Raw genomic sequence first — 70,799 nt, forward strand, 5'->3', positions numbered from 1 at the left:
TTTTATGGCTCATTTCTGCACCGGTTTGAAACGGAGCCTCTTCATCCCTCTGCTCCCTCGCGTCACCTTTGATGTTCAGTTTCAGTGCGGAGTGTGCGGGGACCTGGGGAGGAAATTAATAACTACTAATAAAGAATTAGCCTGACAGGCTTGTTTTATCTTTCTCCCCCTCCGGCTACAGAGCCACGATGTCGTGTGGCTCATGGGCACTTCAGCAGTGCGGATACCTGCCTGTTTAAACCAGATGAGCGTTAAGAGTCGCAGCGAAGTGCGCAACTCTACATCTACGTGTGTGTGTGTGTGTGTGTGTGTGTGTGTGTGAAACAGACCCGGAGAGAAAGGGAGAATGTGTGTGTCTGTGTCATACAGCATGAAAGTGATGCTGCCATTAACCTAAACGTTTTACAGCCCCTCTGTACGCCCCCATTTCGAAATGATTCAGGTGTGGAGAGAGAGAGAGAGAGAGAGAGGGAGAGAAGGAGAGGAAAGCCCCCATTTGCGTAATTTTCGCACTGGGTTGTTGATTTATTGCCCCTGTTTTATGTAACCCAGCCGCAGGTTTACAGGCCCGCACAGACACAAACACACACACACACACACACACACATTGACAGTCGCAGCACACGCACCCACACACACCTGTGCAAACGACATCACTTGACTGTCAATCCCTTCATTGATCTTTCCACGATGCTTTGAACAGCGCAGGAGCCCATATAGCCTATCCTTAATTGTGGTCTTAAAAGACGAATCAAAGACAGAGGCTTCAAAGTGCAGGGATCTTGTAAGGAGATCAGGCTATAACAACAAGAAGAAGGGAATATAACTGTTTGAACTGCGGGCTTAGAAAATACCCCGACACTTGACACTTGGAGGACTTCAGAAATCAGGTTGGTTATATTGTTGTATGTTTTTTTTTTTTTTTATTGATTGTAACTTTGAACATATCCCACTGACTCAATATTTCTGTGACAACTCGACACAAGTAACTTATTGATCTCAAGGCAGAATAAAGATGTTTTATTACAAGGAAAAATAGACTGTGTATGAGATATAGTGAAGATATTAAATACTTTCTACTGTCTCATCAGCTGATTGGCAGTTAATGCCACATTATTTCAGATCATTTGTGTTCACTTTTCGAGTCGGATGGACACACGGGGGTTAAGCACGGCTGATTTAAGCAGTTGTCCAAACTGGGGGCACATGCTCCTTCCTACATCATTGATTTTGGCAGCCATACAGACGCTCGCTCACGCACATTTACGCAAGCCCACAGCTGCCCCCTCTCCCGGGAGTCGAGTTGATAAATGAGTTGAAGGTGCAGAGGTGTTTGTGTGGTCGCTGCATGCAGGTGATTTGAGTCGATTTCTGAAACATGCCAGGAGCGCTGCAGAGGACAGCGGTGTTTAGACTGTTTAGACCTTTTTATTTGCTACGTGGTAGTGCACACCGGTTGTGCGCATGTGTGTGAGAGACAGATTGAGAGGCGTGCGTTGCTTTTCCCCTCTTCCCCTCGGTTCATTAGTATTTATGACCGGCGAAAGGGAACTTTTGGAAAGCGACTAGGATCGATCGGATTCGCCTTCAGGCTGATCACATGTTGATTTATTGAATATTGATCTGGACTTCAATGGAAACCTCAACGACAATGCCGCATTTCCGCGCACACTTGGCGCAAGTAAACATTTCCCAGGGTCACATGATTTGCTTTAAACATTTTTTTTTTTCTGGCATGGGGCAGAAACTGAAGCCAGCAGTGATGGAAAAGAAGGGTGAAGAGGAGGCCCCCAGGGCTGGAGCCAGCAACCCGTCCACCCACACACCCTCACACACACACGCACACGCACAAAGACATTAAAACCTAATCGAAAGCCTGTATGCCTGTATAATGGAATAACTAAATAAGTAGCCTAGAGGTTATTAATGCAAACCAGGATCTGGGGAATTCCAGGGGTCCTTTAAAGCAATATTCAGAAAGCCCCTATATCACAGTGTCGATTTGATCACAACTAAATCTGCTATATGCCAGTTAGACAAAGCAAAACCATCTGACTCAGTGTTACTCTTGCCACTTTTGTGTACGTGCATAATCTTTTGCAGTTCCAGTCTTGTGCCTTATCTTTCAAAAAGTTGGATTTTATGTTATGAATCTGAAGCACATTACATTTGATGCCAAAATGTGGGAACTCACCATTTCGACTTCTTTTATGCTGCATGTGATTTTGCATTAATTATCTATCTCCAACAGGTAACTAATAAAGGCAGGTGATGCTGTGATTTAACAAAAAATGGCTGATCTAATTTAACTTAAGAACAAATTAAACATCAAAGGAATAGATAAAGGGGTTTATAGTTATACTCAACCTTTTAATTGGCTTTATTTCTACCAGTAGGTTTTGATAGTTGTTGTTTGATCTGGTTTCAACCTTTGGCTAAATGGAGCTATAGGTTAGTGTGAGCCACCACTCTTTAAGTGTGAACAAATGACAGCCCCATCTATGAGACCTCTGGCCTTTATTCTCTCAGCATCAAAGTCATAAGAAAAGCCCCACCAGGTTAACATTAGTCCTACATGTAAAGACTTAAATGAAGAGTTCATCTTTGATATTCGTTTGATATCTGCTCTCCATTGGCTGCTTTGATCATTCACTTCCCACTGGAAATTTGATACCATGCTGACCCTCAGTGAAAAGTGAAGATTGACAAAGCCGATGCATGAGACTCAAAACCACAGCAGCACCTCTCCACATGAAGATAGGTTTCGTAGACCAAGGATAGTGTTTGAATAAAAATAACAAACTTTGATACATGATATTTGTCTAATATGAAGAAAAAGAGAGATTATGAGAATTCATTTCAAAAAGAAAGAGTTTAGTTGTTAGGACATATCCCACTACGGGGATGAGCTGTAACAAGCTGGGGATAAGGGATAATTCGCTGAGATATGAACCACACAATCCAATTTATGCAACAATTTTATTGGAAAATAAAAACGAAACAGTTTTTGATAGACAGAAAACCTGTTTTTTCAATGGCTCTGTTTAGATGGCTGTCCCAGGGGTCATCATAAAGGGACAGTTGCAATATTTTTAACGAAGGTCCCCCTCACATCAAGTAGCTATATAGTAGTTAACTTCCTTAGTATGTGGGTTCTAGTTAGAATGAGACCGACAGAGCCTCAGAATAAACCAGATAACTATTTTACATTATCTAAGTCAAACCATTGTATTTGCCGTACAATGAAAACCTGATAAAAAATATTACTTATGTGAAAATATAAACATTTTTAGTAGAGATGGAGATAGAGATGACATTACTCCATCACTTTTCTTTGTCTCATTGTTCAAAGTTCAGCATTATAACTAACATCTATCCACTGAAGATTATACATTTGGTCAATATATGATGTAATATGATGCATGTTACATTAAACTACAGGAGAGAAGTTATATCATGTCCAGTGCTGAAATAATGTCTTAAATCTGACAGGAACATTTATGTCTGTTTTCCATTTAATTGATCTTCTACCACTTTCTGACAATACCTACTTACAAAGTGCACTTTTAAGCAGGATTTCAACCTGTGATAGTCTATTATGTAAAAAAGGATGACTTCTTCCACTCTTAGTAGCAGTAGCCAATAACACAGCTATGATTTCTATTGGACCGGTTGCAAATTGCTGTTAGCGGATCAACTCCAAAGTGATTTTAAATGTCATGACAGTCATGATTAGACCTAATTTAACGTGAACCTATGGAAATGTCGGCCTGTGTGCTGCTCATTCATGTGAGCCGGGTGGAAGGAGGTTCATGTTATCTTTCGCCTACATTCCTGTAAATCCTTCACCGGCCTCTCTTCGCTCTCAGCCTCAGCAGCAGACGCACATCTCGCGATGAAAGTTGGGAAACGCGATAGTTTTGTGCTGCCCGCAAACTTAGAGCCACAGCAGCAGCAGCAGCAGCAGCAGCAGCACAGCGGCAGCAGGAGCAGCCCCAGCAGCAATGGCCGCTTTCCGCAGATTGGCAGCGTTGGCCGGAAAGGTAAACCTCTGGTCGGCGACGGGAAGCGAGCTTGTCGGTGGTCACAGTGGAGGAAGAGGTCGGAGGAGCGTCGCGGTCGGGCTGTGTCTCGCGACGGGAGGCGCCGTGGCGTTTTACCTCCACAGCCATACAGCGAGCGGCAGAGGGAGGAAGAGGATGGAGAGACGCAGCATCAGCGGTCTGCTGCCCTCCATCCCGACCGTCGAGGCCAAGGAGAAGGTAGAAGCCGAGCGAAATGAGCGCTGAGAGGGATGACGATGATAGGGAAGCTGCAGGGCTTTAGTGACACGTAGCGACTCGGGAGGTCCTTGGCAGGAAATGTGTAACCTTGATTGTTGACATAGGGGCCTCAGTGTGGAGAAATCGACCCAACACACTGACAGAAACACGTCTTTTCTCCGAGATTAGACCCATTTGACCGGTTAGACTGGCCTACTTCTGTTTTGGAGCCATGGCGTGGTTGGCAGCTTGTATATTTTCCTCTCGGGCGCATAGTCTGTGGCTGTGTCACTCATTCCCAGCACGCCCACTGGAAACATTTCGCTCACCGCTTGGCTGCACGACGACGTGCGTGCGCAGACGCACAAGTGGCGCTCTCCGCTGGAGCTGGTGCTGAAATGACAAGACGCCTGTCAGACAGATGTGCGCAGCTGTGCGCAGGGACGCAAACAGGTAGTGAGTGCTCGGATAGAAGTCGTGCATTCAACATTTTACTTAGGGAAAAGTATGATAATCCAAAATACATTTGAAGGCAGGCTCATAGTACTGATTATGTAGAATGGCCCCTTTCAGAACACTGAACAGCACTATGCAAATTATTTTGTCTATGTCTCTTCTGTCTCTACATGATCTCAGACTGGCTCCATGATAGGGACATCAGTGCTGTTTTAGTACAAATATTAGCTAATGATTGGGCTAATTGTATTGGCTGTACTTATATACAATGCTATTCTAATGTACAGTCCTCCTGGGCAGTTTAATCCATAATAATAAACCAGCATTTAATTATTGATTGCATTTTATATTGTAAGCTTAATGTGAAAAGGGCTCTAATCCATTATGTCCATCCTTTTAATAGCCATAACTCACATTAAAAACATTCCATTATAAGCTGCAAAGTCCTTCGTTCACTTTGTACTTTACTACTATTATCAAATGTATAATTATAGTACTATGATTATTTCCCTGCAGACCTGAAATGGTTTGTTGTTTAATTGATTAGTCGATTGACTATTGTTTGGGCTGTTTTTACTGATTTCTGTCTTTGTATAGATCATTAAAGAAAATAATGAGCAGATTAATCAATGAAGACAGTTTGTCAGGTGCAACATCAGTTCCAAATCAGCACATTACTTTAGTACATTTATGTATACATGCGCATGCATAGATTTCTGTATATATATTTGTGTAAACGTCTGCATAAATTCTATTTGTTGTCTTAAATGTGTAGCTGTTCATCATTTGCAAATAGTTGGTATAAGAAGGTCCAGCTTCAGCTTGACTTGACAGAGTGAACGCTAAATTATTCTCATATCTGATATTAATAGATGTTCATTCAAATTCAATTATTAAACAGTAATTCCTCAACTAGACATTAAAAGCCACAAACCCAATAACAATGTGTTTACGACTACTGACTAAATAATACTCGTTAGGTGTTAACTGCTGGTTTTTGGTCCCTCAAGTGAAGCGGTGCCTCTGTGCCACCGATAGCCAGGGCCAGATGCCTTTTGTTTTCAGGTTATCCATCAGTTTGGCCGCCCAATTCTTGTATAAGCAATATCTAAGAACCGCTTTAAGAGGCTTCTTCAAATTTGGCACAACCGTCAACTTGGACTCAGTGATGAATTGATTAGATTTTGGTGGCCATAGGTAAAGGTCAAAGGTCACACTGACTCTGTTGTCAGTATTTTTCAGTCATTACTTAATGATTATCTGGTCACAATATATGTGGGCTCTATAATTACCTCACCGCAGACCTGTAATGATTTGGTAATTTGGTAAGTTAGGTAGAGAGAGAAAGAGGTATGACATGCCACAAATGTTCCCAGCAGAACTGGGGATCTTGCTTTTAGGTTGCTAACACTGTAACCACTGTAATAAATGGGTTACACTCCAGAAGGCATGTATCTCACATGCCAAGCAAGTCGATCAAATAGATGGCACATAGAAAGAACAGTTGTTTTTCAGGCCTACAGAAATGAATTGTCAGGTGCAAGGTTCCTTGAAAGATCATTAAATGACTGCTTTCAACAGATATATACAGGTTTTATATTTAAGATTATCTGAACTAGCAGTTGTCTTTTAGGACGCTGGACCAGTTTAGAAGCAGAAACACTAGCCTAAAACAAGACAGGAAAACTATGTGGTTGGGTAACAAGTTGGCCAGATAACCACCTAACTTGGAAAGATAATTCCAGTGGGAGAGGGGTCAACAGTTTGTGAGTGAGTAAAAGTAGCCCACAAGTGTTCTGCATAACAGGAGAACAACGCCGCGGGCAAACATAAATTCTAACAAGAGAAAGAAAGTGGGTCAGCTGAGACTCCAGAGACTTGAGATTTGGGATACTAGCTGGCAAAAGCCACTGGGGAACATACCAAAAGCACATCAGAAGCCCAAGATGGACTAGACCAAATGTATCTGTTTTATACAGTATGTATTTGTGCCTGTGTTGGCTAGATGCTTGAGTAAACCTGTAATTTAACTGAGCTGAAATAACTAAACTTGATGTCAGGAGGAACCCAGTTAGGGTTACGACAATGAGAAAACCTAGGAGATAGACTAAAGAGCCGCAGCTGTGAGCACTGGATTGCCTGAGGGGAAAACACCTGGAGCATCTGCAATGCAGGCAGCCTAACAAGACCAGGCAACAGGAACAGGTTTAGTTGTGGTTACATGACATTATAACTACACACGAACACAGTGTACCGCACTATAATTTCAAATAACGGCCTTTCATTTCTTTTTTTCTGGTAGCTAACGTCACTTTTTACCTCCTGTTGTGTTGTGTGCTGCTGCAACATGGCATGTGAACCTAGCTGCTTTTGCAGAACTTTGCAAACTTCATTCATTAGTGAGAGTCGAAACCGCGGGTGTCTATGCGCCTACACTTGATTATAATGCATTCCCATGAAGCTGAGCACTCATCTGTTCATGCCTTCAAAACCCCCCTTGGTAAAAGCAGCATCAAAGCTTTATGAATGAATCTGTGCACTCATTAGCATGTTAGAAACCTTGTGCTCTGGGCCCTGCGGCCAAACATGTTTAAATTTGGAAACCTCTCTGCTAATTGCACAGCTTCACGCAGCACAATCTGTTGGCGTAGCAGCTCATCTACACTGCAGCTAATCAACTTGAAGCCCCGGCCCCTCACAGAGAGAGAGCATAAGAAAGAGAGAGAGAGAGAGAGAGAGAGATGCTAATCAAGCAGAAAGTAGTTACAGAGTATTTGTGTGCATGTGTGTGTTCACGTGTGTCCCTGTTCTGCTGTTACCGCTCTGCTCCAGAGGTGTGAAATCTCTTTATAATAATTGTAATAATTGTTGCCGAGAATAGATGGGTCCCCTCAGTACGGAGGTTCAGGTGTAGTGAAGAGGTGCAAAACATTTACATTCTGTTTTTAGTCCACACAAAAGAATATGACAGCCGGAAATGTTGCATTCAGGCTCTGGGATATTGCGTGTTTTCCATTCTGACAGTCAAATACGGTGGTTAAATAATAAAAATAAATGTTTAATTTGCTGTATGTAGTCTATGTTGCAGCCTTGGACACTAACAGTAGATTTTAATTTGTATTTTGTTTTTATACCTGCAGGCACGTCCGTTCGACTTTGACGATGGTGAAGTGTACATGTCATCCCATGAGTATCGCTTCCGCATGTTCAGCTCTGTGGAGTACGAGGGGCAGCTGTACATGACTCCACAAAACTTCATTGAATCAGTCACCATGAGTGAACCACGAAGTATGTATCACAGGCTCTCAGTCTTATTATCTTGTTAATACTTATGTTCAGGACTCTTGATCTGGTAGCGCTATTTGTGTATTGACATTTGTTTGTTGTAAATGTGTCCTCTTATGTTTTTAATTACCAGCTAAATTTGATATATATTTTAGTTTCTGACTTAAATTTGATTTCCTAATATGGATGTTAGTGTCAAGTGCAAAACACATTTCTGAAAAGCTGTATTTAAACACGCCCTTGCTGTTTCTGTCAGCCTGCTCCCAGTTGTAACAGATTAGACCGGGCCAACCAGCCTCAAAGCAGATGGCTTTACAGCTTTTGTTTAGTCTGAGGTTAATGTTAGTCACACACACACACACACACACACACATGTGCACACACACACACACACTCACAAACGCATACACACACTCATTGGTTTGACCATATTCCATTTAATCACAGCGACTCTGTAAATATGGAAAGAGGACAATCAACTTGATTTGTCTCTTCATGACATCTGGTTTAAAAATGTTCTAACAAGTTCAATTATCACAAACGCACATCTTAAAAAGCAGCCATTCCTTTCTTCAGCAGTGATGTGATTGTATTGCGTGCAAACTGTGCACCTGTATGTGTGTGTTTACATCTACCCTGGCTCACTGACACATGATATGACTGCACATACCCTCTCAGCAGCCTGTGTCCTCTAATGCCCCCTTTGAAGTTGAATTAGATGAAGCTTGTTGTATAAAACAGAACAAAAGTAGTATGCAATTTTACGGGCACATTCCACATACTACAAAGACGAGCATGGGGCACTTTAGACAGTACAAATGGACTTGTGATGATGACAGTGTATATACAGCGAGTATGTCTGTGTGTTGGTGTGTGTGTGTGTGTGTGTGTGTGTGTGTGTGTGTGTGTGTGTGTGTGTGTGTGTGTGTGTGTGTGTGTGTGTGTGTGTGTGTGTTGTGACTGTACCCGGCACATTAAGACCCATTTCTAGATCATACAGATGCTATCTGACCGAGCCCACCCAAACTCTCTTCTCCTCTTTCCCTTCTTCTTCTCTCTTCTTTTGTCTTGTTCCCTGGCAGACAAGAGGCCCTGGAGGTCCCTGACCAAACAGGTGGGAGACACACTCTAAATACTTCTTTCTTTTTCTCCTCCATGTTGCAAGCATGTTACATCTGTTGCAGGCTTTGTATACACTGCAGTTTAAACTCTCATTTTTCTCATCTCCGTGGGGAGTTTCTTCATGTAAATATATGTCCCTACATTGAGCACTAGTACATGTAGTGTACAGTGATTGATTTTTGGCTTTGTGTGTGCCTCACCATGTTTTAAGTTATATAAGGAGTCGTGTGATGCTTATGGTCCAGCCAATCACTGTTGGATGGACAAAAGCCTAATTAGCCCACTTGTGTCTCCAAATTTCCCAAGTGGTATAATAAAAAGACACAGCTGCATAAAGTGAACTGAAAACACGCCTCATATTTAGTAGTGTCAGTAGTGGATCAAAATGAATCCCTAATAAGACATAAAGTAAATGTCAGAATCTTTGTGAAAACTGCGTTAGGTGGGTTTTAAGAAGACATTTCTTGCCTACTTTCAAGGACAGGCATAATATGTGGTATGTGAGGAAAAAGTTGAACGCACTAATTCATTTATTTTAACACACTGTTACATTGCTTCTTGTAGCCGTGTGTTTACATGTTTTATGGAGTGGACAAAAAAGTCTACAGGGTAGATTAGCTATAATAGAACCGTACACTTCGTGGTAACGTACACATTTCATGTATTAAAAAACATGAAATAGATGTTCCATCACTTTGTCCCTGTGTGTCTCATTCTTGTGATTACTCTAATCTTAAAAACACAATGCACAATTCGTAAACACTGCAATACTGGAAAAATCATCTGTAGGCATGGCTGGTGTGGTGTCGTTTCATCTTGTCCATTGCATGCTGCTCCCTGTTGCTCACTAGGTGATTTCTGAAGTTGGTGTGGTGGTGTTTTTATGTTTTTGAGCAGACAAATGTGAAACATGCATCAACTAGTGTGACTTGTGAATTGTGTGTTTTTTGTGTGTGTATCAGGAGCTGGAGAAGATCCTATCAGATACTCCGCCGGTATGGAGAGGATCCTCCAAACTGTTCCGCAACCTGAGAGAACGAGGTCTGAGAGAGTTCGCGCACACACACGCACACACACACACACACACACACACACACACACACACACACACACACACGCCAGCCATGAGCAAAGGCACCTTGGGCACCTGTGCACTTGCTAATACAAATATACTCACACTTAAAGACTTCTAAACACTGTTTAAAGTGTTACCATAGTAAATCAGATAATAACAAGGTGAGTGAACCAGTGGATTAGGATACAGTGATTATTATTATATAGGTAGTGTCACTGTGTATGTTCAGTTATGCATTTCTGTTACTATGAAAAATAAACAAGGAACAATTTTATTCTACAGAATCTTTGCTTGTGTGTGTGCCAGGGCATATTTTGTGTGAGTGTTTCACTGTAGGTGTCTCTAATCCGGGGTTGGGCCCATACTGTCCCTTCTTACAGCCAAACAACCTGCTGAACAAATCTAAAAATAAACCTCCTCTCCTCTTCTCTCCTCTCCTCATTGTAAATGGAAACGAGGCACATCGTAAAGCCAGCATTGGTTGAAAAACTGAAGAAACTGATGGAGAGGAACAGGATGAACATTTACAGAAAAAAAGACAATAGGTGGAGAAATGAGGACATGAAAGAGAAGGAAGAGAGAAAGTCTGTAAACCTATCCTAGGTTGTCATAGTAAGAGGAAGACATTGTAGTTATTACAGTGCGTGTCTGTTCAAATTGCTGGTGGCATGTTGCCAAGACCACACACAAACACAGTGTTCGAACTCAGCAACATCTATGTTTACTAATTAGTTTTATTGCCTCAAAACCACTCATTTGTTCATTCACACATTTATTCCAATTCACTTACAATGTTGTTCATCCTTTAATGTTTTGTAAATAATAATAGATATGTAAAGTGTGTGTGTGTGTGTGTGTGTGTGTGTGTGTGTGTGTATATGAGTGTGAGCATACACTGATGTCAGGACTTGCTCTTGTCTTCATGCCATGATGAGCGAGGACAGTTAAAATCCTTGGAAAGACTTTGGATTTCTGAGAATGACAGATATGTCTGTCAGACAAAGGAATGCGGCAAGTTGCGTGAACATTGTTCACTGTGTGTGTGGTGGTCTGCGCAATTTGTCAGTATTGCTTGACAGTGTGTTACACATAACATGGCACAGGAATGTTATTACTTTAGGTTTTACAAGCATCCGATGTATTCATCAATGTGATGGGATTCTGATTAAGTGATAGTATGTACCATAGTATGCTGGACATTGACATGACAAATATTTAAAGTAAGTAAATGTAATCCAGACTGTGTCGGGCCCACGGTATCTGTTGATGGATGAGCATTCTTTACATTGCACAATGAGTTTGTATTTTATATCACACGTGGCAAAAGCAGCATGATTAGTTGTTATTTGTCATTCCTGATCCACACTGTGTTACCACACACTGTCTGCTGCTATGTACTATGTTTTGGATGCAGCTATGGTACAAGTACAACATGCAATATATTCATGTTAGCATTTGTACAAAAAGTTGGGATGCTGTGTAAAATGTAAATCAGACAGAATAATTTAAAACCTATATTCAAATGAAAATAGTGCAAAGACAACATGTCAAATGTTAAAACTGAGACATTTACCACTGTTTTGCATCACTACCTTTTAACAACACTGTGTGAGCAGTTGGGAACTGAGGAGACCAATTTCTTAAGCATTAAAAGCATTTGTTTCCCCCCATTCATGCTTGAATCTAGGATTTCAACAGGTCTGGCCTCCTTTCATCTATTTTTTGCTTCATAATGTGCCAAATGTTTTCAATGGGTGACAGGTCTGGACTACAAACAGACCAGTTTACCATTGTTTTTTGTTCATAGCGATAATTATTTCCTTATATACCACTGCAAGTATGTAAGTGTAAACAAGCAGAATGTATTTCAGAAACCTGAGTAGTTTCCGAGTGTATCTGGTGGCCTTTGCTTAGCTCTCGCTACGTGGAGAAAAGAGAACCAAGTTCCAAATCAGCTCCTCAGCACAAAGCAGTTGACCGTCAGGAAAACACAAGGCTCACACTGCTTCTGACTGGTGTCATGTTAACCTACACACACACATACACACAAACATGGGAAAGCAGTCCCCCGTAACACTCAAGCGAGTCACCCTGAACTATCTGAACGATCAGACAGAAAGCGAAAAAGAAGAGGGACAGAGGGATGAGATGGAGCTACAAAGATTCCTGAAAGGGCCCGAGGCAAAAAAAAAAAAAAAAAAAAAAAAGCTCACCTCCCAAAACATTTTTCACTTGCTTATCCAAACACAGACACATACACACTCACACACCCCTGCCAGCCTGTGTCTTTGCTTTGGACACTCGAGGTGAAGAAAAAGAAGCGGTGTGTGGCCAAATGGCTGTTGGCGGCTCAGCTTCAAGAAGACACATTTTAAGATGCTATCTTCATGAAAGGAGGGATTATGCGCGTTAGTGTGTGTCTGTGGGTGTCGGGAGGCCCGCAGTCTTTGAACATTGCACATTGTGTGAATGTGTCTGTGTGTATTGAATGTGACCTTTTATTTACCTCTCTCTATCTTGGTCTCATTACTAGGAATCATCTCATACACAGAGTACCTGTTCCTGCTCTGCATCCTGACGAGTGAGTCAATTCAGTCTCATACTTCACACATCTTCCTATCACTTTAGCTTGTCTTCTACTTTCTTATTGCAGTATGTCTTGCTATTACTTTCACTTAACAGCGTGCTATTCTAAGTTAACTTTTGTAAATGGTTATACTCAAGCCCACCCAGAATTTAACAAGATGTCATTACTACATGTCACGCACGCATGTGGTGGTTTTCCCCCTCTGGTAACACAGCAATTCAGAGAGACACAAGAAGAGGAGAAGAAGAATAAGCTCTACTTATAACCTGTCAAAACATAAATGTGGGCAGGAATGTTTGGCTTTTTGCAAAAAAACCCCCCAAAAAATAAAATATTGCGCACTCATCAAGTAAACATCTTACGATTTTTCGATTAGCAATTTGCTGTTAGAGAGAAAGAAATTAAGAACAGCAATTAACTGCTTTATATATTAAATTGTGACACCTTTAAAATTGTTGACAATGTCTGCTCTTGTTGACATATTGTATTCTTGTGTTTTATGTTAGGGCAAATTTAAATTCAGAAGAAATGTTTGACAAGTAAATATTCAGTTCAATGTAAAAAGTATTTTTTGGATAGATTTGCCTAACAGCAGTGCACAATCACTTAGGTAAAAGGTAAAAGTGGTATAAAAAATCCTCAAGTTAACTGTTCACAGTCCATATACTGTTGATTGACCCCCTCCTGTCCATCCTATATGCTACTTCTTCCCTAGCTATTTCTGGATATTAAATTGCCTTTAACACATGCACACACTCACCTTATGTGCTCTCCTCTCTGCTCTCCAGAGCCCCACGCTGGCTTTAAGATTGCTTTCAATATGTTTGATGCAGACGGCAACCAGATGGTGGACAAGAGGGAGTTCTTGGTGGTGAGTAGCTGAGAGAAAATGCATCCACGACTGAATTTACATGTTAACATTAACATCACTCTTTACAGGAAAGAAAGTGAAACTGTTTTTACCTGTGTTTTATTTCCAGGATGTTAAGCTCAAGCTATTTTTTCAGGTTTAAAGATGGTTAGCATTTTTCTAGACTCAAAGCTTTTAAGAATTATATGTATCTCATTTTCGCTGTGGGTGGAACAGTTGGATTATTGATCAGAAAAACTACTGCAGGCAGGAAGTGATCAGAATCTCTAAGGAGAAGGTGGGAGTGATATGATGATCAGTGGGACTAGGTGGCAAATAGATAAAGCCCTGTGAGAGTGAACAGGTGTGGGACCCAAAAAATAACTCCCAATGAGAGTTGGGCAGTAGAGGCAGATTTTTCTGCTGCCTTGAATGCACACTTTACCAGCATGTGATTTCTGTAGTCAAATGAAGGGAGTGCTTGATGTAAATAAGCTCCTAACAAACATCATCAGTCACAACAGTTGGGAACTCTTCAAATGTTAAAGCTACATGTACAGCTCATGCTCCACTGGGCCAAATGCATTCAAATTAAAATATCAGTAAAATCAGCGACCACTTACTGATCTTATCTGAGCTGATACAGATTACTCTGCAGCTGCAGTTTTTTCCGCCATATGTGTAAAGCAGACAGATTAATTTACTCTTTAATATCTGACTTTCTCACTCCTGAAGCCAAATTAGAAAACCAACCCTCTTTTATGCATGTTGCTGAAATCACATCATAGACCAGCCTGAATGAGTGACTAACCTTGTGAACTATAATACATATAATCTTCAAACATAACTTTGAATTGTGAGCGAGATCCTGACTCTCTCTCTCATTACAGCTTCAGGAGATCTTCCGGAAGAAAAATGAGAAGAAAGGGAGGAAAGGAGATGCTGAGAAGTCAGCACAGTTGGTAAGACAGTACATAGTTAGTAAAGCACAACATGGTGTGTCTGTGAGGATGAAAACTATTGTAGGGGTCGCAATTTATTTATTACACTAGTTACCCTTTATGTAGCCAATGTTGTAATAATCATGATTTATTAGTTGAGGTAAACTAAAGTTAAGTTACTTCCCTCTTAAACTAATATTTTAATACATCCATGAGTGTAATATGACACAGCACCTCTGATTTTTCCTCTTTAAGTTGAGTGTTATGTCAAACTGTACACATGGATGTAGTAAAAATTACATATCATCATCCATTTAATGCCATTTGTCTTTAAGCAGGTATTAGACATAGCCGTAACTGTTTTTGAGTGCATGCTGCCTCACACAATGTGGACTCTCCTCTGTTTTCACAGTGACAGTTAACCCTACTGTGTACTTGTCATGCTGGATACACCCTCAAAAGAAGTCTTTCTTTTTCAACACACCTGTAATTGGCCACCTTGCTTTTATACACTATATCAGGGGTGGCCAACACTGGTCCCCAAGAGCCTCAGCCCTGCTTGTTTTCCAACTATCTCTGCAATTCCTGCTTCTGATTGGCTGAACACACCTGATCCATGTAATCAGCAGAGGGTAGGGCAGAAATAGTTGGAAAACAAGCAGGGCTGAGGCTCTTGAGGACCAGGGTTGGCCACCCCTGCACTATATGTTTCAGTTATATGTTGCATTATTATACGTGCAGGCTTGATGGTTAATTGTAAATAAAGGGTCTTATCCTGATAATAAAAATATTTTGTTATTGCACAACAATATGATAACATAATATTATCTAACATATGACATAAAGTTATGTCTTTAAATTTAGGGATCGTTTGTTTACTATAAAATAAAAACGTTTAATTATACAGTGACAGTATATATATATATATATATATATATATATATATATATATATATATATATATATATATACTATATATACTATATATAGTTAAGTACTGATAATAACCAGTAACCGCCACCACTTTGATCTCTGGAAATGCAACTCAATGTTGTAATTCAGAGTTTGTGTTATTCTAAAATGGAAACATAGATGTGTTGATGCTGACAAGTCCCTCTGCAGAGTGTATCCACAGCCTCTTTCCTTGCATGTACTAACATGTCTTTTACCTTCTCTCCTTCTCCTCCTCTCTGGCTGCATGCTCTGTCCTCCTCTTTCTCTTCCTCGTGTCTCTCTGTGTGTTAGACTATGCAGCTGTACGGATATCAGGTTGCTCCAGTGAACAGCGTATGTATCCCAAACCTTAACCCGCCTTTTTGCTCTTCTTTAGCTCTCATAGAAATGAATGGATGGGTGAACAGGGGAACTAGGTGTTTGCATGAGCTGGGTTTACTACAAGCTGCATAGTTGAATAGTGAATAAGTGTATTTCTGAAAATGGTAGGGGAATATGCACAAAACTAATATTACCACTGCAGTCAGATTACAGTTGACTGGCAGAGAAGTACTAGAGATGCAATGGAGCAGGGAAGGTATGGGGACAGGGATTATTAGGATATCATAGGTTGGTGTAAAAGGCACATTTCATTGCACCCAGAATGTTTAAATAATAGTATAATGATATTACACCACTTGCACAAGCTGCTGGGTATAATTTACAAATGTGAAGTATGTTTTTGGGATTGTGTTCTGGGGACTGTGGCCATTTTTGTAGGTGCAAATGTCAATTAGTAGAATACTTATAGGACTCTGTTTAATGTTCGTCAACCCACCTTTGTGTCCTGACCTGGTCTTTGAAAAAGCCTTAACCCTGAACCACTACACCAGATCCTCTGTTGTTAGTAAAATGCACTCATAGGTTCCTTAATTCAAAGGATGAAAGGATAAATGGACAGAAAGAGAGAGTGATAGGGAAACATTCAAGACAGAGTCCATCTGTCAGGTCAGCTGATGTCAGCGATTGATCGAGGGACGACGACAGAGGATGGGATGAATGGAGAAAGGGATGGTAGAGAAGGAGTAATAGATTTAAAGGGTCAGGAGAGATGAACTCTTACAAAAAGAGAGTGATGTGATTTGAAATGACTTGAGACACTCTACAACGCTAAACAGAATCAGACTCTGTCCATTTTAAACCTTTTTAGGACACGTGTTGTTTGTTTGCTCCTGCTGGGGGGAGGTGGAACATTTTTACTGAAGGAGGGATAGGCCACAAATACAAAGTTACTTCTGTTGACTATTACAAAAAAGTGATGTAATCTCTACATACAAAGACTTTTTGTAAGGCTATACCAGATGATCACTTATTGAACAGACACAGGGCTGAAAACAACTATAACCAAAAATCTGCATGATAGAAATAGCACAAGATAATTAAATGCTCCTCATATTATCCTGATAATAACACATTTAAGTTCTTAAGATAGTAAGATAATGTGTCCTTGAAATGCAATGAAAGTTGAAATAACTGTCCAGTAGTAATAAATTTTTTCTAATCGACATGGTGTATGGTGTAGAAAGCTATCAGGACTGTCCACTAGCAGTAGGGCTGTAGGCTACTATCCACTAGTCTCTGCGTAGCCTGCGAGCTTTGTTTCTTTCTCTTACACACACAGTCACTCCCTGTGCTGTCAGTGTTGTGATGGATAGCTGCATTGTCACTGGGAAGTTAAAAACAGTGCAGGGTCATGTTAAAATGGCTGCTGCTTCATTCTCCCCAGAAAGAAAAACAAGGTGGGCGGTCTGGAGCTCAGCTCTGTGGTCATTGGCCATTTAACAGAGAGAACCCTGCTCCAGTGTGGAAGCTTCAGAGATCCATTGGATTATGTTTATTCAGATTTTATTCAAATTATGGTTGTGTTCGTTCCTGACTCAGCACAGTAAAGAAATACTGTAGTAGTCGTAGTTATTTAAATATAGTAGCTTTACAGCAAATCCCTTTATCATATCAATAATTCTTAGTGTTATGTTAAGAGTTATACTGGAGAGTATAATTTTGCCCTAATTAATCCATCTTCTTAGTTTAATCTGTCTTCTACATTTAAACAGAGAACAGTTTTAGTGTGTAATCTGACCCTTCCTCCCTCCATCTCTGCCCTTTTTGATGCTTTGCTCTGTGCTTACTACAGTGATTGGGGTAAATTCACAGTTGAATGAAATGGATACTGACAGGTGGAGGTTTGTTTTGATGACAGAACAAAAAATTCAAATGCTTCACTTCGTCTTCTTGTATTATCCAGTCCCCTCATTGTTTACTTTTGTTTGGTTTTGTTTTTAATTAAATAGAAGGGTGTCCCATGGTTTGGTTGATCAGTGAGTGTAGAAGAGTCTTTATGTGACACTGTTTATCAATATGCTGTATATATGTACAGTATATACATACAGTATATTGTGTACAAGCTAGATCTCTGAATTGTTTTGATACAATAACAACAGAAAATAGGAAATGTATGAAACTGAAGTTTACTCCCTGAAGTGCTAGAGTTGGAGGTGAACTGACCCTAGTCTCGCTTGACCGCTCCTACAGGTGCTAAAAAAAGAAAGTCAGGAGATTGTGGCGCGGAGTTACTGGGACGTTCTGAGGCGAAGCGCCAGTCAAGTCCTCTTTTCTGACCTGGCGGAGGTACATACCTAACTGTCCTCTGTCCCTTCATCCCCTTTTTGTCATCCTTTTCTCCTCCTCTTAATTTGATTAATGTCAATCCTTCCACCCATCCCTGTAGCCTCACAGCAGTGACGCTACATCAAGTTTAGCCAGAATAGACCAGAAATATTTCTTTTTAAAACTTGACTTGACTCGCAGAGCCACATTCTTTGTCTTTTGGCGCATCATGTCTCAGTGTTCGTATGCACTGAAAGATGGTTTCGTTTCTAATTTTTCATGGATGAAAGAAAAGAAAGGATCAAAAATGTTTGTAAACAGAGGCGTATAGTAAATGATTCGTTGTTTTTATTCTGGTTTAGCTTGATCCCATTAATGTACATCAACTCATTTACCTGATTACCTCTCCCAGCATCCCTCTCTTGTCCCACCTCATTTTATTTTTTACTAGTGTCTTACCACATTAACTTATATTAACTATTCTCTGTAGACTATAGTGCACTAAGTCCATTACTCTGTTCCTTTTAGTTTGGATGAGCTCTGAAATGACCTGCTTGTAGTACACACAATATGCATAGTGGGATATCTCTCTATGTACTATTTTCTGGGCTACTCAGAGCTTGCTCCAAAATGTTGGAAATGTTTTTTTTCCGTCCTAAACCCATTTCATCCTATCAGTCGCTTGTTGCCTATGATCAAATATAACAACATATGTTTTTTTTTCTTATATTCATTTATGATAAGTATTATATTTGTAAGGTACTTTCACTATTTATGGCGTACAGTTATGACAGTAATTATTAATTTTTACTTGGATGACAGATATTATAATTCCTATTTTATAACAATATGCTGTGTTTCTTGTCATTTGGTCTTTTCATTCTGCTTCTGTATGTGTATCTTGTGCCTTGTTATCCGTGCAGTGTTGTGGCTAGTGTTGTAGCTTTGGTGTCAAATCATTCTCAGTGTACACCACAACATACTTAAAAACACTGGTACACTGGTGTGACGATAAGAAGGCTGCCTGCAGTGCACATATAATCCCTGATCATTCTATAGCACCTAGAGGTGTAAGAAAATATCACATCCTTATACTACATATAGAGTTGTGTTCTTTATACTATGACAGCTGTCCTGAAAATAATTCTTCAAATATATAAAATATATATTGCTTTCCTTACAGTATCGCAATATATCTCAATGTATTAAATCATAATTTTTACCAATACACAGTCGTAATACCGCCATACATCTACATGACGGTTAAGTAGAATTAATTACTAATTCTGACTACACAAACGACACTAAGTGGATTTCATGCATTGTTGCATTAGGTGTGTCACCTGAAAAATCCCATGGCCTCAAACATGGGTCCTTCAAGTATGCAAAAACAAATGACTAAGCTAATACAAATGCAAACGCTATAGCAATTTGACTCTGCACCCACAAATATCTTTTAAAAACAAACAAGGCAAAATATGCCTTGCATATATATAAGCATGGGTAAAAATTGTATCTATGTGGAAATAATCACATTTTGTCAGTTTTGTTTCATAAAAAATCCCAGCCATTTTGACCTTTTATTGGTTTACTCATGTGCAACTTAAATTGTCTTTCCGATATGTCTGAGACAAGGTGAAGGTGCTGGTAATGATTAATAACAGCTAACACAGTGGGAGCAGGTTTGCTGACTAATGACAGGCTGTATGCTATGGTGGCAGCGGAAGCTGAGGTGGAGGTAATGACAGTGCAGCATAATAGGGCTGACCTTGTATTTACACTGAGCAGCCTTTCATCTGCCAGGATGTCTGACGGACAACGCAGACAAATCAGACAAATCAGACAGAAGGGGAGGCAGGGGTGAGGAAAATAAAAGAGAAAAACAAGGACATTAAAAGTGAGAGGGATTAAATTGTGTGAAATCCAGAAAATTAAACTAAAATATGAGACAACACAAGCATAAAGTGATAAAAACAAATTGCAACAAATGTGCTTGAGTACTTAATCTGATAAGCAGAGGGTGAGGAGGAAGAAAAAAGGGAAGAGATAAAATCAGAGAGCACACAGGTGAGAGAGTCCCAAAGAGGATGACACAGGTCAGCAGAGAGAACAAATGTTGAAGAACAAAGTGGGTGGGAAAAAAGTAGTTCGGGAAGCACATTTAAGGGGAAAAGAAAGAAGCAGGTTGTATTTAGAGAAAGATGTGTTTACTCAACAGATTAGTCACCATTATACTTCTCTGCTTTTGTCTGGAGAAGGAGGGACTGACTGACAGGAAAGAGCGAATCACCTCTATGATGGAGGTCCTGACAGGTAGCATGAGGAGCAAGGATATTAGAGGAATCAGAGCAGGGGGCAAGATAAGAAGAGAAAAAGTGATAAGAGATGGACAGAAAAAGGAGAGAGAGAGAAGGTGGGAGATAAAGGTAAGAGGCATGTGCAGAGAGGACGAAGAACGGGTCATGGGAAGGGAAAGGAGGGTTAGCTGTTTGTACCCTGGAAGGTGTGACTGACTGACAGTCTGACTGACTTGACTAAAGACCGACAATGAGCTCTTCCTCCAAGGTATTACTCACAGATAAGGCGGGTGAGGAAGGCCATTTAGTGTTTACATCAGTAATTACTGTTTTTACCTTCAGCTCCATGATCAAAGTCCGGTTAAACCTGTCCACACATACATGCAGATGGATAAATAGACACATGCAGACACCAGGTGTTGGCTCGTGCCTTGTGGGCGTGGTAACTATTACATCTTCATGGGTATGATGAGCTAACACTGATGCTGCCACACGCCCAGGAATGATAAGCTTGTTATGATCAGTTGGGGATTACGTCTACCTGAGGTTCGACTGATATGAGTCCTTAAAAAACAAATGAATACCTCTAGTTTTATTTATTGAACGTCTTTTTGCAGTACTTTCTATTGGTTCATACATGCAATTTAAATATTTTTCAACTTGTTTCCAGCCACTGCAGGTAACTCTTTTCAGTGATAAACAAGAAGATAAAGCTCTGATAAACCCGCTGTGCACAACTTGTCCAGCAGGCGGACATTGTTAGTGACTAGCTCTGCTGCACTGAAATACCCAAGATATTAAAGAGATGCCGCTATAATAATTGTTTTGATGTATGGTGTATGACCACCGCTAGTTACATTTCCCATAGTGATCAGAGCCACTAGTTATCACCCTTATTAACAACATAGTAGACCAAAAAAATCAAAAAATAATTTAAATTAAAACTTCCCAACCAAAGAATGAAGTTTCATTACAGTTAGGACACAACATTTTAGAGTAAAAAACAAAACAGTGTATATAAAGGAAAAGAATAGTTGGGAAGTCCATACAGAAAAGAAGAAGTGCAGAGGCACACCACCTGGACGCCGTCTAGATACATGAACAGCTCATAAAGTGTCATAAAGTGTTAAGTTATGAGTCACTAACAAGATAAAAGCATGTTGTCCTGTTTGTCCGTAATCAGAGACCTAATGAAAAAAAACCTCTAATAAGTGAGACACTGAAAACAAGACAGTAAAATGATAAGTCTGTAATTGTTTCAGTTTGTCTGTGTTTATATGAAGGAGCTCTTCTTTTGCCTGTAATCAAAGACTGAAAGGACCAGACCGCAGAGTAAATCAGAAACAGACAGCTGGGAGTCACACTGATGTTGGTGGTCCTAAACAGGGCTTACTTTTAATATTTCTTTCCCAGAAGACATTTTTATCCTGTGACTTACCAATTTGCATCCATTACAGCAAAATCTACTAGAGGGCATTGTCTTTGTCCATATCTAGATCTCATCTTAGAGAATACTACTAGTATACGGTCATAAATAGCCAGAACTCCTAATAATCTGATTTGGTTTTCTGAATGCTTTTATAACGACAAATGACTTTGGTCAGTGGCATTTTTTAATCTACAAATCAACAATACCAGTTACTAATTCTAATTTGTTGTTATCCGTGTAACTCAGTCATATTAACTTTCTAATTTCTGAATTCTGACATGACATTGTAATACACCAAAACAAGCACAACAAACTTGGACGAACGCCTTCTTTGTTTCCTACATAAACCTGTGTCATCTTGTTTGACATTTTCTTCTCGTCCCACGTCGGATTTTAGGATTTTACCCTTGAGGTAGAACCACGAATGGCATCCTGGTCATGATGATAGTGATGATGATGGAAATGACATAAATGCTTTCCCTCCTTAGAAGGGCATGAGATTTCTCCTAGTCTGCATATTCCTCAGCATGGCCGTGGATTGGATGGGGGTTAGCTAGGTGGAGCATGGCAGGGAGAGAGATATAAGATGAAGTCCTCTCTTTCTTCTTTGATGCTGGCTGAGTGGTTTTTTTTTCAATTTCTAGAAAAGCACCTTTTTCTGAGTAAGTCGTGCTAGTGAGCATAAACAAAGGTAAATTGTCAAAGATGCAACACACACTTGTTTTCTGAGAGGCTAACACAATGAACCCTTGTTCTTGTAAGGGATTAAGAAAGTGTTAACCTGCAGATTATAGCACATGGAAATAGTATAAACAGGTCAAAGCCAGCTCCATGGGTTTCAAATGACCAGGATAATTGAGTAAACACACATTTGCTAAACATAGGAGGAGGACTATAGTAGAAATAAACTGCACAGTTGTTGCACAGTTGCACCCACTGTTGTCCATTGACAGAAAAAGGTGGAGTCGGCTCACATTCTCTGCATTTGTGCTTATGTGGGTTTCAGTTCAATGCTGCTGTTTGTGATTTATTCTGTTCAGGTGTGTCAGTGTTGCATTTACAAAGAAGTGCATGGTATGTGGTGATTTTAATGTGTCAGTGCTGTGTATTTTTTCCTCTGTTTATCTCACCTTTGCTATGTTAAACATGGTTTCTGTTCACCTCAGAGGATACAGGCATGACTCTGTTCTTCGTTTTTGTCTCTATGTCTTCATGTGTGCTGCTACATGAGCACTCCTCCTGTCTACATCAGTCTCTGTTGGTCTGTTTCCTTCTGCTCCAACACTTCTTGCCAGTCTAGGTTGCACAGACAAAACATATCTCCATGCCTCTTATTTTACTTTCATACTTAGCTTTCAAAAACAACAATGAGGATGATCCTGAGCTCTTCATCTAATATTACTTACCTGTTTTTTTCTAGCACACATCGTACTTAAAATTGTGACAGTGAAGTGTTTCAATGATGTTTAATTATGGCAGTGTGCTTTTCTATTCACCAAATTGATACTTTAAATGTAATTGCTGCCTAGACTGGTATGCTGATGTTATGATGGCCGATCACTGTTTGTCCGAGTTCATTTCGTTTGATTGACAGTTTGTCGTTGCTCGTCCTGCACACATTCTGCACATGGTCAGCAGAGAGACCTGCTTCCTGCTAGCCTGGCACCAGGATCACCATGTTGGATTGATGATGGACTTGTCCTGCCCACTGCTTCTCCGACAAGCACAAAACCTGATGTTTCTAGATTTATCACACATTGAGTTTCTCTCTTATTCCTCCCTCCCTCACAATTCATAGCGAACAGATGAGAGTATTACGATTGACACCACCCTACTGGTCCATTTCTTTGGGAAGAAAGGGAAGGCAGAATTGACCTTTGATGACTTCTACAGGTACTAAAAATATTCAGTGGAGAGCACAAACAAAAAATAGCAAATGCTTATTTTAGTAAATATTTGATCACTGTCTCTTTCTTCTCATCTCCCTTCCTTTGTGCTCTTCAGATTTATGGATAACCTGCAGACTGAGGTGTTGGAAATCGAGTTCCTGACCTACTCTAAAGGAATGACCACCATCAGTGAAGAAGACTTTGCCAAAATCCTGCTACGCTTCACCAATGTTGACAACATCAGTGCCTATTTGGAGAATGTGCGCCAGTGTATACCTGATGAGAAGGTGCAGTACACACATATGGACAGCTTCAGTAAATTGAAAAAAAAAGTTTTTGAACCCACCGCTTCTGCATAAATATGAGCAATAGTAGAGAAAGAGAGCCCAATATAACAATTGAGACAAAATTACACTTATTTGTTTCTTGTTATTGTGAAAAACGATCTGAGGCCCTGCAGAATAGCCAACAGGTGAAGAAATGACTAGAAAGGTTATCTGTGTTAGTCTTTTATCCCTCTGTTTCATTTCTTCTTCCTGCTGTAAAGGTGCTCATATTTCTCGAGTGTAATTTCCCACCACTGTCTGTGCTTGAGGCTGTTGTGGCTCTCCACACTTGAACGCACTACTGCTTCCGTTGACTTCACACAAACACTCACACACACTTGACTACACTTCCAGCTACATGTGAATGTCTATCTATCTATCTATCTATCTATCTATCTATCTATCTATCTATCTATCTATCTATCTATCTATCTATCTATCTATCTATCTATCTATCTATCTATATGTGTACATGTGTCTGTCTACACATTAACTTGTAGTCCTGATGCAACTCAACTCTATTTTGTCCCTCCCTTCTTTCCCTTTCATGCTGTGGAAGAAGCAGGAGGTTGGTCTTTGTCTCTCGTACAATACACAACCTGCATTTACAATGTGTTAGCCTATCCTGCTATTTCATTACCATATATATGTTTAGCATGCAGTGGTTTTGCCCACTAATTTTAGGCTTGCTCCAATGGGCTTTCATTTGTTGAAAAGACTGTATTGTTATTTAAATGAGATCCTCAGGTGTCACTGACATGCAGTCAAAACAAACAGCTTCATGTTGAATGGTTTCAGCATTACTACTGTAGGCAGGTACATTAGAGTTACGAACCACTGCTGGAGTTTACATTTTTCATACCAAGCACTCAGAGATGTCATTAATGCCCAGTTAATGCATTAGTAGGTCTGTTTGGCTGAATCTCTGAGGTGGTTTTATTTTTTGGTTAATTAATATGCCAGATCTTAGAGCCCCAAGGATTGCTGTATGAACATCAGTCTAGTGCCTCTGGGGGATGTGCTGAATCATTCATTATTGTCATTTTCGCTCTCACAAGAGAATGGAAGTTTTATTCACACTTTTCCCTTTAGTCCGTTTCTGGACTGGTTAGAGATTTAATGCTTCACATGTTTTCTATCTGGTGTTTCAGGGGATCACCTTCGATGAGTTCCGATCCTTCTTCCAGTTTCTTAACAATCTTGAGGACTTTGCCATTGCCATGCAGATGTACAATTTTGCTGCACGCTCCATTGGACAAGGTAGGAAGAGAGTAATGGGAACTGAAGCCATGTGCACTGAGGGTTGCTGCTTATCCACACAGATGTAGTGCTCTTAGTTTTGGTTGTGGTGTGTACCAAGTAGCCAGAACCCACAAAAAGATTTTACTTTCTCTCCTTACCAGATGAGTTTGCAAGAGCAGTGTATGTAGCCACTGGGCTGAAGCTGACACGTCACCTTGTAAACACCATTTTCAAGATCTTTGATGTGGATCATGATGACCAGCTCTCCTACAAGGAATTCATCGGCATCATGAAGGACCGACTTCACAGAGGAACCAGGGTGAGGAACCCTGCAGTTCTTCCTCTGCAGTTTTCTCAACAGTAACACATGAATCTTTACCTTAAACAACAACATCCAGCTGTCTAATAATGAGTTAACACATTTTGAAATCAAGACACAAAAATCTGCATACAGCAAACCACTAGCATTAATGCAGTAATATTAAAAATTGTGTTTTTCAAAGGGTTTTGTTGGTTTGAACAACTAGACCACCCTGCTGTTTTAAAGCTTGTTTAAATTAAAGGAATTAAAATTACAAGCGCTGAATGGTTTTTATTAAAATACCTACAGTGATCTGGATGTACAACCTTCTAAGTTGCACAGTATTCAAAAGGCTGTGGAGAAATGTTAGCGAATTACATAAAGTGATGGAAAAACAAACCTTGGGCAACTTTTGAGTTTTTATTCCAAAACGGTTACTGTCCTCTAGTGGTGTGTTTAGATACAAAACCATGGGCCTGATACGACTTTTCTATGGGAGAGTGAAAAGGACATGAGATGTCCCAAGCTTATAATTAAATATACAATTGACTTGTGATACTGTCTTGGCCTCACAGCCTTGGCTTATTAACATGTTCTCTTTGTCCATCTCACTTTTTCTCTTCCTTTTGCAAATTTTCACACTCTTCACCCTCAAACCAACACATACTTTTCCATTCCCATCCATTTCCCACCTCTCTATTAATCTCCACATCTTCCCCGCCTCGTACCTCTCCCTGTATTTTCCTTTCATAACTTCTTATCATCTGTCATGATGTCTGTATACTGACCTCTTAGGGCTATAAAGCTGTGGAGCGTGCCACCTCTTTTAAATCCTGTCTGAAGAAGGAGCTGGCAAGCAGATAAGTATCACCACCAGTCAACAACAACAGAGAAAGCTAGTTTATAAAGTTCATTCTTTATCTCTACATTTTGATTCTATGAAAGTCTTAACAGCCACAATAATTCTTGTTACCGTTTAATGCTATCAATCATACACTATACACTAAAAAGTGATTTACATTATATTGTATTTTTATAAAGAGTCAGAAAGAATAAAGATGCAATCTTTTGATACCAGGACTGACTCACATGATCTTCTTTAATTAATGTCTTGACTCAATAACTTCTCCCACTGCAATGCATTAACAGTGCTGATTAGTTTAAATTAGGTTGTTTGTTAACCACATTATTACTGTTAGCCGAGTCACTCTTTTAAATACATATCTGCTTAAGAACACCTGCTTTTACAATCACAGTTACAATTTGCACTTGTTGTTCAAAGTCACCACAGAGTGTATCAGTAGGTGTACAGAATTACAACAGTGGGTTTATGAATGTTTTCATTTTGTGGAATCACAAACACACGGTTAAAGAGAATTGACCCATAGCTCCAAGCATAACTGTGCCTGTGTTTGCTGTTTGTTCACCAGGTGAAGGGTAGACACAACGCCGCCTTCTCCAGCTGCATTCGCTCTGAGGCCACAAGACAAGTGCACCAGCTCTGGAGGAGATACAAAGAGAAGCTGTAGAGGAGGACACCTATGGGTGTAAAAAATGAAGGAAAAAGATTAAAAAGCAAGTCTGGAACAATTTGGACTGATTTCTGAGTTTTAAAGTTAGTGGTGTGAGTTAACAATGATCTCCAGTCGACCTCCAAAGCAGAGAATAGCTCACCAAGCATGACCACTGCTATCTATGACACTATCTATGCTGATCATGTGCAACAATCACATTTTTTGGTTCCCTTTTCCTCCTGTAAACATTTTGTGTTTGGCGTATTTATTCTGACCAGCCTAAAAATGCAATGTTTTTTAATAACAACATTATAACATCACTAACAATTTTTAAATTGTGCCATCTAAAATGATTTGTTTTTAAATGGCGGAATAATTAGTTGAACTGTTGCACTACAAGCTGTAACATCTGAAAGAGAACAATAACTAGCTCAAACGCCAAAATACATAAAAATACTAACTAAACCATTACATTATAATAGTAATCTAAAATAAAAACATACTGCAGAAGACAAATGAAGATATAGGCTAAATGACAATATTGCTATTATATTATTATGCTTTGTGTGCTGCATTTTAGTCTTTTTTTTTTTGTTGTTTCACCTTGATTTTATCTAGCCAGTATAGTTTTCCAATTTTAAACTAAATAATACTATTGCTACTGTTAGGAATGCTATATTATCCTAAACCTTTTTATTATTATTATTATTTCAATATTTTACATGCCTGAATCATTAATGTCTTGCATGTATGACATACAGTAGTTTCCCACACAGGTGCCTTCTATCCATTCCCTTTGTCATCTGAAAAGATTTACATAACAAAACCAGACTTTTCCAGCAATTATCTCAGCACTGTGTAGCTTCTAATAACAGCAGAACAACGTGCAATTATTCCATTACATGTGATTCAAATCACCCAATTTTTAATATTGTAACATATTGTTACAATTATAATTTATAATGATAATTTGGGGATTTGGTTGTCTTGGTGAAAGTAATATACTGAAAATGAAGAAATAAGTGTAGATGTGTCAGAATTGTGTATTCTTGCCAAGTTATTATTGACCCTGTAATTAATTGTCAATGCAATAATTGGTTTATTATTCACATGAGAGATCTGGTGACTGACTTTTACCGCATGAATAAACTATTTTAGCAACAAGTGCGTGGTCCGAGCTGGTTACTGAGCATGCGCAACGAGCAAACGACGCTGTCACATTTTATTTGAGAAGTGTCACCTACATATTTACATTAAAATGTTAATAGAGAAGGAACCAGTGCGATACAGACCAACGTTGGTAACGCGGCTTTGTTAGTGTTGGTGTTAATGTGGTATAAAGAGCAAGTTATTTCAGCCGAAGGAGAAGGCAGTGGGTGAAAATGCTGACAAGCGGTAAGCTAGTGAATTAGCCTGCTAACAGGGATAGTCTAAGAACAGGCTTCACTTATCACAATCGTTTTCTTTTATAGTAAGGTGTTCCTATTTTAAACTGTTATCTGTAGCTGTTATGTTTTCATCAAACACAGAGACAGAGTAGTACAGTATTCTCACCTGGCCTGGCTAGATAACGTCATGCAAGTGAGACAGCTAGCTAACGTTATCCTGCATGAATGCTAGTCCCAACGGCAAATAAGGGAATCGTGAGCGATGTTAACATTGTTAATAGTCACTTATAATTACTCACTTACTTATTACTTACTGTGTTAATGTGCATTTAGTGGTCATTTTTTATATAAAGTTTAAACTTCAGTAGTTAAAAGTGTCAGCTAATGAAACGCTGCCATCTTGTGTCGCGCCAAGACAACTGCTGGTAAAACTGGAAGAACTGTTAATGTTGTGTGTTACGGCAAAAGATAGTTTGGGCATTATTAATTATTGTAAATGATCTTAGATCATCTATCAACATTTATTACGTTGTTGAATTGTCAGTAAAGCGTGTAGGTTTTCCTTAAACACCATTAACGCTAGTTGATTCCTCTAAAGGCAGTGGCAGATCTGACGCTGTAAGCGGAACTATACGTATTTCCCAGATTTATGACCGGAATATTAAAAACGACGCACCTTTCTATTTTGCTCATAAACCCTATATATTACATGGACTTTTTAAAATACTTTAAACATTATTCGTGTGTCGTTTTGTACTCCAAGATGTCCGTTTTTTTTTTTTTAAGTTTTTACGTCGTACGGTGCTTGAAATAAAAAGAAAATGTAAACGGCAAGCACGTAAATTAGTCACTTCGCAAAGCATTGTGGGTAATGGGGAGCAAACATATGATTATAAATATAATAAATCAGCCGCTTTATAACCGTATAGAGCGTTGAAATGAGTGTGTAAGGGTTGTGCTATGTCTGCGGTTTGTTTATTGGTGACACTAATAGAGAGTTTGTAGGAACCCTGAGGGAGAATGACGGTCCGGACAATGGGATGCGCTGTTGCCAGGCTGTAACGTTAAGACTATACTTTCAGGGATCATTTCTATAGTTTGTGACTTGAGAAATGTGTTTCTAAAGTGTTTGGTCTCGCTAACCACGATGATGAGCTGGGATGTTCTCTTCTGAGCGTGAAGCGGACGGAGAATAATGATTCACTTCATACGTTCTCCGTCATTGATGATCGTTCTTTGCTTCCTTGTGGAGCATTGAGGAGGAGAGCATGATCAGAGTGGTTACATTAAATGTTAATATAAACATCTTATCGCTGTTACAATCCTTATGTATATTATACAGTACATTTTCATTTAGTGGGATCCAGGAGGATATGATCACCAGCGGTGGAGATATTGCGACATATGAATTACGTGAATCTATCCAAATGCAAAACAAAACAAAAAAACTAAACAACACGCAGAGATGTCTTTTCTCTCTCTCATCCGCAGGAAGATGGTAAAAATGTTTTAGTCAATTGTGTCAAAGATTAACATGCCATTTATTCATCTGAAAAGATGGTTAGAGATATGTTATTTGATTTTTGTTGTTATAATAAATTTGTATGACAAAGTTCACTTTCAGAGGGTTTTGGTAATTGAGATGATCAGGGAAATCTGTACATCGCAGTGTAAAGAATTTCCAAACTCAGTCACAGTGAAACAGCTACTACTTTATCCCACATGTGCTGCGATCACCGAAGTGAAGAGCCTGGACCAAATGGAGGGAATCTCCTGTTACCTCTGCAAGACTCTGGCAGTGACTTCTGTCTCTGTGCTGGCACTGCCAGGAGTCTGTCTGGAGGATTTCCCTCCTCTTTTATTTTTCAGCTTGGGCTATAGAAGTGATTAGTGTGTATGCGTAAGTTGGTGGTGAATAACTTTAACTTCCTACACACATTGCAGTTGGTGTTCTCATATACAAATGTGAAATAACTCCACATAATGCTCCATGCGTTTCTCTGCCATATCTCAGTCACTGCAGCCAACGTCTGTTTAAATGCTGCTTGGGATGGGCAGCATGTGGACAGGAGATGTAAAAGGAGCAGTGTATGCACAACTCTGATGAAACCAGAGTAATTTACTGAACATAGAGGAAAGAAATGTCAACTAAAGTATAGATTTAATCATGCTAGTATTAATCTAATACCAACATTGGTATCAATACTTTTGATATTTGGATCGATCAGCCCACTGTTAATGATCACAGTGTCTGCATGAATAGTATTTTTTAAAATTGGTATTATCTATGCTAAATGTTAAGTCTAACTACTAGATAGACACCAAGTTGGCAAAATGCACTTTTATAAGCAAATGGCAGTGTGGGCTACTAAACATCCAGCTTTTATATCATTTATAACAGACATTCATTTTGTGGATTCAAGAAAAGATGCATGAGTTTACAAGAACAGCACTTTTGGAAAGCTGTGTGATCTATTGTAGATGTAAAATGTAACTTGTGATATTAGTGGCCCACTGTCTTTCTCTGGGTGTCGCTGTCTCTCCTTCAGTGATTGGCTTTGCTGTGCTGTGTTATTTACATAAAGCCGCATGACTGGAGGAGAGAGGAACCCTGAGTGAGAGGGACTGCTGTGTGAGTTACATGACCTTTTCAGGCTGAGTTAGAGTTAAGACTATACTTTCAGGGATCATTTCTATAGTTTGTGACTTGAGAAATGTGTTTCTAAAGTGTTTGGTCTCGCTAACCACGATGATGAGCTGTGATGTTCTCTTCTGAGCGTGAAGCGGATGGAGAATAATGATTCACTTCATAAGTTCTTCGTCATTGATGATCGTTCTTTGCTTCCTTGTGGAGCATTGAGGAGGAGAGCATGATCAGAGTGGTTGCATTAAATGTTAATATAAATATATTTATTGTTAATTACAGCTGTTATTAATGAGTACTGTATCTATTTTCTTTCTAAGTCAACTGTGGTTATTTGACATTTGCAGAAAAATGCTGCTAATGTCTTACCAAACTACAGTAGTAAGTGCTATTGGGAGGGTGGCTACAAACGGGTGCAAAAAGCTTATTCAGTGACTGGAATGAGGTTGGAGTCACTGGAGGCTGTGGTGGACAAACACACACAGAAAAAGATCCATCATCATCCTAGAATACACTGACCATCCCCTACACAACATCCTGATGGACCAGACTAGTAGCTGCAGTGGACGACTTACCTCACTGCATTGCAGAAATGAAAGACAAGGAGATCCTTCATCCCCATGGCCACTGGGCTCTATGACAACCTATATCCAACAATACTAACTACTTTCACTATCTTTCTGTCTAACAGACTACTTAAATTTCCCTTCTGGGATTAATAAGATTTAGTCTTTTTGTATGTTGATATCAATACTTTATTTCAAACACAGTAAAATAATTCATTTAGATAACACGTTGGATTGACTGTATTATTTAAATGCCTATATATAGTCTATATTTGATTAGTCTTCTTATGCAACAACCTTAATGACAGACTATGCTTTGAAATTTAACATTATCTCATGCTAAAGATCTGATATGACTAAAATATTACTTTGATCTCTCTACTTCAGGTATCTGGATAGTCTGTCCCTCTGCAAGACTCTGGCAGTGACTTTTGTCTCTCTGCTGGCACTGCCAGGAGTCTGTCTGCAGGATTTCCCTCCTTATTTATTTTGCAGCTATAGAAGTGAATAGTGTGCATGCAGACGTTGGTGGTCAAGAACTTTCTACACACATTGCAGTTAGTGTTCTCATATACCACTGTAAAATAACTCCACACGATGCTCCATGTGTTTGATGTTTGAAATGCTGCTTAATCACATGATGGCAGGACAAGAAAACACTACAAACACTACACTACAACTTGTTGTATGTCTAACTACTAGATAGACACCAAGTTGGCAAAATGCACTTTTATAAGCAAATGGCAGTGTGGGCTACTAAACATCCAGCTTTTATATCATTTATAACAGACATTCATTTTGTGGATTGAAGAAAAGATGCATGAGTTTACAAGAACAGTACTTTTGGAAAGCTGTGTGATCTATTGTAGATGTAAAATGTAACTTGTGATATTAGTGGCTCACTGTCTTTCTCTGGGTGTCGCTGTCTCTCCTTCAGTGATTGGCTTTGCTGTGCTATGTTATTTACATAAAGCCGCATGACTGGAGGAGAGAGGAACCCTGAGTGAGAGGGACTGCTGTGTGAGTTACATGACCTTTTCAGGCTGAGTTAGAGTTAAGACTATACTTTCAGGGATCATTTCTATAGTTTGTGACTTGAGAAATGTGTTTCTAAAGTGTTTGGTCTCGCTAACCACGATGATGAGCTGTGATGTTCTCTTCTGAGCGTGAAGCGGATGGAGAATAATGATTCACATCATATGTTCTTTATCATTGATGATCGTTCTTTGCTTCCTTGTGGAGTATTGAGGAGGAGAGCATGATCAGAGTGGTTGTTAATTATGTGAAAGATAAACATGTCATTTATTATCTGGAAAGATGGTTAGAAATATGTTATTTGATTATTGATGTTATAATAAATTTGCTTGGGAAAGTTCACTTTCAGAGGGTTTTGGTAATTGAGATGATCAGAGAAATTAGTACATCGCAGTGTAAAGAATTTCCAAACTCAGTCACAGTGAAACAGCTACTACTTTATCCCACATGTGCTGCGATCACCGGCAGAGAACAAGGTGAGAGTGAAGTGAAGAGTCCCGTTACTAATTTAACAACAGACTCCTAAACTACATTTTGAATCTCTTCAACTGTGTGAGGGATAATATATTAACAATAAAATCTACGATGACTGCATCTGGTTGTTCTGTATTAGTTGGGTGTTATTAATAAGATAGGGGAAAACATGGCTCAGTTGATAGGTCAGTTGTCTATTACCCCACATTATCAGTTCTGAGAACGACTTTAATAAGGCCGAAAAAAAAAAAAACACATTTTAAATATGAAAAAGTACTGAACACAATACAGTAAATGCAATAATTGACACGCATTAAACTGTTATAACAAGGGCCAGTCCAAAAGTAAAAAGCATTTAATGAAATACCTCAAATACAGCGTCCAGAAAGACAGTTTATGTTTTAAAATATGAATTTTCAGTTGTTTGTAGTTAAATATAAAACACTTATTTTCATTTTATTGTGACAGTTGAAAACAGGAAGTTACGCACGCAGCAACGTGATGTAATACGTAAATAAGTTGATCAGGCTTTCACTGTTAAGGTTGATGTTTTCCTTTAGCTGTAATTAGCTGTCGTTTCCGTAATTTAATGACAGTGCTAAAACGACATATGAATCATTTGAGCTAGTAGGAAATAGTCATTTTATCCGCCACATGAGGATAGGCCATCTGATTTTGTAATGAAACTAAAAGGAAGCAGAAATCGGAGTCGTTAGTCAACCAGCTAACCGGAGTTAGCAACCCAGATCTCCACTCCGTGTGCTGTTCATGCTCACTTTCTCTTCAGTTTCATCTGTAGTCGGCCTTTAGATTCACCAAGTTCAGGCCGTGGTTTCGCCAGGAGAGGATGAACTGGCTTTTCCCTCTGTCCAAAGGTTCCGGACCGCTCCCTCCTCTCAACAGCCTACAGCAACAAAGACAGCGGCAGATCGAGTCACTGAAAGCCGCTCACCCCAGGTAACACCGATTAAAGTGAACAGCGACTGGCCAAGTGAAAGCTGGCTCGATGGTGTTCAGTAACCTGTAAACATAAACATGGTTTCATGAACGGGTCACCACAGTTTCTGACCACTCTATCAACTTAAATCACTGAAGCCTGTTTACTTAGCACAGCTAGCCATCTGACTCACAGTCGACTGAGCTCATGTATGATAACAAGTAGCTCGAAATCTCATTTTTCGTTCATATTTCTTTACGAGTTTGTAAAAATGTCTAAATAACGTCAATCACACGATTCGACATGAACCCACTACTACTGACATTTGGCAGTGTGGTCGTTTAGCTGCTAATGTTTGCTAACATCTCGCCATAGCTAACTAGCTAGTGGAGTTGTGCCTGGACGCTGTGTTGTTAGCTGTTAGCTAATCAGGCGACCTGCTGTTAGTCACGGTGGATATTTTTAGGGTTGATACACACAAGACACAAGTTTTAGCGGACGGAACATGTCCTGTGACAGTTCCAGTGTTTGCCAAGCCTCATGTCATCATGTCACGCAAGTAGTTAGATGGAGCTAGCTAATTAGATGTGGAGATTAAAGTATTAGCCTGTGTTTACTAAGGAGCTTTCACCTCACAGACTGTTTCTATCTTTCTGCTAAATTAGACAATAACTCACAGCACGAACGGATTTAGGTAGTCTGTTATTAAGTGATGTCTCTTCTAATATAAAGTCTGCTGAGTGGATGGCAAAGAAATGAGATTAGACCCTATGACCATACAGTAGAGTACAGTAGAGTACATACAGTTTACTCCCAGGACTGCAGATTGTAAAGTCCCTTGATAGCAAATGTGTGATCCCAGGCTAAATAAATACAATTAGATTGGTAATTGTCTGGCAATATGCTGTGGTTAATGTGGTGAGAAACAGTGCTATCATAAATGACATGGTCTACTTTATTACTTATTTATTTAAGTCAAACATGTTGGATTTAAGCAGCCGAATTAACTTTACAATATCTTCTCCCTTATGAGCTAAAAGGAACCTATGAACCTGATAGTTATACTGGTTTGATTTATGTGTGGATAGTAAAAGATATTTATGTAAAGATTATTGAGATCACTTTTCATTTTATATTGTCCAGGCCTTAACTGTAATCTGCAGTGTACACCTTATTAAGCAAAACCATTGCTGGTACTTTTTCACCCATAAACTGCCTTTCTCTCATGAAAGAAATGCCTTTGCTTATTCTAGGAAAGCTTTTTCCAGTCTGCATACTGTATATTTGGTAACATAGAGAGATATAGTTAAAGATATAGTTACTAGGTTAAAGTAGATCTGTGAAAGTTTTTTTTATATGAAGCTGATGGAAGAACTATAACTTCTATAAATGTGTGTCCAATATAAATTATGTCTACAGATGCAAGATTACAAATAACATTCCTCTGGTTTTGTTTCTCAACAGCCTTGCAGAGATCCAGAAGGATGTGGAGTACAGAATACCATTCACAGTCAACAACTCCACCATTAGTGTTAACATGTGAGTATGTTGTTGCACATGAAGTCACACTGTCAGAGCATCAGAAGCAGCCTGCTTCACAGACAGTCTCTGCTAATCCAGCATCCTAAATGATTTTCAAAGGTCTATCAACTTTACATTAGAAGACACTTAGGAAAGAAAGACATGACAAGAAGAACTAGTAAAGCCTGTAAAGCAGCTGGAATAACGTGTCTCTTTTGCTTTTGTCCCTACATCATGAAGTAGGCTAATTCTTCCTGCTCATGGGTTAGACATGGGTTAGGGCTCTTAGTAAAAACCGTCACCACATTTGCAACTGTTTGCACCAAGGTTTCCACTTTTATCACTTGTATAGTCTTCATACTTGCCATGATACATCATTAAAGTATTAAGAAATTACATATTTCTATCTTGTTATAGAGCGTATCCTGTTTCTGGGAATCCTGCATGCTAAAGTAATGCTTTACTTTTGTTTTTTGCCTTTTTTCTTCCAGCCTGCTACCTCCTCAGTTCCCTCAGGATAAGCCAGTGGTCAGTGTCTACCCCCCTGTTGGTCATCACTTAGTTGACAGCAATAATGGTAGCATAATCACAAGCTCCCTCATCACTAATGTAAGTACTAATCTAGTCTACATGGATGACTTGTTTTTTTGCTGTGTGTTGACATTGTAGTCAACAAGAAATTAAGTTCATGAACACAGTTTTCATACTCAATGTAAAGGATTAAGAGAAACCTGGTAAACATATCACTGTTATTGCTGTTGCAGCATTACGGACAAATGAAAGATTATTACTTATAGCTGTATCAAAAAGTATCACATCTCACATCTGACTAAAAACAAAACTGAAACTAGGTGTGTAAGGAGGTGATTTCCACAGCCTCTTCAAGATTCAGATCCATGTGACTAGCAAAGAAAAAAACCTATTCAAAGGTCCTTATAATATGATGATTATAGCTTAGTGTTTGTTATTTATTTGCAATATTATGCAGATTAGTAATTGTCTGTGTCTGTCGAGCTTTTGTTTGACCTATTGACATCTGAGCCATTGTCTGGGACACATGGTTGTTGGTACTAAGATTTACATGCTTATGTTATACTAAATGATTCTCATTGTAGTCTGTTTTTTGTGTGCAAGCTAGTGTGGTTTTGATCAACTGTAGCAATGAGTATCAGTCTTTTACCTGGTTCACTACTTCTTTATTGTTTCTTTTCTGCTGTACCTTTGCCTGTGATCTTATTCTCAATTTTCCTATTGATATAAATTTTTTCTTGTGTTTTGTGTAGTTTGGGATGCACTCTGATCTGGGGAAGGTTATTCAGAGTTTGCTGGATGAGTTCTGGAAAAGTCCCCCTGCACTGATGACCGCTGGCCCCGCTGGCTTTCCATAGTGAGTGTCCTCTTATAATAATGTAGAGAATAGCTGCTTTCACATGTGCACTGACACCCTGAACATAGACTTTACCCAGGTGAGCTGCATGTAAGAATGCAGCCGTCCAAGTTATTTAGCTCTGAGATTACCCGGACCTAATCCTGCATCATCCTAGTACAAAGTCTGTGTAATGTCCGTTTGAACCCAGGTATGAATACAGCAGGTAATAGTCAGATTCCCACATACATCAGAAGTTTTGGGAGCTGAAAACCAGGTTTTCTATTGTTGGACCACACTTCTTTCCTTTAGGAAACCAGAGTTAGAAACATAAAGTGTGGTTTCCAATAATGTGACCTTCTCTACTGATGCGCTGAAAACAAAACCCAATCCATTTCCCCAGTGTACTTTTTGAGTCACATCATTGCTCCTGCACACTCCACACAGTTCATCATAACCAGGATTTGGTCCATTACAGTGGAACTTTAGGCTTATCTGTTGTCCGTTTGTATTCATAGATGTATTTTAAAGTAAGCTGTCGCAGCGAGTAAAACAGAAACTTTCATGTTAAGACTTTATTTAAAATAAATCGGATGTGTTTCTCTGCCTTACATTGCAGCAGTATGTACAAGCCCCCAGGCATCGCTGCTTTCCCCACTCAGGCTTTCCACTATGGTTCTCGCCACGTTGGACCGGGTCAGACGCCGCCTTCTGGTCCAGGCCCAACTCCCACTCCTCATCCAGGGGTCGATAGCGCACACGGGCCCTCTCGAGCTTCAGCCCAATATGGACTCATTTCTGACCTGCCCCTGCCTGTGCCCACTGGAGACTCACAGGTATACTCGTGATGGATGGTGTATGAAAGTTATTACGTTTTTTTTTTTAAAGAGGTTCTCATCAATACAAAGCAAGAGCTTTACCAAATCAGATGAAGAAAGGATAGAAGAAAGCTACTGAATTAGAACCTCACTCAAGAAATAGTATCACATCAAGCCTTTCCTTATGTTGTTTTACAATTTTATACAGTGGAAAGAAAAAGTATGTGAATTAATAACTGGTTGACCCCAGTGTGTTATTTTCCAAATAGTTCAATAGTTTCAACAGTCCACAAAACATTTTGTCAATACAGCTATGAAGTGTCAATGTGCTCTTTGGCAAACTTCAGGTGTGCAGCAATGTTCATTTTAATAAGCAGCAGCTTCCTTTGTGGTGTCCTGCCATAGAAACTCTGTTAGTTCAATGTTTTACCTAATGTAGACTCATAAACACAGACATTGCCTACGATAAAAACATGAAAGATCTGAATTTCTTCTGTGGTGTTATTTTAGGCACATTTTATTTGTTAATACTCATGTCTTAGATGAAGATCAGATCACATTTTATGACAAATTAATGCAGAAAAGCATGAAATTCCAAAAGGTTCACATACTTTTTCTTGCCATTGTATCTGATAACTAATCTCTAATCTCTCTTTTTGCAGTCTATTGCACTGATTGGTGTGTATAAATGTCTGTAAACACACAGTTGAGTTACTGAAGAATGTGTGTTTTCTTCAGTTTGTTTGTTTGTTTGTTTTAAGCCTTTAATTTATATATTGACATTAGACGGACAGTCAAGAAACATGGAGAAATAGAGAGAGGTTGTGACATGCAACAAAGGTCCCCAGCCCAACTTGAACGAGGGACGTTGCCCTGTCCGTAAACTGTAGGCTACATGTGCTCTCCAGATTGTGTGATATTTTGCATAACCATAAACTCTCATACCTGTGTCATTTTCAGCCTGGACTAAATGGACATATGTACAAGATGCCAGAGATTCCTGAGTCCTTTCCTGAACTCTGTGACATGAAGTAAATAATTCCACAATCACTACAAAATAATAATAATTATTATTATTATTATAACTATTGATAATTAAAGCACCCTCGTTCTCCTTCTCTTCACCACAGTCTGACCCAGTTGTCCGATATGTCTGAAAACGAGGATGTGTTACTGGAGTTCTTTGTGAGTTTGCCACAGCTTAAAAAGGTTGCTCATGATAAGGAAGAGTTGGTCAACAGTATAGTGGACATGGCCAGTAAGTTTCTCTCCTGCATTAAAGCTCAACCATTAAGAGAGATGTTACCATTTCAAGTTTCAAAGAGCTTTACATCTGTTTTGATATTTGCAGAGAAAAACCTTCAGATGGAGCCACAGCTGGAAGGAAAAAGACAAGAAATGCTTTGCAAGGTTAGTTCTTAACCTCCTCTGTTCCGTATGCACACACACAAACGTTACACTCCACATACATTCATGCTATTGTGTTTTTGTTAACAGTACGAACAGCTGACTCAGATGAAAGCAGCCTTTGAGACAAAGATGCAGAGACAGCATGAACTCAGTGAGGTAAGCGGGTTAGCAGAGACATACAACTGCAAATAAAGATGCAGTGTCATCATCATTTTCAGTGTCATGTTGGGCTTTTTGTTTCTAATTTTAGTGAATCAAAACTGGCTCTTTAGGTCATTTTACATTTCAGGAGCTCAAACAAATGTACCGTATGTTCCGCGCTATAGAGCGCACTTAAAAGCCGTTGTGTTTTTTTTTTTTTTTTTTTTACACATTACAACTGAACAAGTTTGGGAGTTATGGTGAACGCGTTGAATAAAGTTTGACAGACTTTATATGTGAAAAAAAGGTTCAAATATAGAACATTCAATGACGGTGCGCCTTATAAGCGCGGAAAATACGGTATTTGTAGTACGTGACTGGTCAGTGTTAAGGTGAAAGAAAGTGCAGGGTCACATTTTTGTCCCCGTCAAATAAAAGTAGGGTGGAAATATTTAAGTGTTTTATAAAAAACTAAACATGACTGAAGCTGTCTTTCATCTCATCACTGAATATTTCTCTCCCTCTCTTTTTATTACTTTTCTTTCTACTTCTTTTCTCCCTCCACTAGAGTTGCAGTCTTAGTACTTTACAGGCTCGGTTAAAAGTTGCAGCCCACCAGGCAGAAGAGGAGTCAGAGGTGACAGCTGAAAACTTTCTGGAGGGTCGAACAGATATAGATGAATTCCTGACCAGCTTCATGGAGAAGAGAACGGTGAGATGCTTGGAGGATTTGTGTGAAGATCACAGTGATATGTTGTCTATATTAGGTTGAAGCTTTAGCAGAAGTACAATAAATAACATTGACTGTGTTAACTCCGCAGCTTTGCCACAGCAGAAGGGCCAAAGAGGAGAAGTTGCAACAGTCCATCAACATGCATGGACAATTTCCTACCAGCCACTAAAACACAGGGTACAACATATAAATTACATGATACGGTGTAATATCTAAGTGTACCTCAGTTTTTATCAAGGAAAAACAGTCATTGTTTACGATTTCTTGCATTTGGTCCTCAGGTTCAGTGTTTTCTCAGCCAACTGCTGCCAACTAAAAGAATAAAGACATCAGAGTGGATGAAAAGCACACAGTCAACAATGGGCACTTGGGCTATAAAGAGAAGCTTAGATCTGGGCTAAAAAAAAAAAACTGCTGAAGCTGGATCGTGTGAAAGCAAGAAGAAGCTAATGAGTCACCAGAGGAGGCCAAAACGGACAGAACGGCTGACACGTGTCTAACTGTACAACCACATAAAAATGGCTCACCTTGTGAATATTTTTTACTGCACAATCGGCATGTCCAGTTTTGAGGCGACAGTGGTGACGAAGAGTTTTGTTTCTTTCCAGGATTCATGTCACTGTGAGTGTACATGGTCTGAGGTTGATGATGTGAACACATGTGGAAGAAAGTACATATTTCGTTGGACAGTATTCCTGATCTTGCATTCTCTCATGCAGACAAGTATCTGTCATTATAAATTAACAGTAAAATTGCTTATGTTGGTATCTGTATTTCCAGTCCCTGACCACATCGTCCAGTCCTTGCTTTAATTTGCCAGAAAGATTTTTCCCCGTCTTAGTTTACAAACACAAAGAGCAACATTTATACCATAAATGTCCTGCTCCTTGGAAAGGCTGTTCTGGCCATTTACAGAAATCTCATCACTGGCAATGTCATCAACATAATCTGTTTGTATCTACCAACAAACAAAGAAGCAAGGACAGGGAAGTGTTTTCAGGAGACTTGAGACTGCTGAAATTTAAACTGGGTTTTGATAGTAGGGAGTGCGAGATTCATTTATGAAAGTGTCAGATTTCCCCTTTGAGCAATTTTTTGAGCAAAGCCTAAATACCAGTGTGTTTGCACCAACATGAATAATTTGATTAAATGTAGCACACTAATAGCGCCGTATTGATTGACCTACTGTATATGACTACACATTTTGTCAGTGAAGATAAACCTGTAGCAGACCAGGAAAACATACATCTTTTGTTTTCTGAGTGGCTGCTAGTGGCTCATTTGAATGGAGCAGAAAGCAAGCACCAGTAAAGTCCCTTTATTTTTCTCTTATTTTATTGGTCACTGTTAAAATATTCCCCACATTATTTCTGAAATGTTATTTCAGACATTTGATCGCTTTAACAGAAGAAGTATGGTCAGGTTACGGGTAAATCTGACTCCTGTTAACGGTTTAGTCACTGGTATCTTACTTCTTGTGGGTTTTACAGTAATCCGATTATTTGTGTTGATGTAAATACACTGATCACTAGCTTCTCCTGAAGAGCATCGTAATTATAATCTGAACCTTTAATATTTGACAGAGAACCTGAAAAGATTTGAGTTTATATTGAGGAATATTAGTTTAGACGCTGCAGTAAAATGCAATGACATTGGATACTGTATTTAAATAATGTTAATAATAGGCTATATTGTAATCAAAGGCTCAAGACACCTTGTATTATATGTTCTTATTTAATTTGTTAGATTAATAAAGCATTTAGAATAAATCTGTTTGTGTGCTGTTTGTTCTGTTTAGCTACTGCACAGCAGTGGGATCAGATAGTTCAGTGGTGACCAGAAGTGTTCAGTGTACTTATACCTCCTACAGAACAAAGACAAAATGTCGAGAAGTTTAATAAAGTATTTTATAGATGCACAGAATTTGTAGCAAGTAATAACAAAACTGAGAATACACTACTTCCCTTAAGTTATTCTAGTTTAACATTAAAGGTACAAACACAGATTGGTACAGCTCACTACAAGGACCTGACAGTACAAGAGTTTCCTCCTCCTCCGCAGCAGGTGGCGATAATTCAACCAAAGTTCGTGTCGACAACCGGAAACCACGAAGAAGAGGACAAACCGGAAATACAACAGGAAAGCGCGGATGTGAGTGAAATTGGAAAAGTCCGAAGTTTCTGCGACTAATCTTCATTTTTTCTGCTAATTTCTGAACAGAAGCTTCCAGCCGCAGGTTAGCAACTGTTAAAGATTAACTGACGAAACACATCACATTCACTTCAAAGTTGTCATTAGCTTAGCAACGGCTAAAGAAACCATCATTGTTAACAATTGTTATTCAGTGTTATTACACACATCGTATTTTGTACTTTAGTTTATTTCGTTTCATCCTCAGTGGTTGTCATTTATATTTCACTGCTAAGTTACTGAGCCGTAGTAGAGTTGCTGCACTCGTCTCAAGTGTGAGTTAGCACACGATAAATGAATAAAACGAGGTTGAATTTGTTTGAGTTTTAGTTGAATTATAACTTTTCTGACATTTAGGAGACACACGAAATATTCAGACATTGTAGAAATTAGTGAACAGATAAATTGCACTGCTTGATGTAAGTCCTGGCTGTGGTAAACACTCTTCTGTGTGGCTGTCTCCAGATACCTGACAGTAAATCACAGTTACTGTATAAGGGTATAATAAGTTGTGGCCACTGTGATTCATTTATTTTTATATTGCATTGGCCAATTATTTATATGCTACACTCAGTACATCACTGGTGCCCAAACATCTTCATACCCAATTTTGCTCTCAGTTTCCTCTGAATTTGCTCCTCTGAATTTTCACAAATTTAAAAGACGATGTCATATTTGTTGATGTAAACAGTGAATTTTGAGTGAATCAGTGAATCAGTACTTGACTGATTGACCTTCAACTGTGCTTACTCTAACCTTTCTTCAAATTCTCCTGTAGAAGATAGTTGCACAATGTGATGGCTGATTTAAGAGTGCTTTCTGTTCAGCCTTTCCTCATAATGTCAAATGAAAGTTTGCATAACCACCTGTGTGCATGTTCTGTGTGTCCAGGTCAGTCCAGAGACATGTCACGACAGCTGGGAGACAGTCATAGAAGGTTTCTGCAAACCATGATGACTGTTGGCATTGTTGATGAACCTGGAGCGAGGGCACTCTATCAGCATTGTTGTGAAACACACAACAGTAAGTCATTGTATGTACATACTGTCTAAGCAGTCAGACAGTAGTGCCTTTCTCTATCAAGAGATGGGAGTCAAAGCTGGCCAAAGCCCGTGCACATCCCTGTACAATAAGAATATTTTTACAATACTACTACTACAAAAGTCTTCTTAGTGAATTGTTTTTAAAATTTCCATCCTTGAATTGTAAAAAATTTATATTTATTTATAATTTTTATAAACTACTCCATATAAACTGTGAATTGTTGTTGACATTTCCAAAGCCAAACTTTTAATGCTGGGAATGTGTAAATTTTTGGACCATTAAGTTGCCTTGCAATTAGGTCAGTTGATTTTGAAGTAAATAGGAATTTATGTCTTCATTTCCAATTTGCTATGTAGTTTAGTTTTGTGCCCAAAAACTACACTCACTGGCCTCTTTATTTGGTACACCTGCACATGGCAACAACTCTGTGGTCTGTGTATTTAACAATTTGCTTGGGCCCACCAGACTTGGACCATGTTAAGTCAGAAAAACATTGCCTGTTTGATGAGTCTTGATTTTTGCATTATTTGCAGCATTTGGATGTTAGGGTCAGAATTTGGCGTAAACAGCATAAATTTATCCTGCATTGTAGTGGCTATGGTGTGGGAGATATTTTCTTAGCACACCTCTGGTGTCTTACTACCAACTGTGCATTAGTTAAATGCCACAGCTTACCCGAGTATTGTTGCTGACAATTTCCTTTATGACCACAGTGTATCCATCTTCTGATGGTTAAATTCAACAGCATAGCGCTCCATGTCACAACGCTAAAATCACCTCAGACTGGTTTGTTGAATACAATTAGTTCACAGTACTGAAATGGCCTCTACAGTCACCAGATCTCAATCCAATAGAGCACCTGTAGAAAGTAGAGTGTGCTGGAGGAACGACGTGACACAAAAACTACACCGTAAAAATCTATTGTGTTTTGTTTACAGCACTTTGAAATAGTCTGGTGTGTCTGCTGTACTTGCCCGGGAAATCTCCATCTAGAGAAGTTCAGGGTTCCAGTGCATGTGTAAAAGCAGCTTAAATCTTTTGAAGACTGACAAATTTGATCTTTGTTGCAGCACAGTGTGCCCCTGACAAATTAGATGATTTCATTGATGCCATCAACTCAAAGTTGCAGCCCATGTTCATGCAGATTCGGAAAGGGATGTCTGAAGACAGCGGTCAACAATACTATGCTTTGGTTAGTCTCTTTTATTCCTGCAATAGACCTGTGGAGTCTGGCCTGTCCCATATTTAGTGACTTATTTAAAATGATTTCTAGTAAATTGATGTGAGTACTTAAAATCCCAGGACAGTTGCCCACATGAATGTACAGAGACTGAAAACAAACAGAGATGCACAGGTTTAAATTAACAAGAAGTTATAAAGTTATTAGAGGTTTTATAAAAAACACAAACTAAGAATTAAGTTAATGTCAATAAATGTCTGTAGAACCACCAGGAGGCATTGTTAATCACAGTCACTTCAATCCTGTCCAGGTAAACATGGCTGAGACTGATATCACCAGAATGTCATCAGACTATGCCGATAACGAACTGGAGCTGTTCAGGAAAACGGTGAGTTAAATTCATAGGAAATCCTCAGAATTTTTAAGTTTAAAAAAAAATATATTAATGGTCGATTAGAGAATTAAACCCTGAAATATCACACAGTCTTTTTACTCAGTAGTGGTGTAAACCCTCTCTAGCTTGTAATTCAATTTATTTATCACATGGCATATGATATGTCACCATTGACCAGTTAGATTAATGTAGTCATTGACATTGTGTTTTAGTTCTGAAACGCACATCAGACTGATTAGGATATATATGTTCAGAGGCCACGGTGTAACATTTGATAATGCAATCTGTGAAAATCACCAGCCGTTCTTGCTTTTCATCAGTGTGAGATGACCTCTGGACATGCTGTATTTTTATTTATTTATTTTTTATTTGTTGAGTAATGTGAGTTGTCCTTACTCAGATGGATTTGATTGTGAATGCTGAGAACGGCAAGGCCTCCTCCACTGACATTCTGAACAGCACTGACAGCATGACCACGAAAAAGCTGAAGAAGAGCGAAACAGAGCTTCTCTTGAAACGACTTGTTCATGATAAATGGCTTAATGAGGTAAAACACAGTATTGAAATTCAAAATCTAAATTAATTTGTAACCTACCAGGAATTTTTGTTATGGAATGTAACTTTAAAGACATAGCACATTTACACTGTGTCTATATTTCCCAAAATGTCTATTACAGTTTAATGTGGCATGAAACTCATAATGAGGCAAGAACAAAATGAGAAATAAGCAATAAGCAATGTGAAACGTGGTATGTTGTCATCAAATCACCATATTATGTTTATAATCGACATTTATTTTTCATTGTCCATAAAATAATAACCACTATTAAGTCGATTAAGCAGTACTACCCACTTTAGCACCAATTTTGTTGATTTGTTAAGTGTGTAACTGATTTCTGTTGATTAATATAGAAACAGGGTGAATACACCTTGTCTACCAGATGCATCATAGAGATGGAGCCCCACATCCGCACAATGTACCAGGACCAGGTTAAATTGTGTCATATCTGTCACAGCATCGCATTTCAGGTAAGTGTTTCCTCTGTCTTTCTGTTGTGAATCAACCTTATACCTCTGTGGAAAATTACAAATGAAATAAAATAGTAGTGGCTCTGTCATTTATATGCAAAAATACTAATCACTGATTTAATTTTTTAAATTCAATTTGTAATTAGTTGAATAAATAAAAAAAGAAATAACTATTTCTACACCTGACATTTCCTATACATATCTGACACGTCTGTTGACTAATGCAATTTTAATCTGATCGAATTGGTTTTTTTGTTCGTTTGTTTGTTTCAGTGCCAAATTTGTGAGAATCCTACATGTGGTATAAAGATACACAACCCATGTGTAGCAAGATACTTTAAAGGCAGACCAGAGCCGCGGTGTCCAGCCTGTGACGACTTTTGGCCACATGAAATCCCCGGTATTTCAGTTTTAAAATTAATTACATTTATTTTAAAAGTCTTCATTTTAATAATTACATACTTGAGTGATATAGTATTAAATATATGAATATATAATAGTAGTACTTAAAATATATAAAATATTATTGTATTCAAGTATGTAAATCCATCCCCAGAATATTTAGCTTTTCAAAAATCAAACATCTTACTCTATTTATGTTTTGGAACTATAATAATATTTTTTTTACATTTGTAGTAAAATATACTGATGATTGATTGAGGTCATAAAAACCAAAGTCTATCATGTGCGTTTCCCTTTGTGTTGTAGTTTGTAATGAGTCTTTTGCGGTGTTTATTACAGAAGTGAGACGGCATCATTCTCAGTCCAGAAGATGAAGGCTTCAGCATCAAATATGCCTTTATAATATTTTAATATTAGTTTGTAATAAATCTGACATTTTCATTTAAATGTTTTAAATTATTTTCTTCTACAAAAATAAACAAGGAGTTGTGTCACTGAAATGCGTTCATCATGTTTATTTTCTCATCGTCATGAAAAAAAACACCAGCACAGTTTTGTTTGTGCTTATTTTAGAAATGCAAATGATTCCTTCTGCTGTGTATGCTGCTTCAGGATCAATTATGAACAACATAACAACTGTTAACACATAATAACACATTTTATTTATTTTTTTCTCAAGTTAGAGATTTGATAGATCTATCTATCAAACTAAATTATCCTGGCAGTTAGTTTATATAGTTTTAACAAACCAGAGGTCATAATATATCAAAGTCTACTGGTATAAACTTGATATTATTTGGAAATGTTTTTGTAACCAATATATTCATATCATTTGTGTTTTTAAATTTAATGTGTAGGGAGTTACTTACATAGTCAATAAAAGTAAAAGATGTTTAACTTTCTGTTTTTTTGCTGTTATATATGAAAATCTGTGCTGAAATAAAAGTAGAGCTATTAATACATTACAACTGCAACAGTTTTATTATTGAATATTTGTTTTTCACATTCAAATCATTCTTTCTATATGAAATGTAAGAAAATGCATAAGATCGTCAAATGAATATTATAATGTTCAAATGCCTGTGTTTTTGTTTGTTTAAGCAAAATCAAAACATATTCAGTTTGCTGTAATGTAAGACAAGGAAAAATAGCATTTAATTCATGAGTCCTAAATCTGTCAGATTAACATGGTGGTTAGACAGAGAAAGGGAGACAAATGACATCAGTCAGTACAACACCCTAACTAATATGAAATGGTGCATTTGTGTTGTTTCATTTTACATTCTCACATGCCAGGTGACATTATATGTATCTAGTGAGTTTGAAGTACATTAGCCTGACTGGAGTCTTGCTCTAGTATCTTTAGGGTCACAATGAACTTGATCGTTTTTCTAAACCAAGGATAGAAAAAAGTATATATGAGTGGATTCAGACAAGAATTAAAATATAACATCCAGGATACAATAGCCCAAGATGAGGTGCTGTTGGAGGTGTCTTGACCTGCAATAGAAGGGTAATAATATGGACAGAAACTCATCAGAAATATCATTATGACCACACCCAGAGTCCTGGCTGCTTTTTTCTCTGATTTCTTAGCACCGACTCTTCCTGAGCCTCCTGCCACAGCTGTAACGCGAGTCTGCATGGCACGAGCCTGTGACACTGCCACAAGAAACACTCTTGCATACAAAACTATTATAATTGAACAAGGGCTAATAAAAGTGACTATAAGGTCAATGGCTCCAGGGACATAGTTAATCACCACTAAACACTCTCCGTAGCAGGAGTTGTATCTGTTTGGCTGACTAAGGTGGTCCTTTAAGATCAGCCCGTTGTAGAGAAGTGAGCAGGCCCATAGCAAACACACAGTTGCCTCCACTCTACTGCGAGTGATTTTTGTGGGGTACTGCAGAGGGTAACAAATAGCTACATAACGATCAATGGATATGAGCACCATGTTCCCCACAGAAGCTGAGGTGAGAGTGAAGCCGATGATGTAAGACATAGCACACATGAGGTCACCCAACAGCCAGCATGTTTCTATGAAACGCACAGTTTCCACCGGCATCACCAGCAGTCCCACAAGGAGGTCTGAGATGCCCAGGGAGAGCAGGAGCAGGTTGGTGGGGGTGTGAAGCTGTCTGAAGTGGGAGATAGAGATGATGACCAGCAGGTTTAGAGCTACAGTGAGCACTGTTATGAAGGAAAACAGTGTATAGAGGAGGACAGCCTCAGAGTGAGGTCGCATTACCCCCCTGCAGGATGAGTTTAAGAGCTGAGGGAAGCATAGCTCTTCTCCCTCCACACTGTCCATCATCCAGCACCTAGAAGAGGTGTCGAACCAAACCGGCTGAGCTCAAGCAACTCTCTGATTGTATCACACATAATGTAGCTCATTCATCTCTGACAGCATCCCCTACTCTTCCTGACCTCCCCACTCTCTGCTACACTTCTCTCTCCTATCTACTCACCTTCTTCTATTGTCATCTTATTTCTTGTTTTTCTCTTCCTCACACCACCCTTTCCCAGTTTTCTCCTCCCCTTTCATCCCTTGTTACATGATGCAACTTGTGAGTTTTTAGAAGAGAATAGTTCTAGGACTACAACTTTGAATCCCTATTATTTGCAAATTAGTTGTCAGATCATTTGTTATCTGCAGAAACCTTAAAGCATATTTGACGTGTTGCTCATGTACTTGTATAATTTGTTTTAAACAAAATTACGTGGCCACAAACAATGGGAACCAAAATAATCAACTCATTTTCCAATCACATTGGAAATCAGAGGAAACATTTGAAATCACAGGCTCGTCCAAGTTGTGTTAATTAAAAATGTGTGTGGCTGGGGCTTGATTGTATGAACTCTCAACAACGTCTGGACATTCTCCTGATGAGTCAGTGGATGGTCTGCTGGGGGGTCTCCTTTCATCCCGGTACCTCACACGAGTCAGGATTCTGTTGGCTATAACAGGGACGTCTGTGCGACTGTTCAAGTGCATGCCTTCCCAGACTATGACTAACCCACCGCCAAACCAGTCATGCTTTCTGTAAACCTTTAAAACTATTGTAGCCGAGCATCTGGGGTTCATCTAAGCTAAACAATTAAAAGCATTAGAATCAGGGCTCAGTTTCGTTGATAACCATCCTTCACTTTTTATTATTCAACACCAACACATGTCAAGAGAGGCACATATTTTACCTCCTTGAGATGATGACGGGTCACGATAAACAAAACACACAAGTATAAGATAGTCTGTTACATATATCCCCTACTCAAAAGTGGGACAGATGAGGTCCCTGTGACAGGAGAAGCTGGTACAGAAGGCAGAACTTCCCTGAAGGAAGAGCCAGTATTGTTTCAATGAGGACTGGATTAACAAAACACTCTGTAAGGACCCTCTTACCTCTATAAACCAGGGCCTGCTCTGAGCGATACGGGCCCTTTTAGTGAGGCTCCAACTGCGTGCTGTTCTCTGTTGGTTTATTAAGCCATACCAATGCCTTCATCTCATATGCATGAATACAATCATCCTCATTATAATACAGTTTCTGTCTATGATGAGCTACTGACGCGTTGAGCCTAGTGACGCTGAAGGCAGACTCCAGCCTCTCAACCAAGGCTGACGTACAGTACTTTGCAGAGAACCAGAGCTCCCTGCAGCCAACATGCAGGTAGGCGAAAGCATGTCAGTTGAAACCTGTGCCTCACCCTCGTGCCTGAGGTAGAAAGGGGTAAAGCAGGTGCTAGCATGTTTGGAGGTGTTACATGCAAAAGCATCCTGCTGAACATAAGTGTCCCACTCACCTTCCTGAAAAATTAACATGACTCTTCCTAGAATCATTGTAGTAGTGCCTGCATTTCAGCATCACTGTGAAGAAGAGAAGGTGTGGACTTCTTTCCAACCAGATGGTTCATTGGTGCTCCACATTGAGAATTTCTTATACATCACCTGTAGTAAGAGAACAGACCCATAAAACCTGACCTCTGCGAGTGTGGGGGGTGTGGGCCATCTATGTTACATGGGTCAGACTGGAGGCCCTCACTAAAGACCATGTGGCCCAAAAACACCACATGTTCCCTGGCAAAGTTGCATTTCTTGGGATTGAGTTTCAGGCCTAGACAAAGCATCCTCTAAATGAGCGAGGTGGTCCCCAAATGTGTGGCTGCAGTGCACGATTTTTAGCAAGAAAATCTAGACCGAGTAGCATCTTACTGTGCAGAATCCCTCAGAGCATTACATGTGCTGCCATGAAGTGGCACCCAAAAGTGACTGAAATAGTGCCCAGTATATCCAACATCTGTTCATTCACTGCTCGAGTCAATGTTGTCAGAGACCTCAGTGCCTTCCACCACTCCCCTCACATACAAAGTGGGGCTGTCTCCACAATCTACACCATAAGCCTTTTCGGTAATGTCATTCTACAGAAGGCCTTAATAGCAAAAAGCTGGTGTTTGGGACACAATGCCAGCTACTTTCCAGCTGCCTGATTTTTATCCTCCTGCTGACATGGCAGGAAATGCACACATTTTCTCGCCTCTCCATCAAATCAGTTCCACCACATAGGAGTAGGGCTCTTCCTTTGAGGCGATCTGTGGGGGGTGTCATCCTAGTGTCCTGGTGCCGGCAACATGAGGAGTATTCTCCTTGGGGTGAGAGCACCCCACAGTCTAACGAGCACCCCCGCTATCCATCCAGGGGCTCTCTTAAAATGCCTCACAAAAAGTGCAACCACAATTTCCCCTTGAGGATGAGCGAAATCCCTGTGCCCCCCTCTTTGAATTCCAGCTAAAGCCTCCTCCAAATCAGTTGCACCTTTTTCAAGGCGCTTAGCTTTCAAGGCTGGATCCAAGAAGAAGCTGGAATTGATTCCAGAGAAGCACTGAAATTTGTCCTCTTTCTGTGTAACAGGCCCATAGTCAGGGAACACCTCCATCAGATCAGACTGCTCACATCAGCAGCATACACCTCTAAGCTCTTGCACACCCAAGCCAGTAAGCTGTCCCTGAAGCAGATATATGCTCACTGTGACCAAATCTTTTATTAACAGCAGCATAATCAGATTTCAGTGTATCTGGAAAAATGAATGCAGCAATGTACAGAAAATCCCTTTATGAAAAGCATGTTCCAGAGTGCTCTGGACCTCAGACTGGGGTGACGATTTATCTTTCAACAGGCAACGATCCTAAGCACACAGCCATGATAAGAAAGGAGTAGCTACTGGAAAACTCTGGAAAAGTCCTAGAGTGGCCCAGCCAGAGCTCAGACTTGAACCCAATTAAACATGAGACATCTGAAAATAGCTGTGTCCCGATGCTTCCTATCCAACCTCATGGAATTTGAGAGGTACTGCAAATAAGAATGAGAAAATTGGTGCTAAAGATAGATTAAGTATTGAGAAAAGACTTTAAATACTTATGTATATGTATATTTAATTAAAAAAAAGAAGGTTTTCACTTTATTGTGATGGATTACTTTGTGTATGTTTTTATTTTCTATTTCTGTACTAATTTGCAATGCAGAAGTAAGGAAATATGAATACTTTCTGAAGTACCACTACTTTTATTAGTGGAACAATAAATGTATTTGTTCATTTAATAACATTATATTGTATATTCATCAAACCTTGAATGTGCAAAATGCTTCCTCGTTATTTGCTGCCTCTCTAAATTAATTGACCCTTAAGTGGTATTAATGTCATGTTTCACTTTGAAATTAAGATCTTACACAACTAGTCGCATGAAACAGTTTTACCTTATATCTAATTTTTTTTTTTGTTCAATTGTTTGACATTTGTGCTAAAGCAGCTTTGAGTTTTTACTTTTCATGTACAGTTACAGCCATGTTTTCTGCCTCAGCTTTGGTGTGTAAAGGGATTAAAGTTGCATCATGTGTTGATGTTGAAGTGTGTTTATTAACACCTTAGATTGGAATTCACCCGTGGCTTAATTTGTTATTAGACATTATTACAAGGTGTGAACATGTCCCTGTGGTACACAGCACAACTTTACTGTTTGTTTATCAAAGTTGAAACTACTGTTTCAAGGTGTGTGGTTCTCAATAATATCTATGTAAAACATGGTTACTTAACTTAATTTAGATCAGTTGGCATTATTATTCTGTGGTACTTTCAGTTATCTTTTCTTATTCTTTGTAACTAGTTTAACAATTAGAGGATAGTTTTGTACATTTATGCCAGACTAAACTGCCCTGATTGCTACAATTACAGCAAATTTAGATTTAGCCAAATTAATCTGTAGCACATATATTAAATAATATAGTACTATAGTTGTAAACTTTTTTTTGTTTGTTTGTTTGGTCCAATCTCAGAGACACTATGTCTAATCACATTCACATATCAGATGACTTAGCATTAGCCTCAAGTAATGTGAGAAATCTGAGAGTTATCTTTGACCAGGATATCTCCTTTACATCACTCATAATCCACCTGAGGAATATTAGTAAAATTAGGAGCATCCTGTCCCAAAGTGATGCTGAAAAACTAGACCATGCATTTGTTACTTGCAGACTGAACTATTGTAACTCATTATTAGTAGGATGTCCCAATAACTCCTTATAAAGTCTCCAGTTAATCCAAAATCCTGCAGCCAGAGTTCTGACTGGAATTAGCAAGAGAGATCATATTTCTCCAACGTTAGCTTCTCTCCATTGGCTCCATGTAAAATCCAGAATTGAATTTAAAATTCTTCTCCTCACTTATAAATCACTTAATAAACAGGCTCCATCTTATCTTAAAGACCTCATAGTTCCATATTTTCTAAGCAGAACTCTCCGTTCTCAGGCTGCAGGTTTACTTGTGGTTCCTAGATTTTCCAAATGTAGAATGGGAGGCAGAGCCTTTAGCTATCAAGCTCCTCTGCTGTCCTCTAAAGGGAGTTCCTCTCCACCGTTGCCTAAAGCTTGCTCAAATGGGATCATTTTTATACCATTATACTCTGTAAGGTCTTAAACCTTACACTGTAAAGTGCCTTCTGTAACTTCTGTTGTGATTTGGTGCTCTACAAATAAAACTGAATTAAATTGAATTGAATTGAATTGAATTGAATTGAATTGAATTGAATTGAATTGAATTGAATTGAATTGAAGAGGAATAACCAACGCATGGGAGTAATGCACCATGTTTGTATTAAACTTGTCATTCTTTAATGTTCTGTTAACAGTATCAACTGTAACTGTTCTTTTGTCCTGATATTTTAATGTATTTAATACCATAGGCTCAAGTAGATGTTTTGATAAACTTAAACACATTTTTTAATGATATATATTTTAGCGTATGCCACAAAGTGCATCAAATCCAGTTCAGTAATCATATAGAACTTTATTGTTGTTATTTCTGCTTGACTAGTATGTTTTCTATCGTTCTTAGTACCTTAGTGCATGGACAAAGCTAATTGGGATGATTTTGAGTCTTGTGCCACCACTACCTTGATTTCCAAAAATGTCATAGTATAGCTTTAAGGACTAAAAGAAAGATTTTCAAAACTAAAGTTATAATAATATCTGTATTTATTGAGCAATTATCAAAGAAAGGATGAATTGCTGTATAATAAAAGCATATAAAAAATATATAAAACACATTTAAAACAAGAAAGCCAAAATCACACTCACACACACAAATAAATAAATAAATACCAATAAGCAACTTAAACCAATGTAAATATCTCATAATAAATGACAAAAAGCAGTGTTTTAAGGGAAAATATGTTTTAAGACTTAAACAATGACACTGACTCAAACAGCCTGATGCAGGTCATTCCACTGCCTTGGAAATAGAAAAGCCTTTGCTCCTTTTGGTTTTTAACCTGGATGATGGTGCAGTAAGAAGCTTCTGCTTCTGGGATCACAAATTTTGTCATGGTTTCTTGTAGAATTTAAAGATTGGATATATAGGCTGAAACCAGGTCATGTTAGGTTAACAAAGTGTAGAAAAGCAATCCTTAAATGAACAGGACAGTTGATAGATAGAGGCAAAAATATAATAATAAAAAGAAAATCATATGACTGAACCTCCCTGCTTTTGTTTTTATAGTCTAGAGATAATAGCATGAATAATAGTTTCTGCATTACTGAAATTTAACATAGATTTAATTTTTGCAGTGTTTTTACATCAGACAATATAAATATAAAAATATAAATATAATAAAAATATGAAAAAGCAAGATTTTTAGGCCTAACATGTTACAATAAAGGCCCAGTAGATTGCAATATTTTACCTGTAAGATTTATCTATATATCTTTAGGTTGTTGTGTGCATAACTATGTGATAGTTAACAACGTGCAAAGTGTTAATGAAATCTACTGATGTAAACAACGGCTTTCTGCAGTAAGGACTCCAGGAATGTGAAGAATCTTTTTAAGTAGAGGCGAGGTGCTGGGATCTCCTATAGTCTTGTCACTGGTGGTGAAGTAGAAGCAGGAGATGGAGATAAAATCTATGAAGGACATCGTGGAGGACATGAAGGTAATCCGGACGAGCAGGACAAACGCTCCTGCTCAACAACACACATTGATCCAAGAACAGCAAGCTTTGTGTTTTGTGCCATTGAGGTGGAACACATTTTTGTGCCCAGGTTTCAACCATCTAGCTGATATATGCTGAATATTTCTGAAGTAATCTTGAATTAACTCCAACCATTTTGTGCAACTTACCAGATCCACAAGCAACTAAACAGCCCTAGAGCATGATGCTACCACCACTATGCTTGATACAAGTTTCTTTGAATTGAACTGAATGTCTTATCTTTACTCTTTCAAACATTCCTTTTGTCATTGTGGATAAAAAACAAAGCATTCCTCCAGAAAGCTTTTTCTTCGTCCTTTCGGGTCAGCTGCAAACTTCAGTTTAACTTAAAGGTGTTGATTGTGGAGCAGGGTCTTCTCTTTTGGAGAAAGCTTACAGTTCATATCAGACCGTTGTCTTAGTGGTTCCTTGTTTGTTCCTGACCCTCACAGCTGAGTAAAACTGTTTTGGTCTTCTTCCACACTTGTGGTAAAAGTGGCTCTATCTCCCACTAACTCATATTTGAGTTCAGCTGTTTGAACTAATTATCTTGAAATCTGCTGTAGTTTTGAAATAACAAGAGGCATTTCTGACTTGATAATCCAGTGAGTGCATTTAAAGACACCCTTTTAATGTTGGTTCGCACAGGGAAGCTACTCATAACAGGACGTTAAGAGGCCTTGGCAAATCAAAAGACATTAGCAATCTGACTGGGAGTTATATTTTTCTTTATTATTTTTTTGTGTACATGTGCACAAGATTGTTTGGTTTTCTTTAAACTTTAAAGAAGAAAATTCCTTCAATTCATCAATTTTGGAGTTGCTGAATGAATATCCATGTTTTTACTGGACAGCTCAGATATATATATAAAAAAGTTTGACATTAACATCTGATGTCTGAATTATTGTTATGTAACAGACTATAATTTGCACACTGTCTAATTATCCAAATATGGAAATACCCTACAGTTGCATGTGGGGTCATTCTTGTCACTGATGTGTTGCTGCCATCTGCTGATGATGAACAGACGTACTAAACACTCCACACTGTGGACCATCTCAGTGGTTGAACTGACAGCTTGCAGTGCAGTCTGCTGCAGTTAATTTTGTCAAATTTATGGCTGCTTAAAAACCAAACCTATTCTAACAGAAACCCAGTCTCTCTCTTGCTGGTATTTGCCTCAGATAAAGTTTCTGTGACTAATCTGAGAAGATTTGGCAACTTAGTGCCCTTTACAAGTTAAGACCTTTCTCCTTAAATCATACCTATATAAATTTAACAAGTGAAGCCAAAATTTTACAGTCATACCATAGCAATTTCACCATTTTTAATAATAATAATAAATATTTGATGTTACTTTAGTTTTTTTTATTAATTATTTAAACTTCCGCACTCATCTGCCTGCATTATGCCACCGACCAACACAACAACAAAACACTGAGTGTTACTCATTATCCTCTTTACTGAGAAAGAAGATCAGTAGCTTCTGCTTGCATTATGAGAAGAACTGAACACCAGGAAGTGGCAAGAAAAACAATGGTGTTTTATTGTCTGCTAGATTTAGAGTTATTATCACGTCTATAAGTGTTAAATGAAAGATGACATAATTAAATTAAAGCAAACTACTTAGTAAGCCTTCACATTGTTCTTTAATATTTGCACGACAAATACAAGAAATTATAGGTAAGATGATCAGAAACTTTAACAATATAGCAATGAATCCAACAGCTGTCATTTATAAAACTAATGTTTTTTTCAAGATCAATGCAGTGGCAAGAAAAAGTATGTTTTGGATTTTTTATGGTTTTCTGCATTAATTTGTCATAAAATGTGTGATCTGATCTTCATCTAAGTCAAGAGTATTAACAAATATAATGGGTCTAAAATAAGAACACAGAAAAAAAATCTTACCTTGATGTCTTTATTCAGAACAACCATAAAAACCTCATAGTGATAGTAGGAAAAGTATGTAAACTGTTTGAATAGTGACCTAAAAAAAGCTAATTGGAGTCAGGTATTAGCATAAGTTAAGAAAATTTTGACTGACAAAAACACTCAAACTTTTTGAGATTGCTCCACGCAAGAGGAATGTGCTTATGTGAGCCATGCCTTACCAAAAGGAGCTCTCAGAGAATCTATGATCAAGGACTGATGATTTATATAAGGCTAAAAAGGGTTACAAAGTGATGTCAATCACTCTAAACAATAATACCCTTTTTTTACCCCTCCCAAAATAACAAGCATGAGAAGACCCATATCAATGACTTTACACTGAATGCAGCGGTACATTAGTAACAAGATTAACTAGAGGAAGGGTGCAGATGGGATCTTTTAGAGAGCAAGGAGAGGTAAAATAGTTCTGTAGGAAGAGGGCGGTGTTGTTTAAAAGATGAGTTTTCATTGAAGCAGGGACGACATGAGCAGTCAGAGCTCCAAGAAGAAACTGTAGCTGGGCTCGCTGATCCCACTGCAGTGTCTTATGTGTCCCTGTATTAAGAATAAAGCCTTCCTTAGGTTACCTTCAGTTATAATAATTATGGCCTATATACATTAAATGTGAAAATTAATTGTTTTATTTACCAATTTTCTGTACAGTCTCTGTGAATTTTCTTCTAAATCAGCTATGAGCACTGCTAAAAGCTATGATCATCTGGCATTTTGCTCATCCTGAAAAATCTGTAATTTAACTTTTTTTCATTTAATCATTTGGGCCGATGCTTTTATCCAGAGAAACTTACAAGTGCGGTAAAAAGCAAACAAAAAAAAAACTGTTGTCAGTTCATGAGAAAAGAATTTGTCAAATTATTTGGTTTGTTCTCACAGATTCTGTACAGAGATGAAGATGCCAGGGTGTTGGGTCGATAAAAATAAGTATGACCAAAACTTCACCCTTACCATTAGCAAACTAACTTACTAACTTATCCCAACATCTGTTTCACCTATAAAAAACTATGCTGTTTGTTAAAAGTAGTTATGTTTTTTTTTTTTTTTTTTTTTACTAGGCTCTTTTAAATTATACGAACATTTGGCGGTTGTTAGACTGGTGCAAGTTAGTGGCTGTGAGAAAACACAAGAGACACAAGGAAATATGTGGTCAAATTGTTTATGTTGAAAACCAGCGTTTGTTCCTTTTTCCTTTAACCACATCATTACTGCTCTGCCTCAAATAGAATCACACAATAGCTTTAAATCCACAGTTACATAGTTGAGTCACTTCATCATATGTATACTTTTGAGTCTATTTAGGTGAAGTAAACATTTATGATTGGAGACGCTACAGAAAGTTGTAGCATTATTTTTGAAGTTACACTAATTGATATTGATTGATACCACGATTAGTGTAACGGATTTGATGTTTGTATGTTAAAGACATGACGGTTCATTTTATTTGATATTTTTAACTTAAATAACTTACATCACAGTATTTATAGACTATACAGTTATTTATAGAGGGAAACTACAGAAATAGATTTTAGTTTCATTTATAAACATTTAAGAAACATTTTTGAATTCTTCCATATTAAAGATGTTTCTAGAAGGTTCACTTATTAACTATGTATAGAACAAAAATAAAAGAAAAATGAACTCACTTGGAATTGAAATTTAGTTTTTTGCTATAAACAAAGTTTTTCTAAATTCACGTGCCAATGTGTGACATGTGACATTTTCAAGAAAGAAGCGATAATAAAAATGACAAATCCTTAACTTTATACACACAAACACATGAATGCTCCCACAAATGAACACGCCTGGTTTCACCCAGCTTTTCATCCATACACTGCCGTCTAATTGAATCTCATTTTAATTATGTTGACCCAGACTCTATCTCTCTGCAGTCTGCCTCTCACACTGTGAGAGTGACACCTCCATCTCCTTACAGAGGAGCGAGTTGAGGATCCACTTTGATGTCCGTCACTCCCCTGCAAAGAAAAGGTCAAAATAATAAATGTAGGTCCAATTGATGGGTTGGCAGGGTGTGAGCAGGGGGTTTGGTGCTGATTTTTGGACGAGTGCTCTCCTAAAGGCATAATGAATTCATACAGTCAAGCATGGCCAAAGAGGAAAACAGCGTGAGTCCTCTTTCCATGAAAAGGTTGATCTAAATCTGTAGACAAGCCTGGCTGCTTCGTTCCATTCGTTCTCCAACACATTGCTCTCTTCTTTCTCATCAGCAGGCTTGTCTCACACGTATGAATAAATACCCCGTAAATATCTCTGTCGTTCACTCCTCTCCGCCACACAGCTCTGCACATGCATCACCCCCTCCTCTCCCTTCACTCACAGAGGTGAACTGAATCAACATGCTTCAGAAACCCTGTCAGTGAGTTGCCTAACTCTTCCTCACAGCAAGACATCTTTGATTCAAGAGGGAATAAAACAGAAATAAGCAAATGCTTGAACATTCCTCAGGCCGTACACATCATGGCTTATCTGTGAGTAAGTCCATGCAAACCTGAGCTGCACCACTTCTAGCAGCTGTTGGGCTATATATAATCAGTTATTATTATAGGTAAATATGTTTAAAATACAACTCAAAACATGGAAAAAAACTTTCTTTTGTTTTGTATGAAACTATGACAATTAAAGTTCCTATCAGCTGAAGCATTATGTGAGGCACTGGTGGAAGAGTCTTTTATTGAAGTGGCATCACCTCAACTTATTATTATTTTATATTATAATAGAATAGAATTATATTACATGGCTGACTTATTATAAATAACACATTATTATGTCTTCTGATTTTTTTATGTTGATTTTAACCATATTGTTCACACTGTTTTATCTATGTAAGTAGTAAACTTCACTTAAAATATTTAATTTATATCATGGTCTGATACATGATGAACAAACACAAAGTTTTGTTATTGTATCTGTAAATACCTATAACTTCCAACCAAAAAATATTATATATATTATATATATTAAAAATATAATGTGTAAAGTAAAAGTGGGGAGAAATTTATATTATAAAATAGGTCTTTACAGGAGAAGCTGGAATAACTGCTAAGTACCGAAGATCCAGACTTAAATTTGTCATTATATTTCCTTACAATTACATTAGAGTGTTTGATAATGGGGACATAAAATAAAGTGAAACGTTCCCAGTATCTTAAATCAAGTCAATAAATACTGTACAGTCCAGCAATTAAGTAAATGTAGTTAGTTATTTTCCAGCACGGAGGTCACAAGACGCAGACTCTCATGCCGTCTGTCCTGCAGTGTGGAAAAACGCTTCATCCAACTTGGAGACAAATTAAGGGAAATATTGACATACTAGAGGGTTCCAATGGTTAACTCAATTTGAAGACAAAGTAATCTAATTGAGAAAAAAGCTGACCAAAATTCCCCCAGAATAAACCAGCTCTGAATACAGAATAAGTTGTTGCATGTGTCGGCGTATTTTCCATTTCTGTGATAAAGATGCGTCTTTGGCTCCGACGCCGCACTGATCAATCAGACGTGGATTAATGATGGACTAATGATGTCAGAGCCTCAGATATGATTATTTTCTCACTGACAAAACGTAATTTCCTGAGCAGCCACGGTAGCCTACCAGTTTCCTCCGGGCTGAGTTACATGCGCAGTCCTGCCGTGAATCACACATCACCACGGCAACCGGTCCTCACACCGAGTCCCCGTCAGCATCCGTGAAGAGGTCGGATCCCGTCCACAGGCGACCACGGTAAGTCTCTCCTCTCCTCTCCTCTCCTCTCCTCTCCTCTCCTCTCTGCACCGACATCTCTGTGACTGCATCCATTAGACAGTGAGTATCGCAGCGGTAAAGATGTGTTTCTTCACATGACGTTGTTGATTTAAAGCAGCAGTTCGTGATTATTAATCTGCTTCAGAGGATGAATGGACACGAACCTCACATTAACCTGAGTGTTAGGGCTATATGTCTGTGTGACATGCTGAATAGGCATTCAATTTGACCTTACAACTTAATAACAAGCCATGTGATGTAGAAACGTTATGTTTCATTATAACATTCATAATAATATTACATATTCAGAGCTGTAATTGTGTAAAACAATTTGCTTGACATGTCTCCTGTGTATTTCATGTGCAGCTGTTAATCTCTGCTCTCTGGTTCCTCTGGTTACACAGCCTGTATGTCTTGTTGCAGCAGTCTTCAATGCAGCAAGTTCAGTTATGCATGATCAGTGAACCCTGAAGAACTTGAGAGACACAGGCAGCAAACGGCGGGCTCTCACCTAGTCGCATACAGCATGTGTTCAGCTTTAGGAAGCCGGGTCCTCACTGTCCCGTGTGTTGGCAAATGTATGATGGGTTGTGCCAGTGAAGGAAAATGTAAAATCAAGTCGTCTTTCTGATGCGAACGTTCTTTCATGGTGGATGCAGTGAATGTAAAAAAAGTACTGAGTGTGAATTAAAGAGAAGTCATTTCCTGTACACTGGCTTTCAGTGGAAGTGTGGGTACACCGAGTGTTTGACAGCAACACTCGGCTCATTTGTTAATCACAGATTCATGGATGATTCATCATACCCACACTTCACTCCAACTGTAGGGAGGAAAAATGGTGGTCAGAACAGATGACCACTTTAACCACCCACTCATCATGCACTATAGACATGAATAACGTACTCATGTCACATCCTTGCTGCTTCTAAGTGCTTCAATACAAACGCACGTCTGCATCTGAAGATATTTAGTCTTTTACACAATTTAGAGGTGAATATTTTGCACCAGTTCATCAGTTGGTTTGTGGCCCTCGTCTGCTGTACATCTACTGTAGATCCAAATTATTAAATGCGTAATATTTTCATGGATTGTGTTTTTTTTAAACTGAAACGTTTAATGTTATTAAAGGTTTGCACCAGATTGCAGTAAGTTGCGCACTATACTTCCTGGCCCAGTGGCTTTTTTTAATGATACACCGACTCCTTTATTAGGAGCACATATACTCCAGGGATTTGTAGGAGTACAGTGTAAAAACTGTAGTTTGCCTCTTTTACTTTGTGTGTATCATCATTGTGAGTCAGTGGCATCGGCGGGCCGTGGGGTCTTTGGCTGAGGGAAGGTGTTGTGTTGCACTGTGTGAATGACATAAGTGGCTTCTCACCTTTCCTTTCCACACAGATGATCTTTTGATTGAGGAGAGAAACTGGTGAAGAATTAGATTGATGTGTCAGCTATAAATGTAAAACATAAGAGACTGGAAGGAGATATGAGGTGTGCATGAGGCGAGTCGTACACAGAGATCAAACGTGTTTCCAAGTGATGCCTGGATTGCAAAACCCAGTCTGAAGTTATTTAAATATGTAGACCATAACTGAACTTATCATAACCTCACTGAATTATTCACTGGGCAATTAGGAAAGTAATAGCGGTTTTCTGCTAAGAGTGAAATGAGAAGATAAAAATCCAGCTTGTGTCTCCAGGTTAATAGCTAAAACCAGCAGGTGATTAGCGTAGCTTAACCGAAAAACTGGACCCAGCTCAAACAGTTAGCTGCTAATCCTGCAACTTCAAAGCTCACTAATAATTCCTAGTTTAATAATAATTGTTAGTTTAAAATGGATAAAAACTGAAGTGTAGAAATAACAAGTTGTAGTTTTTTACAGTAGGTTGTGTAGTAAACTTTTTTTTTTTTTTGCCCAGTTGGCACCTGAAGATAATTCCCCACAAAAAAGTAATTTATACACTAAAGTTTTAATATGGCGCAGATGGTATTGTACTCAGAGTTGATGTTTTCCTATTATTTATGGCATGTTGTTTTATATTACTAGCTAACAAATAGCAAACATGCTAGGTGATCTGTGAGGCCATTCTACTCAATGCTAATGTCAGCATGCTAACATGCTCACAGTGACAACGCCAACGGGCAAATTATCTAATAAGTTTACCACTTTAGTTCAGCGAGTTAGCGTGATTACATTTGCTGGTGTAATTAGTATTACTCAACACAGCATACGGCAACTAGAAAGCGTGCAAGTCTGAGTCACTCTGACCTTAGCTATCTGTCTCTGATTTCCAGATCTGTTCAGGCATTTTCAGGCAGCCAAACAGCCATGGTGAAGCTGGGCAGCAATCTGTCTGATAAGCTGGAGAAGCAGCCGTCTGCAGACGACGGCTTTGATAACATCCCCCTAATCACCCCCCTGGAGGTCAACCAGCTCCAGCAGTCGTTTGCAGAAAAGGTAAGTATGGTCTGTGAGATCTGGTCTGATGCGCCTGCCCACTTATGTTTGTTTTTCACGGAAATACTGTGTTTCTAAGTTGTAGCCTGATCACAACGAAACTCAGCATTACAGCATTACAGAAATAGCCAACAGATTACGTCTCACTGCAGAACACGTCTGGACAAACACCATTAAAATTCATGTGGGCGTACTTACTTTTCTAGCATAAGCCCCATCACTGAGACCGCTGTATTTACTTTCCCCAACCAACCATCCCAGGTTAAAACCTTGGCATCAACCCACGCAATGCAAGCACCTCTTTGAATACATAATGCATGAAGAAAGCCCTCACAATCATATTTTAGTTAGATGATGCACTCAGCAGCACACGATGTTCCACAGGCTGATTAGTTGGTGGTGAAGCATTAACATAAAAAACACTGTGTTGCTCCCAGATGTCTTTTTAAGGCATTGATTAAAACTGGCTGCTTTAGCAAATGATGCTCATGCGTTTTTTTTAAACAAGCAGTGTTTTCAGTGGATACAGTGTCTGTCTACAGTCTTTGAACACCGAGGGCAACACCATCCATCAACTATAATATAATACAAATAATTGCTAATTAGGATTTCTAAGCTTCCACCAGGGGAGTCACTGAGCCGGAGCATTGTTTCTTCTTCAGGTCATTGTGAAGACATCAACTCAGTACCAGCTGCAGCAGAAGAAGAACAAGCTGTATGTGCCGAACATCAAGAAGCTGAATATCAGCTTCTACAGTGATGTGTCAGAGAAAGCCAAGGTACAGCAACCTCAGAAAATCTACAGAAAGGATTTTTTTTTTTAAAGTTTTCTCTGGTTAATGGAGGACTAACACATTTGTTTTGGTGTCTCCTTATGCAGTTTGTTGACAACAACAAAACAAACAAACTAAATCTTTTAGTACTGATGACACTTGTTGCTGATGTAGTGTATACGTATAAATGTATATTTGTGTGTGTCGCTGCTCAGATCACTGGTCTGATCCTCATCACTTTGGCCTTCCTGACCAGCCTGCTCCTCCTGCTCATGTACAAAGCCATGTGGTACGACCAGCTTACCTGTCCAGAGGGTTTCATCCTCAAGGTAGGCCCCTCTGGAAATAGTAAATTGTTCATTCCTGGCTTTGTTTTCCGTGGCTTGCTTGGTTGTCAGTCTTCTGCGTTTGCTCAGTAAAAGGAGAATCACCATTCATCTAGCAGGATTTAAATGTGAAGGGAGCTAAATGCAGAAATGAGCTGAAAGGCCTGGTGTGGATCCTGGTTGTTTTGGTACAAAAGTACTGGTCAAAACTTTCCCACCATGCAGAAATATCCACTCAACCATAATGTTGAACTAAAATGTTTCTGCACAACCATAGAAAGCCACGAACACACACACAATCACACGTAGTAGCGAGTTCACATCTAAACCATTAAAACTGCTTTGTACAGGTTATTTTCTTGATAAAGATATTGATTTACATTTTTGAGGAAATGAAAGAAACTATCTTTCTGTTGCATGTCCTCCTGTATGTCATATCAGAGTCTTGCCCTTGAATATCAGACTTCTTATTACAGTATCCAGGCACTAGTAGTCTGTGTGACACACACTCAAAGGGTACTTACGCAGTCTACAACGTAGCTCATGCGGGGTGTTGTTTCTCGGCACACCCTCACATCAGTCATGTTCGAAGGTTTCTCAGAATGCTGAGAAACACAAACTCATTATCTCCCAATGACACCTTGGGGGCATTGTGTTCGGAGCCAGCTCTGCCACGCATGTTAGTTAAAGAGTCTGTCTCACAGAGTAAAATGAGAGAGTGGAAGATACGGAGTGAGGGAAGGAGTAGGAGTGACAGAGCCTGCTTTCTGGTCAGGCAGAGATTGGGACACCCGCCTGTGAATCGGAGGGGTCTTTAATTAGAGCTGAGCGTGACTAAACTGTGATTAAAGGCTTAACAGTGAGTGGGGAAGCAAGGAAGGGAAAGGGGGATGGGGGGGACCTTCCGGCATCGCTTTTGAAGTTTTTGCTGGTTACTGTTGCTTTCAGCATTTTTTTCCTGGTAATGTGTTTTAAAAAGTTCGACTCCTCACTGTGAATGAAGGTCAGGTAGTGGATCCTCTGAGTGGTTAAGACAACTCAATGGGGTCTTTACAAAACAACACAACATTGCAGCCATATTGTTTGTGTTACATCATGATTTTACTCCTCTGATCTGATCTCTGAAAGCATTTGCTGTGGAAATTATTAAAGGGAAACTCACTCACACTAACGTTTAATGTCACGAGTTTCCCACTGCTGAAGGTCATACACTTTTTCTATGATCTGACCAACATAAAGACATTCCTAGCACGATTGCATCCAAGTGAAAATGTGAAATCAACATTTCCGGAACAGATATACAGTCTGCATAGACTTCGTTGTGTGTTGTTAATGTCAGATCAGTGTGTGTGACCTGCTTTGTGACAAATGGAGATATTCTTCCTGTCTGTTCTAACAGCAGAAGCACTGCACCCCAGCAGCTCTGGAGATGTACTATACAGAACAGCAGCAGCAGGAGCCAGGCATGCATGGTGGCACCAACACCGGGCTGTATGCCGCTCTTAGTCACCTAAACCAGGTCAAGGGGACTGGGCCTGAGCTACCATCGCCATGGTTACCAGTCATCAGCGCTCTGAAGGAAGCTGAGGTGGCCAAGCAGGGCAGTGAGCCACTGAAAGGAGTGCTGGAGGGAGAGGAGTGAAGAGTCTGATGGTCTGATGGTTGTGGGGGTTACGTGTGCGTGTGCATGTTTGTGTGTGTGCGTGTGTGTGCGTGTGTGTGTGTGTGTGTGTGTGTGTGTGTGTGTGTGTGTGTGTGTGTGTGTGTGATTACACTGGTGCTCCTTAGTTCTCCTAAACATTGAATTGAAATTTAAACAGTGTAAACCACAAGTTTACTCAGCATTAATCCAGTTTTATTCTCAGTTTTATTTTCATTAATATTGAATACAAACAAATACCCATGTCTCTTTGTGTGTGTATACACTGAGTTATAGACGATGAAAGGTTGGTTTAGATCTAAATTAAGGTCAAGACATTGAGTTGTGATGGTTAAGAGCCTAGGGAATGTAATGTCAATGAATGTGCTCCCTGTGTGTGTGTGTGTGGTGTGTGCGTGCATGTGTGTGTGTGTGCATGTGTGTGTGTGTGTTGCTGTGGTTAGGGGCAGGAATGTTATTAAAGTTTTGGAAAATGTGCCTGACTTTTCCAGTGTTACTGAGTCATGTATAAACTCTGCCATCTGCATTCTGTGAGCGTGTGTGTGTGTGTGTGTGCGTGCGTGCGTGTGTGTGTGTGTGTGTGCATGCTTGTGTAGTAACTGCACACTATATACATGTACTGTGTGCACATTTGCATTCATGTGCCACATGTGTGGAATGAGTGTGTGCACTTCCCTGAGAAAACTGCAGGTGAGAGAAGAGAAGAGAGGTGGGAGCTCAGAGCGAGAAGACAAGATAACACGTTTTTAATGAGTTTACTGTAAGTTTCTCCTCATTGCACCGTCTTGTTATCTTGCCTTCCATTCATTTAGTCGATGAAATCATTGTGTTTCACAGTTCAGCAAGTAAGACAAGGAGCTATAATTTTCCATTAAACCTTTGCTGAAATATACTGATTGCACAAATTATGATAATCATAATAAGAGAAGGAACTATATTATAACGTCAAGTGTTGCTCTTATAATCCAAATGATTTCAGTGGTACCTACTTCATGCAGTGGATTATAAAACTTCAGAAACTGCAATCTTTAAAATGAGCGTTGTTTTTCTTTAGTTTTTTTTTTTGTGATTTTGATGTTTTAAGCTCCTTACTGTAATTATTAATGAAACTTTGGAGTTTTTTAACATATTAATACAAAAATTATACAGTTCAGTAATATTACATGTTCACATGTGTAAACTGTGTAAATTGAAAAAACTAGACAGGTTTGCTTCATCCAAGATTTATTACCATTTCTTTTTCTTTTTTATGTTGCTGTAGACATTCTGTAATGTCCTTGTAAATCAACTTGTACAGTATAGCAATTACAGGGTCAACTCATCATTATCTGAACTATGAACATATGAATTACCTGCTGTAGTATTGCAAGAGCTATAGTTAGTGTCTATAATGTACTACCCAAACAGGTCAATGGCATATATCTTCTTCTATTTATTTAATTAACAGACTATTTATATGTGTATAATTTTGTGGATTTTGAATGGAAATGTTGTGTTTACAAATCTTATTGTGTACAGTCTGTCATACATCTATTTCACAGGGAGAACAAGTGTTGAATGTATTTTTTGAAACAGGCAGATAAACCCATAATTATAATCTTTTTTCCTCACTCAGAGACAAAATGTTTTTTTGTTTTTTTTTCAATGGCTGATATCTCATTTTGAAACAGAACTCTTCATGTGAGTAGGACAAATGTGAGACCACAGCACAGCTTGTCTCCTGGGTTCAAGTGCCAAACGTTTACATCAGACCCATCTGCTCTGATGTCACTGACTGAACGCAAATAAATGACCCAAGTGTTGAGTTCTCTCAATCACAGTGAGCCCTGTTGATTTAAATTCGTTAGACTCTAATGACCAGAGTTAATAATTTGCCGTAACTGATGAAATATTGATGGTTGGATTAACAGACACCACTGATGTTATGTTATGTGTGCTGAATTGTTATATATAAAGTCACTAACCACACCTGTCACATAAACACAGGGACTGAAAACACTAAAATTCTTTGAGTTACGTACTTTTGATTTCATGCTACTCTTTACATAATTATTACTGTCTGCCAAAAAGCAAATATTTACCTAAAGTGCTACATTTACCTACTTTAATTTACGTAAATACATACAGTACCCCCTGTATGAGAAAGAGATGTTTTTGTGGAATAGTTTTTATTCACGGTTTAAAACCAGCAGGAGAAACAGTTACAGCTCAGTTTACATCTGTTGCTCAAAGATGATCAGTATGCATAGAATTCAAAATATGATTTCCTCCATCTCCTCAAACTTAAGCAATTCACAGCCAAGCCACATTCTCTCTCTCTCTCTCTCTCTTTCACTCTCTCTCTGTGGGGTTCACTGCTGCGAGCCTGTCTGCATCTCATTTACACTCGCATATTTTCACACCATCGCTCTAAACGCAGGGTTGTGTGGCTTTGTGTGTGCGTTTCCTTATTAGTGTGTGTCTATGAAATCATTTACCTACGTGTGTTTGTGTTTCATGCATGCGTCTTTGAGCTCCTGTGTGTGTGTGTGTGTGTGCGTGTGTGTGTCTGCCCACGCTTGGCTTGTTAATTAAATCTACATTACACCCTATTTAGTCCTTAGGGTTTTTTTTCTCTCTCTCTGCTGTTACTGGGTGACATCCTTGAGAAGTGTTTGGCCCACGGCACGGAACTAAATAAAGTGCAAAAAAAAGACTTTATTAGGGCATTTACAGATCCCATATTTGGTCAAGGCATAGCATGTTGTGCCAAAAAGGCTCATGTTCAGGGCCAGGGGAAAATCGCATAAAATCACCCGAGTAGTCACGTAAAGGCAGCCAAGACCCATTTTCCTGTTTTATAGCATCAACAGATCTAAACAGTAAAATAGCAGGTTGGCTTTTTAATTTGTCCTGATCGTTCTGAGTCTGCCCCGTTCCCCTGCATTTTGCCTGAAGATTATTGGGGTCGGCCGTGCCAGGAGTCGTTTGGTAGTTAACATCCCACCATCCAAATTCCTCTGCGCCCTGATGTCAGTCTAAGGTTGGAGAAAAGGATGGAGGAGCCATGGTGACAGACTTCCTCATTTTCACTTTTCTGTGCTGAGCAGGCAGGAGACAAAACAATGAGGAAGGTGTGACAGAGTGCTGGGTCTGAATTAATTCTTAAAGTAATGTGTTTTACTTAATTCTTTAACTTATTGTAATTTTTTTTAGCAGATTGTTTGAAAAGACTCATGTCACTCTCATGTCTGTTCTGTAACTAGGAGCTACAGCTACTCTTTGGTTTCTGTACAGATTAAATGAACAGTGTGTTCAGTCAGATATCCTGACAGTTCCTGGCCAGCGGCCTTTTGTGCTAAGCTAAGCCAAAAGACTGTTCACTGTACAGAAAAGTAGTGTCAGTCTTTTCATCTAACACTTGTATTATGGATGTCTGCAGAAACACAGACAGAAATGTGAGAAATGAAACACTGAATATTACGAATAATACCCATCACATATTAGTGAAGTTATATTTAGCCATATAATTGTGAATTTAGTTATTTTTGGGGCAATATCTGCAATTCATATGAAGATATGAACATTTGATAGGATGTTTTGCATTTATCATAGTGAAGCCTATTTCTGCCACTAAAAGAAAAAACAAAGAAGAAAAGTTTGTCATGATGAAAAGAAATAACCAATGGTAAGTCTAAATTGTGAAATAATGAGGCACAATTTTGACTTTTTTCTATCATATTTTTAATTCTATCAGAGTTGAGTACCACAAAATGTTCTTTATGCTCGACATGTCCAGGAGTACTTTTTTTTAGAAGTTTGAAAAATAAGAAAACGGGAAAAGTGAGGACGAAAACCAACAACAGGACGAGAGATGAAAGAAGAAGAAAAAGGATGAACAAGGGAGAAGAGCAGATGAGAGGCAGTTAGGCCTGGGAAGTGAAGGCGGGTGGCGGAGGTTTGGGTACAAGAAGAGGAGGCGGTGGAGGCCAAGAGGCATGGAGGAGGAGGTGGTGGTGGGAGAGGAGGAGGGTGAATCCAGGCTGACCCCTGTGTCTGTGTGTGTTGTTGTGTGTCACAGTGGGTTTCCTCTGCCCTGGCGCCAGCTGGAAATGCCTCCTCTAAGCAGAGGCAGTACACACATCATCCTCCATTCACCCCCATTCAGTCCCCTTTGATGAGAGTAACACTATACATGCCCAGTGCGCCTCACAGATCATATCAAGCTACTATTTAAAGGGCGGGAGCGAGAGCTGTGACAGCTGATAATAACTTATAGAGAGCTCGAAATCACTGTCATCCAGTGTTGTTGCCCTGCAGAGCAAATAAAAGGGAGGACAATTGAGGAGGTTTTGTAATTGAAATGATGTTGTTACAGTGGTGGAGGTTTCACGAGGTACGCTGCCACCTAGGGGTCATCGCCGGGGTTGCCGAGAGGAATGTGCACTGTGCTTATTTTGAACCATGATAAACAGAATGTAAGTGGACTGTGTTTTGTTCGAGGCCTTTAATGCCCTTTTTTCACTTTACAAGGGAATTATCCCTTCTTTATTTTCCATATACCTTGAATTCCTGCTATCAGCTGCTCTTTAAAGTTGATCCTCATGATGGTCTTTTTAAAATGACTCAACAGCCATGAAATTAGTCATTAGTTTGTTATCCTGCAGTGATGCTGCCCTCATGCAACGAAAACTTTGCCAGTAAACAATTATCTGACACAGAGAGGTAAAAACCCAAAGCTGCAGGCCAGACATGCCGTGAGGAAGAATAACAACCGGCTTTGCTTAGCTTAGCTTTAGTTTGCTTTGTTCTGGTCATTATGGAGCCGAAATATTGTCATTACTCATAGATCAAATCATTTTACAACATCCTGCAATTAAACTTTAAGCTAATAGGTTAATGAGGCAAATGGAGTTTGAACACTGGAAGTT

General features: G+C 38.9%; 5 protein-coding genes and 3 non-coding genes across 13 annotated transcripts; 7 read left to right on the forward strand and 1 right to left on the reverse strand.

Annotated features, from left to right (window-relative positions):
* The first annotated feature begins 3,923 nt into the window (after nt 1-3,923).
* micu3a (mitochondrial calcium uptake family, member 3a) lies at nt 3,924-28,326 on the forward strand. Of its 3 annotated transcripts, XM_026358936.1 has the most exons (16): nt 3,924-4,262; nt 7,859-8,006; nt 9,086-9,117; nt 10,088-10,166; nt 12,734-12,781; nt 13,576-13,658; nt 14,528-14,599; nt 15,824-15,865; nt 18,104-18,199; nt 23,703-23,797; nt 23,909-24,080; nt 24,679-24,687; nt 25,271-25,379; nt 25,523-25,680; nt 26,458-26,522; nt 27,090-28,326. In XM_026358936.1, the coding sequence occupies exons 1-16, from the start codon at nt 4,005-4,007 to the stop codon at nt 27,094-27,096; spliced, it is 1,473 nt and encodes a 490-aa protein (XP_026214721.1). In that variant the 5' UTR covers nt 3,924-4,004; the 3' UTR covers nt 27,097-28,326. The 3 variants fall into 3 exon arrangements, with proteins under 3 accessions (XP_026214721.1, XP_026214722.1, XP_026214723.1); XM_026358937.1 differs by lacking the exon at nt 24,679-24,687; XM_026358938.1 differs by lacking the exons at nt 15,824-15,865; nt 18,104-18,199.
* Nucleotides 28,327-29,630: 1,304 nt separating this feature from the next.
* On the forward strand, nt 29,631-29,846 carry LOC113162696. The gene has a single exon (XR_003298836.1). It is a non-coding gene; the product is annotated as a small nucleolar RNA U3 (small nucleolar RNA).
* A 1,386-nt stretch (nt 29,847-31,232) lies between these two features.
* Nucleotides 31,233-31,448, forward strand: LOC113162702. The gene has a single exon (XR_003298841.1). It is a non-coding gene; the product is annotated as a small nucleolar RNA U3 (small nucleolar RNA).
* Nucleotides 31,449-32,830: 1,382 nt separating this feature from the next.
* LOC113162703 lies at nt 32,831-33,046 on the forward strand. The gene has a single exon (XR_003298842.1). It is a non-coding gene; the product is annotated as a small nucleolar RNA U3 (small nucleolar RNA).
* Nucleotides 33,047-33,765: 719 nt separating this feature from the next.
* On the forward strand, nt 33,766-41,978 carry vps37a (VPS37A subunit of ESCRT-I). Of its 2 annotated transcripts, none has more exons than XM_026360713.2 (12): nt 33,766-34,240; nt 35,685-35,759; nt 36,233-36,350; nt 37,025-37,128; nt 37,730-37,943; nt 38,886-38,956; nt 39,056-39,183; nt 39,277-39,335; nt 39,423-39,491; nt 40,045-40,188; nt 40,298-40,386; nt 40,491-41,978. In XM_026360713.2, exons 1-11 carry the CDS (start codon nt 34,131-34,133, stop codon nt 40,376-40,378), a joined length of 1,173 nt encoding a protein of 390 aa, XP_026216498.1. In that variant the 5' UTR covers nt 33,766-34,130; the 3' UTR covers nt 40,379-40,386; nt 40,491-41,978. The 2 variants fall into 2 exon arrangements, with proteins under 2 accessions (XP_026216498.1, XP_026216497.1); XM_026360712.2 differs by having other exon boundaries at nt 33,768-34,240; nt 37,727-37,943.
* Nucleotides 41,979-42,326: 348 nt separating this feature from the next.
* On the forward strand, nt 42,327-46,908 carry nsmce1 (NSE1 homolog, SMC5-SMC6 complex component). Of its 2 annotated transcripts, none has more exons than XM_026358957.1 (8): nt 42,327-42,445; nt 43,291-43,422; nt 44,514-44,635; nt 44,934-45,011; nt 45,418-45,564; nt 45,930-46,046; nt 46,320-46,446; nt 46,788-46,908. In XM_026358957.1, exons 2-8 carry the CDS (start codon nt 43,305-43,307, stop codon nt 46,820-46,822), a joined length of 744 nt encoding a protein of 247 aa, XP_026214742.1. In that variant the 5' UTR covers nt 42,327-42,445; nt 43,291-43,304; the 3' UTR covers nt 46,823-46,908. The 2 variants fall into 2 exon arrangements, with proteins under 2 accessions (XP_026214742.1, XP_026214743.1); XM_026358958.1 differs by having other exon boundaries at nt 42,333-42,360.
* An 852-nt stretch (nt 46,909-47,760) lies between these two features.
* Nucleotides 47,761-48,765, reverse strand: LOC113161850 (trace amine-associated receptor 13c-like). Its single transcript, XM_026359666.1, has one exon. The coding sequence runs from the start codon at nt 48,763-48,765 to the stop codon at nt 47,761-47,763; it is 1,005 nt and encodes a 334-aa protein (XP_026215451.1).
* An 11,827-nt stretch (nt 48,766-60,592) lies between these two features.
* Nucleotides 60,593-67,039, forward strand: caly (calcyon neuron-specific vesicular protein). Of its 2 annotated transcripts, none has more exons than XM_026360236.1 (5): nt 60,593-60,650; nt 62,968-63,130; nt 63,793-63,909; nt 64,119-64,232; nt 65,629-67,039. In XM_026360236.1, the coding sequence occupies exons 2-5, from the start codon at nt 63,002-63,004 to the stop codon at nt 65,869-65,871; spliced, it is 603 nt and encodes a 200-aa protein (XP_026216021.1). In that variant the 5' UTR covers nt 60,593-60,650; nt 62,968-63,001; the 3' UTR covers nt 65,872-67,039. The 2 variants fall into 2 exon arrangements, with proteins under 2 accessions (XP_026216021.1, XP_026216022.1); XM_026360237.1 differs by lacking the exon at nt 60,593-60,650 and adding an exon at nt 60,673-60,731.
* Nucleotides 67,040-70,799: the final 3,760 nt, after the last annotated feature.

Source organism: Anabas testudineus, chromosome 1 (assembly GCF_900324465.2).
Source record: "Anabas testudineus chromosome 1, fAnaTes1.2, whole genome shotgun sequence".
Taxonomy (NCBI): Eukaryota; Metazoa; Chordata; class Actinopteri; order Anabantiformes; family Anabantidae; genus Anabas; species Anabas testudineus.

Coding starts and splice junctions, on each gene's coding strand:
- micu3a (XM_026358936.1), top strand. CDS start 4,005: ATGGCCGCTTTCCGCAGATTGGCAGCGTTGGCCGGAAAGGTAAACCTC. Junction 12,782..13,575: donor CCTGCTCTGCATCCTGACGA/GTGAGTCAATTC, acceptor TCTGCTCTCCAG/AGCCCCACGCTGGCTTTAAG. Junction 25,380..25,522: donor TGCACGCTCCATTGGACAAG/GTAGGAAGAGAG, acceptor TCTCCTTACCAG/ATGAGTTTGCAAGAGCAGTG.
- vps37a (XM_026360712.2), top strand. CDS start 34,131: ATGAACTGGCTTTTCCCTCTGTCCAAAGGTTCCGGACCGCTCCCTCCT. Junction 37,129..37,726: donor GGCCCCGCTGGCTTTCCATA/GTGAGTGTCCTC, acceptor CTTACATTGCAG/CAGTATGTACAAGCCCCCAG. Junction 38,957..39,055: donor CCTGAACTCTGTGACATGAA/GTAAATAATTCC, acceptor TCTTCACCACAG/TCTGACCCAGTTGTCCGATA.
- nsmce1 (XM_026358957.1), top strand. CDS start 43,305: ATGTCACGACAGCTGGGAGACAGTCATAGAAGGTTTCTGCAAACCATG. Junction 43,423..44,513: donor TTGTTGTGAAACACACAACA/GTAAGTCATTGT, acceptor TCTTTGTTGCAG/CACAGTGTGCCCCTGACAAA. Junction 45,565..45,929: donor ATGATAAATGGCTTAATGAG/GTAAAACACAGT, acceptor TGATTAATATAG/AAACAGGGTGAATACACCTT.
- LOC113161850 (XM_026359666.1), bottom strand. CDS start 48,765: ATGATGGACAGTGTGGAGGGAGAAGAGCTATGCTTCCCTCAGCTCTTA.
- caly (XM_026360236.1), top strand. CDS start 63,002: ATGGTGAAGCTGGGCAGCAATCTGTCTGATAAGCTGGAGAAGCAGCCG. Junction 63,131..63,792: donor AGCAGTCGTTTGCAGAAAAG/GTAAGTATGGTC, acceptor TTTCTTCTTCAG/GTCATTGTGAAGACATCAAC. Junction 64,233..65,628: donor CAGAGGGTTTCATCCTCAAG/GTAGGCCCCTCT, acceptor CTGTTCTAACAG/CAGAAGCACTGCACCCCAGC.